The sequence below is a fragment of the Opisthocomus hoazin genome, chromosome 18 (assembly GCF_030867145.1).
Source record: "Opisthocomus hoazin isolate bOpiHoa1 chromosome 18, bOpiHoa1.hap1, whole genome shotgun sequence".
NCBI lineage: Eukaryota > Metazoa > Chordata > Aves > Opisthocomiformes > Opisthocomidae > Opisthocomus > Opisthocomus hoazin.
In genome coordinates, this window is record NC_134431.1 from 4,446,594 (window position 1) to 4,518,682 (window position 72,089).

The following is a 72,089-nucleotide window of genomic DNA, read 5'->3' on the forward strand; positions in this document are numbered from 1 at the left end:
AGGTCTTGTGGGAGTTGTTAAATACCCATCACTGCAGTGTCAAAGGGCAGCATCTCTACCAGTGAGACTGGCACTGTGGGCACTTTTCCCTCTCCGTTTCTCATTCTCTGAAATACAATAATGTCTCAAGTATAGAGTTTACTGTAGGAAATCAATAATGAACACTGTACGCTCAACGCAGCAGCAGGAGACAATTGCAGAGCTCCGGGCATGTCATGTCCAGATGTGCCTTCTCTCCACCCACAATGGCAGTGCCCATAAAAGCCTCTATTCTGCACCACCTACTGCGTGGGGGTGTTTTTAAACACTAGTTTCTAGCTGCCATCACAGCTTCAGTGCAGAAAAGAGCTTTCTGGACAGGTATGCCCAGCTTGGTTTTCCTTTGCCTTCCAGCCGTAGCCAGACAGGGTTAACCCTGGGGATGCACAGACAGCCCAAGAACCTGCTTCTGGGCTTCCCCCCACCAGTCACCCCATGAGGCTGGGGATGCACTGGAACACCCAGTGTCATTCTTGCTTAGAATTTCCCATAGGTTGGATTATTTTGCTTTGAAAGAGTGAAAGCCATGACTTGAATTTGCAGCTGCTTCCTCTGTTCTCCGCAGCATATGCAGTAAAGGGATAATGTGTTTGGGTTTGTGGGTTGGCTTGGTTTTTTTTTCAGGAAGAGGCTTTCAAGAGTGCTCCTTGTTAGCAAGTTCACAGCACATCCTCCTGCACTGTCAAAGCTCCCCTGCTGCTGCCCAGGCAGGCAGGAGGAGCGAGAGGATCCTCCTTACAGCGCAGAGACATGGATGTGCCCAGAGCAGAGGGGGAACATTTCATCGGCAAAGGCTGGGAGAAGGACAGGAGCTCTGGGCAGAGGTGATTTGGGAGGAGCAGGGGGTTTGGGAGGAAGAGTGCTGGGCTGGTAAACGCAATTGTCCCTGGTCACTTCTGCAAACTGCCCTCTGTACTAGGGAAGGGAACTGAAAAGTCCTCGGCTGTGTCGATCTGACCGCTGTCTCGTATTGACTTTGCTGTCAGCCAGACTGCTGGCCTCTGGGTGGTGGGAGTGAGGGACCCAGCTCTGCCAGTGGGTTTGCACAGCAAAACAACTCCTCTTGTGTCCGTTAAAGAGACCAAACAGAACTCCTGCCTGCTCAGCACAGCAGACTTCTTGTTTAAAATAGCTGAGAAATCGTCAATCAAGCCATAACTTTCCACACTGTCTCTGTGAAGTCAGTGGGAACCATGAAGCCTTGCTCTTTCCTGGTAATACTCTCCCAGTGATAAACCCTGATATGAGGCATCATCAGATTCCCAAAATACCACCAGTGACCCAAGCTCGGGCTGGTCCTGTAGACTCATGATTGGGATGGTTATGTCAGGAGCATCCCAACATAGAGAGGATGGCAAACACCTCAGCTGGCAGTCCCTGAGAGCCCAGCATGGATGCAGTGTCCTCTGGGTCAGCCTTGAGCATGGACAGAACTTGATCTCATGCCTCCAACTGTAGCAAGATCCTGTTATGGCTTTGCCGTGGAACCCCGGGACATCATGGACTGCCTAGATACATGCAAGAGGCCTCTTACACAGGCAGAGTGGGCTGATAGCAGTGGCATGGGTCTCACAGAAGATCTGTGGCAACCTGGAGCAGCAGCTGGACACAGAGGGCTTAGCTAGAGCATCTCACATGTCAGGAGGTGTCTGTGTATGGACAAGTACTTTAGCCCGGAGCTTTGGCCTCTTCTCTTCGTCCCTGTGGAGGGAGGAAGGTTGCAACTGAGACCAGAGATGACCACACCATCCACATCAGCTGAATGGGACAGCTCATGTTTTGACTGCCTAACTACTCTGAGATGATACAGCTGTGGGACAGAGATGATAGGTCCTTCTTCAAGTACAGAGGCAAGGGGACAATGCATGCTGCTTCCCAGGAGTGCAGCTGAGGTCATCAGCCCAATCTGTTAAGGATGCTGTGTTTTCCTCTGCCTGTCCAGCGGGCAGTGGCATCCCTGCATCCTGGTCACTGCATAAACAGCTGGGTAGGCAGCATGCACGGGTACCGACCTGGTCTGGGCAAACCCCATCTCAGCCCAGCAGTGTGCGTGAGTGGTGCGAGTCCCTCTCCTTCAGGACAATGATATTTCATCAGCAGCCAGAACCTCTTTGGCTCCCATGCCTCAGTTGTGATGGATTCCCACCTGCCTCCTAGCAAGCACAGTGCCCAGAAGCACCACCTGGAGCATTGTTCAGCCACATAGTCTCATGTGGAAAACCCTTAGACCACAGGCAAGTTTTACCCAACACAGTGCATCCAGATGAGGGACTCCAGCACTGTCAGAAGGATGCAGGGCTGTGGTCTACACAGCAGAAAATCACTGCTGGCTTTGAGATGCACCATCTCTCTCTTCGGGAGCAGTCAATGGCCCTAGAAAGGCCAGTGCCCCCAGAAAAGCAGCACTAGTGTTTTCTGAGTGTATTGTAGCTCTTGCCATACAGTTCAACCCCCATGGAGCCCGACAGCCAAGACCATCACTCCATCCTCTGCAGGTCCGAGCCCATCCTGTGCCAGATCACTGGTGCTTGGGTGTGTGGCGAAAGCTTTGAGAACTGAATCTGGATTCTGTGGCCTGGACCATGTCTCCTGTCACTGGAAGTGTGATCTGGACCTCCCTGGTTTATTCAGCTGGATCCAGGTGCCCCACAACCAGCCAGCACCCTTGTAGTGCATGTATCTGTCCTCTCTCCCTTCACTGAGGCTCCCCACACATTAGTGCATCTGCTTCAGCCCTTTTTCTGCTTCCCAGTGGTAGATGTGACCTGTGAGTCCCCGGGGTGACTGAGCAGTGACTGGTCCAGGAGCAGTCCCCTGTGCAGACTCTGCCTGGCACCTTAGTCAAGGAGGCAGGCCATCCTTATCCTGAAATGCAGACTGCAGCTCCCTGTGTCCTCTGTCACGTGGGGTAATCTCTCAGGTACAAACTGGCTTAGCGAAAGCTGGTTTCCCTATTAGCAGTATGGTAGTACTGCAAAGGAATTGCTGGGCATGCGTGCCTTTGAACAGCACAAGGACACCAGATGATAAGGAATTAGCCTCTCTAAGGGTTCTGGCTGAGCAGAGAGGTCAGGACCAAGCCTGGTTCCCTCGTTTCCCAGTCTGGAAACCATTAGCTTAGAGAAAAGTCCTCCTTTAAACTGGGATCTGCCCCTAAGCTTTCACCGAGAGCGCTCGATGACTCCGCTGCAGCTCTCAGACAGGGTATCCCCAGCAGGAGCCAAGTTCTTGCTACAAGTTCTATGCTTCGAGTCACACAGAGATTTATGAGCGCAATGGCATTCACAAATCCAAAATTAAATTCATGAGCTGAGAGAGACAGACCTCCAAGGCTGTCAGAAGGCACTACCCCAGGGAGAGGGGACACGGTACACTGACTCGCTGATCGGAAATGCGCGAAGGGCAGTCTGGATTGTGTGTTTTGGAGACCAACACCTGCTTCAATAGCTTTCCCTGAAATACAGCCTTCTGCACGTCACTCTATATTGCAGGAACAGAAATGTGTATACTTTTTCTGGGGAGCTGCTGGGGATGCTGATGCAGCCAGTTAGAAAGTGATTTCATTGATGGGATGCATCCATCTGCCTCCAGTCACTGTGGTTCACAGACAGGTATAAATGTGTTCCTCTCAAATGGAATATTTTTGCTGAACTGTTCTGCCACTTAGCTAATCCTTCAGCCCTATTCATAAAAACTACATGTTACCATCTCTTCTGAGCCTCCGGGCTTGTCTTTCTGCCCAGGACAGGGTTGGGAGGAAAACAGGACTGAATTCTCACCCTGTTTTGCAAGGCTGGGAAGCAGATACTCAAAGGAGAGTACTCAGCAGCCTTTTCCCCTCATCACCCGCCTTCCCTAAGCGTGTTGATTTTGGAATACAGTACTGAATTATGACCATGGTCTCAAAGGCAACCCAAAATGCATAATCATGTGCAGGACAACATAAATCCAGTGCTTCCCAAGTGTTCCCAAGCTGGAAGGTGACAGCTGCTGAATGCACCATACACAGGCACTGCCTATGAGGAAAAGAGGCATTGCGGAGATCTGCTTGTGATCTGAGAGGTCTGGGCAGTGGTGTAAGAAAATACATGTCACTATGGGCATCAAGCTTCTCTGCTTATGTCCTTATTTTGGCTTAAGCTGTCTGAGATCTCTCTCCCATTTATCTCTGTTCAATTTCTGCCTTTTTCTACATGAAATCCCTGAACCCAAAGGATACTGTCTGCTGTTTGATGGTGTGAAGACAGAGAAAAAGTAAAGATGGCGAGCCACTGGGAGAGGCACTTGTGTCGCATCCCACAGCTGTTGAGATGGTTGCTCCTGGCCAGCCTCAGAAAGAGGAGCACTGGGGCAGGAGGGGAGATGACAGAGACAGAAGAGAGAAGAGGAAGAGGTCGAGTGGTGGGGTCGGTCAGGGGGAGCTATTGTGGACTTGCTGGGCAGCAAGAAGCCCACATTCAAAGGCAGTGTGGGCAGCTGGGGGAGAAGTGAAGCGGCACAAGCTCGATGGATTGACCCGTGCGCGCTGAATGGACAGAGAGCGGCTCAGCCACCTCCTGTACAGCTGGCTGCTGCCTTTAGCATCTCTGCATCCTGTGCTGATTGCTTTGGGGAAATCAGCACTGACTGACAGTTAATGGACCTGGATGTGTTTTATCAGAGCCTGAAAGGCCATAAAAGAGAAAACTGAAAGATTATACGAGCCCCAAGGCAGGAAGGCGAGAGATGCTAACTGTGAGAGTGCCAGACGAAAGCCAAAACTGGTCTGAAGGTAGTTCAAGTCATTAATGACAAAACCCAGGATGAACATTAGTAGACAATCGTGCTTTTTTCTGAAACACAGACCTCCTGGGCTTTTTGGATCGCATCTGCAGATGGAGCACAAATTGGCAACAGCAATTGGAAAGGCACCTGGGAGATAATGAGAGTGCTCGTGAAATGCAGAGAAGCACCAAAGTAGATGCTCCTGTGTTTCGAGTGTGATTCTGGGTCCTGAGTGTTCGGATCACCACATCACTATTGGGTCCTTCTTGGGTGGCTCGTGGGAGTCTTGGGAGGCTGGAGCTGGGACCCGCGTTTACCTGTGCATCAGACTGTGGGAACCTGCTGCTGCAGTATGAGGGCTGAGTGTTAATATATAGTGAGTTACATAGAGGGTCTGATAAATGTGCACCACTTCCTAAGCACTTATAGGTGCTGGGGCTGAGCACTCATCACTCCAGAAGAGAAACAATTATTTACAGACACGAACAGGAGTTTAAATGTAATGCAGACTATAAGGATACAGACAAAATGCAGGCAGAAAGCTGCAAGACCCACGTTCTAATCCTGGGATGAGTTGCACATTGCAGGAAAACAGGAGTGTATTTCACTTGTAGTATGTTAAATATTATCTGTGACAACATTAGATTCAATCAGACACCTCCAGCAAGGTATATGGGTCTTGCCAAAACCTGTGAAAAGGCTGGGTCTCCGGGCAATGGCCTCTGTGGTACAAGTTTCCTGCAGCCCTGGCTAGCGAGGGAGATGTAACAGACGGTGATAGCTGCATCCAACTCATATCCAGAGAACGCAATTGCATGATGTTCGAAATGATAAAATGCATTAGCTAGCTGAAGAATGTGACTTTCAGATGTGCTCAGTGTGGCCTGTTTTTGCTCTCATTAAAATCAATGGCAAAACTCCAGTTTGTTAGGTAAGAAGAGATTAGTAGGATGCTTTCATCCCCACCCTGCTCTTTGACTATGAAATTATTTGCTATCAGAAAAGGACTCCGTTGTGCCTACGTACAGCCTATGAGGCCCACCCGCCTAGACAACCTTCCTCCAGGAAATTAGATGAGAAAGATATATATTGAAAACCATTATTAGAGCTTAGATATGACTTTATCAAATAAAATGTCTCTAATGCATATTTGACAATAAGACAGTTTCCTGTCCTTGAAAGTCAAACTTATCTTACAAATGATTTGGACCTGACTTTTCGAGCTGTCAAGTATGTGAAAACCGAAGGAAAAACTCAGTTGTTCAGCACTATGGAAAATCAAACTCATTAATGCACTTCTCTCCCTTCCAAAAATGAAAAAAATAATTCAAGAGATTTGGAAACAATATCATTCTTCAACATAAACTGCAGATTGTGGTGCAGAAAGAAAACAGAAAGGAGGGGAGCAAATGTTATTTAAATTTGTGTCATGTGTCATTTTTCTCTTGCTATTAAATTCAGTGGAAAACAAAGTCCACTATAATCAGGAGTGATTGTTATGGTAGAAACATTTGTAAGGTACAATGAATATAAATGGCTCACTTTTCCTTGAGCAAAGTGGAAGGAAAATACTGTTTAAAATAGTTTCTTAGAGGCTTTGGCAATAAACCCAGCATTGAGGACCTATTGAACCCAAACGAGCAGAGCTCCTGGCATGCAGGGAAGGGCCACCAAGTTTGCAACCAAGAGCTAAAGAGGATCTTTAGGCAGCGTTACCATTAAAGCCAACTACCAAGGTCCCAGTAGCACTATTTGTGCCTTTGGAAGGACGAACAGAGTTAAAGTTAAAGGGCTGTGTGCTCTTGGCAGCCTGAATCAAGCTGTGGAGTTCAGCCCTGGATGCTGGTTATTTCACATGCAGGGGAGAAATTTGGGAGGGTCGTTTTCAGCATCTTGGAGGTCAGGGCCAGCCTGACCTTGAGGGAGCCACCCTCAAGGAAACGTGACTCAGGATTAGACTAACATTTGGACTGAATGACCAAACTCTTGTTCAAATCTCTTTTTCTCTGAGAATGCAAGCTCTTCCTTCAGACTCAAAACAGGGCAGCTGATGGCATCACGGGCTGGAGCCTTTCTGGGCAGTCGAGCGTGATGAAACAGGTCCAGATCAGCCTCCTGACCCCGCCTCTCAAAGTTGAGCACCTCCTGTGTCCATGAGAAGTGACGTATCTGGGTGCAAGAAATATAGTTCTTCAATGTTTCGTGACATTACCACCAGACACTAGTTTGAGCAGTTTATGGAGTGGGCTGCCATAAGAGCACCCAGGATGCACGACATCGCTGTGCTCACCAGCGGCCATGGGTATCCTGCTGTCCTGGGCATGGCGTGTGCTGCCTTGCTCCCCTTGGGTCCCAATCCAGCTATTTCCAGCTCTTTCTACTCACAGAAAGATTTTTAGCCCAGAATCTGTAGTGAGTTCCTAGGAAGAGCACAGATGCAAACCCTGCTAGCTAAGCCAAAAGAGACTGAATACCTGACAGTGAGGGCCTGGAGGAGGACCTTGGGGAGTCTCCAAAAGCAAGGGCCTGAAGAGCTGTGAAATGGGGGACAGGGAGGGATGACTGGAGCAGCCTGTCTGTGCCTCTGTTGCTGTGAGCTGTCACCACTCCAGAGTGTCACCAGCCTTACAGTTTGAGCTGGGCTGAGAAAACAAAAGCACATTAACTGGGGACAATCTTCTCTCGATTTCCCAAATCACTGGCTATCACCACGTTGACTTAATTAATTGTTAACATCTATGTAATTAAGCGGTAGCATAAAGGATTCCCTCTTGGTGCTGATGAAGATAATGAATAACAATCATGGCTGCTTTGTTTCACAGCACTAATCTGTTTTGAAATATACGTTGGTTTTATTTTGATTAGGACTAAACCTAGTTTCCACTCTACAAATAAACCTCTCTGATTTGAGTAAATTGCTGTTGGCATTTACATTATGATAATCAGCTCAGAAGCCATCTGATCAGCTGCTTTCTTACTGTGTGTCATTTGCTTACTTCTTAGTCCACTATAATTACGATGTTGTACTTTGGAATATTTAATTATGGCCTCCTTTCTTCTTTGCTCTGTGATTCGCATTTTCCCCATCACCGTCCTTGTCCACGCAGTACTCGGTAACTCTGCAAGCCCCACGCTGGCTCATGCAGGCTCGCTCTCAAGAGCTGATTTCACACTGGTGCCTCTGACAGTGCCTCCGATGACTGGGTGGGCTGCCTGCCCCAAGAAAAGCTCAGTTTCAAGGCTCTGGCAAGAACAGAAGTTTGTGAAGACTTCAAAGATAAACAGAAACCACGTGTTTGTTTTGTACTGAAACTTCATTCCCTGTTATTTTCCTGACCCCTCTGGACAATCCCAGGAGTTGGAGTCTGGTACCAAACTGCCTCAAAAATACCTTGTCACTATTTCACTTGTGTTCACGGAGCTGCTCCTGCCTCTGTCCCAGCCTCCCTGTCTACTCCATGCTCAGCCCCACGGCACAGGGGCAGGTCACGGCTGAGCACAGCAGAGGCGGGTGCTAGAGTTTGGATCCCAGACCAGACACCAATGTCGTAGGTACAATCACATACTGAATTATTTCATTAGAAACAGCTAGATTTTTCACGCTGTTTTAGGGCAGAGTGCATATCTGGGAACACTTTTTTCACCTCAGTGTTAAACGGTTCATTTGAATTATTCACAACATTCAGTTCTGGCATTTTCTAAATGACACTTTTTCCTGTTTGAAACGACTTTTTTTTTAATTCAATGTTTATATTGATATTTTTTAAAAGAAGAGACACATCCTCTTCAGCAATTCTTTTTTCAGATTTTCCATTTCAAATTATCATAGAAGACTTGTTTTTCTTTTGAACTGGAAGACAACTTATGTCCAGAGCAGTCCAGCAATCTAACAAAATTTTTTGGCCCAGTAAGTTTAACCAATATGATGTTCCTGCAGCAAAATGTTTCAATCATTCTCTGTCATGATAATTCTCCCATCACCGTTAGCCAAACTATCCAATAAGAAGTTTATTTCTGATGTTCAAAAATATTTTAAGTTCTCCAGCATCCTAGACTGGGAATGCTGCTGACCTCAGCACTAGAGGAGGTGCTGGGGAGGGGATGCATTACATCTTGCTGCCGCCTTTTGCGAAGTACGTACAGCATCTCTCCTTAAAACCTTGTTCCCTTCGTTTGGTGATCTATCCTCCTTCCCCGGATTCTGCTCCAGCCCTCCCTGTGATCATCAGCACTGTAGGGAGGCAGGAAAGTGGCAGGTTGAACAGCCCAGCGGGGTCCTGAGTCCATCCCTTGACTGTCTTATCCCTCCCTTCTGCATTCCATCACAGAAATGTGCCTGGAGAGAGGCACATGGCCACAACAGAGTGGTCACTGTCGGGATGAAGTGGCTCCCTTGGCTCCTATTGAGCTCAGCATCATGCTCTGAGTACTGATACTGCCTTAACATGGTGCCAGTGTGCTCAGGATGTCCTCTGCACGCTGCGGTGATACGCAGCGTGTTCAAAGCAGTCCTAGCCTGAGCACCTGAGTGCAGGAGAGAGCATCTTCATTGGAAACAAGACGACTGGAGTCTGCCACAGCCATTTCAGATTTCTAGAGTCTGGGCTGTGGGATCGTATAAGCAGACAAAGTCCACCAGCATTGCTAGGGCAGCCCTTTCCACCAGAGACCGACTGGACCAGGGAGATATCAACACTGTGTTTCACCCCCAAATCCAGGAACCATAAAAATTATATTAGAAGTTGGTCATAAAAATGATTTGATCATTCAGCTACTCCACACTAACTATCAACTTAGACTTGTTCCTGCAGGGAACAAGATCAGACTCCTTTCTTTCAGAAACAGGCTTCTGGAAAACTTCAGTGTTTGAGGATCAAGCATACAAACTGATCTGCAGCTAGATCATCTCAGCTTCTCATTTACCTGGACACGGATGGGAAATGAGGGGTGCTTTTTCTCAACAACAGCAACCTTTCCATCATCGTGCAGCCCCACCAGTACATCTGAGACAGATTTAGGACCAAAATGGCACCATAATTCTCCTTAACTCAAGTCTGGAAACTGAGACATAGCACAGCGCAATCACTCGTCCAGCTCTGGGACTGACATCCCATTTCTTTTCCAAAAGTGCTGTGCAGAGACCAGCACATAGTCAGAAAAAGAACAGTTTCCACCCACTTACATGTCCCTACCATATCACTAGGAAGAGTGGGTTAGACTCTGGGATCAAAGTGAACAGCAGAGAGATGGGATGGCTATTCAAGCAGAAAGCCGAGTTCTATAATTTGAATCACTTATGGCCTGGGGCAGGCAGAAGCAAGCTTAATGCATAGCGAGGGGCGTCACAGAGAAAAAGAGAAGCTTTTGAAAAATGCAAAGCCGAACTGCAAACATTTGGGGAAATCTGAACCCTTCACTTCAAAGCATTTAAATTCAGTGTTAAAGGGCTATTTCTAGAAAGGTTTCCATTCTGTCGCCTGTTGTGCGTAATCTTTGTTTAACTCAAATTCCCTCTCAGACACAATTTTTTGATTTCATGCTTGAGCTCTGCTGCTTGTTCTGGGAGAAGACGTGTTGTGTCTGCGAACAGATGATACCACGAGGTACTGCTGGAGTTGTAAGGACACGTAAGCACTGTCGACACATCCTGAGGCTACTGCTCTCCATACTGACGTTGTGTTCTTCAAAAGACTGCATCACTTTCCTGAGTTGTTGCCTGTGGAATCCGGAGCCTGGTCTAGCTGGGAAGCAACAGTGGAGGGGGCAAGACTTGTGAATTTTAGCTTTGGTTTCCCACCTGCACATTACATCAGCATGGATCTGAGACTGAGAGTAGGACAACAGCAATGGCAGCCAGAACGTAGCCAGAATTTGGTAGGTAGGGCAGGCTAAGGTGTTCCTGCATTTGTCTTTGTAGACTTGCAGCAAAAGAGGGAAAGCAAAAGAGCAGGAAATAAGGGAAGTAAATATTTCAGAAGCATATAATTTCTCATTGCTTTCAGCACATTTTCGTATCTTCAGCTTTGCTTTGGAATCTAGTTTGAGAGATCTCAAGGATAAAAAGCAGTGTTGTTTTACTGGCATGCTCTGGAAAGCAACATTTTATGACTTATATTTAACATAGAATCACAGAATCATAGAATTGCTTAGGTTGGAGGAGGCCTTCAAGATTATCAAGTCCAACCATTAACCTAACACTGTCAATTCCACCACTAAACCATGTCCCTAAGCTCTGCATCTATTCGCCTTTTAAATACCTCCAGGGAGGGTGCCTCAGCCACTTCCCTGGGCAGCCTGTTCCAATGCTTTACAACTCTCCGTGAAGAGTTTTTTCCTAATATCCAATCTAAATCTCCTCTAGCACAACTTGGGGCCATTTCTCCTTGTCCTGCTACTTGAGAAAAGAGAGCAACACCCACCTTGCTACAACCTCCTTTCAGGAGCAGACCACTGCAAGCGCAGTTGATTCCAGGCTTGGGCTCATTGCAAGAAGCACAGAGGGAGATGTTCTGCAGTCAGCCTGGATGGTCTTTAACCTCTAAGACTGTGGGTCCAGCTTTAATTTCTTATGACCAAACCAAACCTTAAATTCTGGACACTCTAAATTAACAGCTCTCTGAAATCTGGATTGGTGCTCTACTTTACTAGGGGTCTCTGGCTTGTCTCTGAAAATTTTACGCAAAAAATAGAGTAACCTCCATCTTAATCACTATTCAACCATTTGGAGAAACAGTATTTTGCATTCACCAGGCTTTTTGGTATTTGCTGCAGAAGGGGTAAGCCTGCAAAGCCCTCGAGCACCAATGCTCCCACGGCAGCCCTCTGCTCTGAGACAAAACCCATGGTACTGAAATCCCATCCTGGTTTCTCAACAGATGGCAATGGCACGGGGTCTCCGCACAGCAGACAGACACATTCCCAGCCTGCTGCACGGCCAGAGAAAGCGACAGCTTTACATCCTTTGGTTGTCAGTATTAATCAAGCATTCAAGTGAAGGACAAGCAGCTTTTGCTGATTTAATGGATAATTCCAGCTCGTTTGGTCCATCTAATTCAAACTATTAGAACTGAATCTGAAGTGACCACTGACTGTCCCTGCTTATCTTTGTCAGTAGCTTTAGATACAGGTCAAAGTAGGTAATCAGTTTTCAAGGGACTCTTAAAAATAGCAGGAGTTTCTATTTACATGTACTTTTCTCATTTTTAAATACTCTCTTTCCCTCACTATTGCTGTTGGGGGGGGGAGGTGTTGGGCTTTTTTCCCCTGCAAAATTAAATCTTTTCTTTCTCTCTCATTATGGAAATAATTTCTCCCATCTCCTAATTGAATCTCTAATGACATACAGAAGAACTGTGCCTTGTTAAGGCACTCTTACTGAAATAGTTTGTAAAGGAAGGGAATGAGCTTTGTGAATATTGACTAGATTTAAGGCAGCCCTAGGAGTGATCCTGGTTAATGTGGTCTTTACTTGACCAGGAGAAAATAATGGGCAAAGGACATCAGCATAATCCAAGGAACGCTCTTTTACACCAGAAACGCTGCAAACTCCTTTTTTCCTGTGCACACAAACATAAAAGTAGAAGTGCAAGCTACAGAGATTTTATAGACAGAGACATGCTGCTGAGTTTATCAGATAAAAGGTATTTAAACCTCATCAATCTCCCACAAAGCAGAAGGGAAATGTGATTGTCTCTGACAAATTAATGACCTTTGACAGTTCTGCACACCGGTGAAACAGATCTCAGACTATCAGCACAGGCATCAAAGGCTGTAGTGGAATTTTAGTCTTTATAGTGGGGTCTTTAAACAACGAGGTCCCTCCAGTAAAAAATCTGACAACATCCCATGGCTCAGTGTGTAGCAAATTCAGGACCGGCTGCTCAGAGACATCACAACTTTCATGAGCTGCCCCTGTAGAAAATGCAAAGCAGGAACTTCTGCTCCCAAAGATCTCACTCCCACCACCAGGAAGAGAAGTCAAGCAAAGGGCTAGCAGGTACTTCTGTCTCTCCTGGGAAGCATTATCCTTTGTATTCTCTCCTGGCAATGCAGCCCTGTTTTATGGACAGCAGAACATATCTTATTCATTCAGGTAGGTCATGGGATAATAACATGCAAGCTCTGGACTGAAGACCAAGTTTCATCAGAATGCTTTTAAACTTGCAGGTGAAGATTAGGTGTGAAGTAAAATGGGTAAGTGAGTACAACTGCTGCAGTGATGAGGGAGCTGGTGCATTTGGACTTCAAAGAAATCAGCTGTGTTGCATATGGTCCTTGTCTTCTCTGAAACTCAGGTGCTACATTTGTCCTGAAAGACAAACTGAATGTATATTCCACGGATTGTAAATATCAGGATAATTTAAGAGCTCCATAGACTTATGAGACATCTTATATAGGCTGGTAAGTTAGGGCTTGTCTATCCTTATCAGTATGATTGATCTCAAGGTCACTTGAAAGCCTAATCCTGCAGAAGTCTTGCCCTGACTCCAGGCTGCTGCCTCCAGGTTAACTGCAGTCTTCCCAGTACTGAGACCAGATCTTCCCCGTTCACGTGCCATCTCCATGCCTCTCTGCCATGGGATTTGGGCACGTCTGGGCATGTTGTATTGAAGCACAGGAAGTTCTGCAGCAGTGATCCTGCAGCTCCCTGCATCTCACTGCTAGTCCTGTTGCATCCCACCTCGTGCTGGTGAGTGGATACGAGCCTGTAAAAAGACAGTCCACAGATACATTCAGAGCAACACTTCCCAAAGGGATACATTTTACTGCGCACTTTAGAAAGAAGGAGCTTAGCAGGAATATCTTTTATGCAAGGAACAATACAAATAAATGTAGGTGACATACACTCAGGACACATGAGGATGACCTCAAATTCCAAATTTAAGTGTGGTAAAGGAGAATGCCACTACCTGAGTGGAACTTGGATTGAGGTTCCTATGACTGTGTCTGGGAAACAATAACATTTAGTGGTTTTGGAAGGGTATGAACAACATGGAATCCTGTGTCCTGACTGCACATTAGCTTGTGATGGGGTCCTCAGAGTAGTCTGTTTGCTTCCCTAAGCTTCAATGCCTGAACAGAAATACGGAGTTCAAGAAGTGCCCCAAAAAATGTGTATGTTCTTATCTGGCAATGTCTTACTGAACTTCATTTTATGGTACTTATAGCACAAGCTGATGAAATCTTGGAAGCATTGACCATTAATTTTAGGGATCCACTGAGGGTCCATAAGGTATTGGAAAATTTGGAAGACAGTAGACAGCTTTAAATGCAGATCTTTAAAATGTTAAGTAAGAAGAGAGAGAGTTAGGAGATTCCTTACAGACCTATATAACTTCAATTTTCAGAAAACACTGAACTGGATAATCAAATAGACTATCTGTGAGCTCACAGAAGAATATAAAGAGATGAGTAACAGTCTGTATGGATTTGTCAAGAACAAATAGTCAAATCAATCCAATTTTCATTTATGACAGTGCAAAAAACCTTGTGGACAGTGAGGAAACAGACGATGTCATAGAACTTGATTTTAGGAAGGCTTTCAACACTGTCTCCAATGACACTTTCATGAGCTAGAAAAATATCATCTAGGTGAATATATTATTGGGTAGTTGCAAAACTGGTTAGAAAATTATAGATGGAGCAATCATTGACAGATTACTGTCAAAACAGGAAGCTTACTATATGGACTAAGCTTTCAGCACTTTCATTAACGGTCCCAATGATGGAATAGAGAAAACACTTTTCGAGGTGGCTGACACCACTACTTGGAAAGGACTGCCGGTATTTTGGCTGACCAGACTTACAAATGAACTTCACAAATTCATAGCTGAGTTGGAGGTGACCTGAAAAAAAGAGATGCCGCTTGGTGAGGAGAAGTACACCTGGAAAGGAATAGCCAGCTAGATGAATTCAAGATGAGGAACGACGGACTGATGAGCAGATCTGATCTAAAGCCTCTGCAATTATTGTGGATCAGGTGCTCAGCAGGTGTCCACAATATCACTGCTGGGAGAAGGCAAGCACCACTCCACACACTTAATTGTGAGCTGTGAGCCATGTCAAGAAACTCTTCCATGTAACTTATCTTTTAGTCTTTGGACACGTAAGTTTAACGTTCAGCCAGCCATCTTGTCCCTACATAAAACACAGTATTCCTTAAAATTATTTATCCTTAACTTAGCAGTGGCAAATTTAGCTTTGAACATACTGGGCTTGGGAAGGAAAGGGAAGGCAAGGCAAGGTAAGACTGTAATTCTGATGTGACAGTGGATCAAACTATCCAACTCTCTCATCAGTTTTCTTTTGCTATCCACTTGTCTTCTGAAGCACATTTCTCTTGAGAATGCAAGGGTGGAATCATCCTGGGGAATCAAGCAGGCTTCCATTAAAATCTCATCAGCTAAAAGCTTTACTTTGCTGGTTGTTGCTTAAATAAACAAAACCAGCCATATGAGGACAAGGTCCACTTCAACAATAGCTTGCTTTTATCCCCACTTGTATAGTGGAATGGCAGCCCTCGCTACTTGCTCCTGGCAAGTCGTGCCTTTCATGAGACAGAGGAAGCCACACAGAGCCTTTCCATGCGAAATGTCGAGATGAACCCTTTTCAGCTCCCGAGGCCTTTCCACATGAGCACAGAAAGGCCACGGATGCCTGTGTGCTCAGAGCTCTCCCCATCCCTCTCGATTATGTTTTTTGTTGAGAAAATCTGATTAAAGCTGTGCGGGAGAGAAGCAGATGGCAGTTTTGACGTTAGGTGAAGATCGCTTAAACTCCATCTGTGCTGACATTTTCACATGTCTCCCTGCAAACCCTGGCCCCCTGATAATCACTAATGCAGAGTTTGAGGGTCAAGGACTGCCCTTTCGGGGGAGGATTTGCTAGGCAGAATACTGGCTTGTCATGCCAGGAACTGGCAGAAACTGGCAATGTGCTGTGGCCCTTGCTGAAGAACCTGATTATTATCCAGTGTCTTTGTGACTGGGCTATCAACCTAATTAGCACCCTGCACTCCTAGGCATTGCTGAGCTCTGGCTTTCAGAAAGCGTCTGCTTCAGCTCTGCTCTGCTGGCTCTACGCACACTGCCCACCGCTCTGAAGAGGCAATTAGGGAAGCTTCAGAGCACTGTTAGGGGAAAACAGAGTCACAAAGGTAGTGCGTAGTTTGAAGGCAAGCTAATTACAAAGCGGTACATTCCAGTGTCTGTAACACCGAATATTGTCATGGGTGTTTCTGTAAGTCAGAAATATCTTGCAGTTAAGTCAGTGATGTTTTTTCTGTTTAGTATCTGAGTAAATACACGGCATTTTGGTGTCGAAGGCTTGAGTGCAGCTGCTAGGGCACTCCCACAGTGGGGAGATTTCTTGCCAGGGAGAAATCTGTTTGCCACCTTCGTCTAGATCCAGGCTGAGCATTGAGGCAGCATTTAGTGTGGCTGCTGAGGGCAAGCTGGGGGGACGTGGTAGCCTGGTCCCCACTGCGAGCAAGTGGCACATGGGACAAGCCACTACTTCACCTGCTGGAATGGGAACTAATTGCCATAACCCCCTGCATCACCTCACACAGGTAGGCACTACTAAAATGTAGAGCTCAATAACAGCTCTGGCACTACTAAAATGTAGAGCTCAATAACAGCTCTATAAAAATGGCAAACCCTTTAAATTCATACAAAGGTATAATGCTGCAAAAACAGATGGTCCTGCAGCAGGCCACTGACCGGAGCACTAGGAAACCTGCTTTTGCTGGGTTTAAGTGCCACAAGCTGAGGCACTGCCCCATGTTCCCATGTGCCAGCCTCACACAGGGTCCACAAGTTGGTAGGATGTAAGAAAGACAATAAAGAGGTGTATCAGTTAGGGATGGGGATTCAGCCTGGTGCTCCAGCATAAGCAATTGGAAAACTCTGCTCATTAAGTTTAGCAACCAAATAACACAAAGCAATGGGAAAAGTACAGTTTCATCGAAGCAAACTTCTGATACAAAGGAAGGCAGGCAGGATAATGTTTTGGCCCAGCTAAAGTGTCAAAGCTCCCCTTAACATCAACAGCAATAGCAGGTCTTTTGCAACGAAGACATGAAAGCATTGAGTCCATGGGATGTTAGAAAAAGTGTAGGAGAGAGCAGTCTGGTGGAGAGATGAGATCTGATCTTTCAGCAGGACTTGGGAAGGCTGTTCTTGATGACTACTAGGATCAATCCCAAGACTTCAAGATGTAAAGAGAAGTCAGAGCTATAAATTCCTCCTCGAGACCCGAACTGCCTGAGAGCCCCAGGGAAATAGAGCCAGGGTTTGACTGGGAGTCTGTGGCTGCCCATTCAGGACAGATTTGCAGAAAGTTCTAGGCCAGGGTCCCAGGGGCACAGCAGGCAGCAAGGCAGGCTCCCGTGGGGGCACGGCTGGGCACGGCATTAGATAGCTCAGCACTGCAGCCACAGCTCTTAGGTTAAACAATGGCTTTGATTCTCAGCAGCACCAAGTCTTCTCAGCTTCTGCTGACTTTGGTAGGGATCCAGCATGCTCAGCATTTGGCAGAAGGTGACTTAACACGATGAAGCGATATTTACTGCAGTCCCAGCTTTGTTGCATCTTTCCCACACCCATTCACAAGCATTTACCTCCCTATTGTATCCTGTGGAAATTTCACAAAGAAGTCAGCCAGCAGACGCTGCCCAGTGCACATCATGGTTCTTGATACAAGTCATAAGTCTATGTGTTTAGGAGTTTCTCTGTCGATCGTAACATGTGAGTGCAGGTCTCCAGGGAACTGCAAAGCAGTCCCAAGCCGGGATGCCACTCATGGCAGCATCTCCTGATAGCAAATAGCCTATCTGGGGCTTCCGAAGGTCCGCAGAATGACACGATCTGTACAGACAGGTTTAGGATGCTTCCTATGGCTGACTCACACTCAGATGAGCTACTGCATGGAGACCTTTCTTGGGCAAGCACAGTGATTTATATCGCAATCGTACTGTTTAGTATTCTCCAGTTAGGAGGTTGTGGCTTTAAGGCAGTGCATGAATTACCCATTTTTCAACTTCACAGAGCATCCTTGAAATGCTACTTGTGCCATCTTGTGTTTTTCCTGCTCTAAATCAGTTTAAGTGTTTTGTTTTCTCTGCCACCTCTTTTTATATATCTACCCTACTTCAATGTACACACAAGCCCATATACACTGCATTTCTAGGCAGGTAAACAATCCTTCATGCTTTAGAAAGGCCAGCTCAGCCTAACATAGACATTAGGGCTTTTGACCCTCTGTGACTTGTTTAAATCAGCCAAGCAAAGATGAAGTTTTGATGACCACATCTCACGTGTTTTGCTAGTTGCAATCAGCCCATGTCAGACAAGCATGAGGTTATTACACAGAACTCTCAGCCACAGAAGTGCTGACTACTCTGAGAAAAGGTAGCTTTGCCTGGAAGGTCTGAAGACAGTAGAAAGGTTACAGCGAGGTCCTACCTCTATAAAACATGAGCATTGTACTGTTCTGCAAGAGGGATGCTGGTAGCATTTGACTTCATTTCTGGGAACAATTAATTGCTCGGGAAACCTGGGACTGTCTTCTTTGGTTAAAATCCTTATTCAGGGTGAAATTTAGAAAACCCAAGGCTAGAAATAAATTGGCTAGAAGTAAACCAATAATCCATTCACAGCTTTGGTTCAAAGTTTATCCATAGCTAAATTTTTTCTTGCAACTCCTCCTAGATTTAACGAAGTTCATCACAGTACCAGTGAGCATCTCCTGCTTTCCTTTAACCATATTAGTTGTCATTATTAGGGAGCCAGGATGATCCCTGCCCATCCTACAGCGTGTCAGAGAGCGTCTCATGATATGCCTTTGCTCTTGGGAGCCTAACTGGTGCTCAGCATCACATTGAATCTTCCTGGCTCCCCACTTGGTGAGTGACACTTCATAATCTAGAAAACAATGTGTAGCAACTAAAAATAGCTGTTCACTGCATGAGTCCTCAGGTGCCAATCCACCTGTGATAAGTGAAAGCTTTGACAGATAACTGATGGCTGGCTGAACACTTGCAAATAGTGGCTAAGCTGATCACAAGAATCAAACCGAGTGCTTTATTTGAGGAGATTCTGCAGGGTTGTTCTTCAGTATTTACTCAGCTTTATCTCTATTTTCATTTATGTCAATAGTGATGAGATGTTTCATACAACAACCTGTGACCATCCTCTGCCTGATCTGGCCAGCCCTGACGGCAGCACTGTGCTCGTCCCAGGAAGGTGTCAGTCCTAGGACACAGCCGCTGGGAGGGATTGTCGCAGTGCTCCTCATCGACTTCCACACAAGGTCTTCACAGTTAACTACAGCCAGTTTTGTCAGCCACTGGAGTTAACCAAGCTCACGAGGCGCTGCAGCGATGGAGGAGCACTCCCATTTCCACAGCTGGTTCCACAGCTGGAGTCATAACCTCCAGCAGAGCAGCTATAGCAAACAGCCAATACCTCTGTGGGGGAAGGCTTCTGCAAAGTGACTTACAAGCTCAGAAACAAAGATGGGCATCCTGGTACCAGTGGAGTCTGCTGGTACTCGTGGTGACAGGGAAGGGGTGCACAGAGCTGAAAAGTCAAACTGGGGAATGAGGGAAAAGGAAGTTACTTTTTACGCAGCAGCAATATTGCAGTTCAAGATTGTAGCTGATTTTTTCTCCATGCTAGACTCTTTGTCCCTTCTTTGTAAACAGTCTGATGTAAGCAAGGAAAGAAGGACATACAGACCACTCTATACAAATCTTCTTTCCCCAAAATCTCCCACATTTCACGCTGTGGATGTAGGCAGCTGCCTGGCCCTGTAGAATGGACATTGCCTCCCTCTGTACCCCAATAAACATGATTTTACTGCCACTGCAGAAGGACATCGTTTTCATATTGACCTGGCAATGCAAGGTCTCAGGAATTGTCTGGGCTTGTCTTGGTCTGAGCTGATATTAGTTTGTATTGGCTGTGATAGTAAATGTTTAGATAATTGCCTAAATATGTTTTAGGTTTGCTGTAGTTTATGGCAAGGACAAGTAGCTACTTTATGTGGACTGAGCAGTCTATGACTCTAGAATAAATTGTGGGTGGCAGAGTGCAGAAGCAGGATGGGATCAGCTGTCCATGATGCTTGGTTGATGGTCACTTCAGGATAACAATTCTGTATTGTTCAGGTAAAACCAGCTTCAGAAAAAGAAAAATGAACCGAAAAACTGAATGACTGGAAACCAATGGAAAGAAGAAAATGTACAAAGGTTGTCTAGAAAACTTATAAAAACAAACACAAGCGGACCAAGACAGAAAAGACAGAAGTCTATGTGAACTTCACAGTTCTGGCAAAGAGGAGGAAGAAAACCCATCACTAACACCACAATCCTTCCAGCGAAGGATGCTGTAAGCTCCAAGACTTCTGACCCTCAATGCAAGGTGAAGGGTAGGATGAGCAAAGCTCCTGAGAAGACAGGGGAGATACTAGCAGATACTAACATTCAACTGAGAAGTTTTTAGTGACATTTGGATTGTATTAAGGAGACAATCTAGACTGAGAGTCTGCGTAGCACTGTAAATGAACTACTAATAATAGCAGTTTGTTGTATTTTGTTTGCACTGTTCAAACTGTCAATTGGACCAACATTAAACAAGGGGAGCAGTCCTTTTCTATTGCACTCATGGTTTTCTGGTTTTCACAAAGCGCTGTGCTAGCAGTTTGCTCTTAGTACGTGCCTTTCTCATTTCAGTGTGGCACATTCCCTATTATCTTGCTTGAAATAAATAAGGTAAGATCAGAAAATAAAATGAAGATGCAGCAATCAGATATGGATGTTTACACCTCAGGCTCAGTGGCCTGAATTTAGCATAGGTTTGTAACAAGTTGTCAACTTCCTCACTAGTCCTCTGATTCCTGGCTATTTTTTTTTCCATAATACTCCGGCACACCTAGCTCCCAGGCATCTCTTTGAACTCCAGCTGCTGCTTTGTAAATGAGACTCCAGACTGGAAAGGAAAGCTTGAAAACAGTGACCTGAGGCACCTCAAAGCTTCAGAAAGCAGGGAGAGGAAACCAAGCACTGAGAGACAGGGTTGCTGGTGTTGCCGTTTTAGCTCTCAGCTTTTTTCCACCCCATCACTTTGTTTGGGGCACCCAGTTCACTCTGACCAAGCACCCAGGACCATCTCTGACACAGGAATCACCACCACACTCGGGGACTGACTCCTCCTTGGACGATGCAGCTGGTCTCACTACGAAGTGCTAACAGGGAAAGCTTTGCATCTCCCATCGCCCCTACCTCCGCTGGAAAACCTGCCCTGGGAAGTAGCCACCTTCTTTTCCCACCTAGAAAGCTGCATCAGACCATTCACTTCCAAAGGGAAGAGATGGGGGAAGTAACAAATGGGAAAATACATACTGAGCTAGCTGTTTGCAATTTCTTTGGCAGGTTCTCTGGAGGCAGCGTGCAGAACTTGAATGAGTTTTGGCTGCTCCGAGGGGTCCTCCCTCATGCCGTGATGATGAGACGTGCCTGGGGTCATCAGGGAAGGCAAACCTGTCCTTGTGATCCTGCACCTGGATGCCAGCAAGGATTGCTCTGTGGGCAGTGCTGGGCATCCCTGCAGTGTGGAGAGGAGAGAGCAGCCTGGGAGCACACTGTCTGATGTTTCTCATGCTTTTCGTTGATAAAGTAAGATTTCATTGAGGAAATTGAAGTGGATGTTTTATAATTGTTTAGTCTCTGTCACTCAGAAGCTATTGGAAGGAAACCAACATGCTTTTGAGAAGGGTATACAGCACATTAGGCTTGAGTGGAGAGACCTCAGCTAGGATAGAGGACAGCTGAAAGAGGCAACAAATATGCCTCACTGTCACCAAAACCCTAAATGTCTCCTGCACGTGGAGGTGTTGGCACTGAGTCCTGGAGCGATGGGGGAGGCCAGGAGACCTGTGCATGCTCAGGGATCTGTCACTAGTAGCTGTGTGCCCAAGTCTTTTCGCAGCTGCTCTGTGAGCAGGGGAAGCTGGAGGAGGTTTGGTCTGCAGTAGAGCCCCAGCCAGACCCTTAGCTGTCACCCTAGGTCTGTGCCCTGGTGGGAGGTGGGTCAGGATGCCACGGATGGTGCTAAGGATGGCTATAGGAAGACAGATGTGTCCCCCATCTTTCTAATCATGTAGCGCCAGTGAATATAACTTGTTTTAAATTTTCAGGTGTATTTACAAAGGAAATATTTGGGAAAGGTTCTACTAACTGCATCTAAATCAGATGCAGATAGTGGTGTTGCTCAAAGAGAACATACAAGGACAGTTTCACAAAGGGAAAACGAGAGAAAGCCAGCCTAGGCATGAGCTTGAAATAGGTTGGTCCAATTACAGTCTGCAGTCCAGGACACACAGCAGAGCAAAAAGCTTTCTCACTACAGCCTTGTACTTATGCATGAGGGATGCTCTCATCCACTGGCGCTTTCCGAACACCAATGTGCTGTCAGAAAGGCAAGCTGGGCTAGCCTGGGGAGTGCTCTACCCGCATCAGCACTCCGGCCCTCGCCTGTCAGAGCCTATTTACCTGTGTGGACTGCACAGTCCTGAGTATTTTGGCAGCTGAGATCAGACAAATGCTGTGGGCCGGGAGCACGAGGAGCAGCAGCAGCTATGTAGATGACAGTAGTGTCATTTTGCAGGCAACTGAGAGGAGGATGGGAGAGCACAAACCCACCTCCCCACCTCCGGGTGTTTGTACAGCTGCAGGTCTAAAGGCGGGTTGGCTCCTGGCCCTCTCTGCCTTCAAATACCTGTGCACAGTCCACCTTGTTCTGCAGATGGAAGGGGGCTGTTTCAAGTCGTGACTAGGTACTGCTCTGTTCAGGTCTGTTGGGGTTCTCTGTGCTGTTGCACAGATCCAGCTGAAGTGGGTAAGTGTGACTTCTTGCTGGATGTACATAGTTCTCCTGTTTCTTCCTCTCCCCACACTTCAGATCCTCCGCTCAGGAGTTCAGCAGGGCAGTGAGGGCAGCCCTGCCTCCCTCTTGTCTGACCACAGGAAAAGCCATAAACCCAGTGCTGCTGGGAGTTACACAGGGATGGTTCCTAGCTAACAGGACCACAGAGGTTTGTCTTTGATGGAGTGATGGTCCTGTTTTGTGGTTTCCAAAGAGGTGACAGACAAATATTTATTGGCTGGTTTTTGTTCTGAAGCTGATGGACACAGCTGACTGCAAGAAGTAAGAGCATAGAAAACAGTGTCCCATGGAGGCGAAGGCAGGACTCTAATGCGTGTTCAGGGGGATGGAGGCTGGGACATTTTAGCCAGGGGCAGATTCACAACACACTTTGCAAGCATGGGACAGTGGTGAAACATGTCACTGGAACAAGACAGCTCCACTCACTGACCGTTTGGATTGGATTTCTTCACCTCCAGCCACACTCCCTGGCTGAGGCATGTCATGCATCTCTCTTGATATGAAGACGGTGACACAAGGGAACCTATGGATGGCCATACTGGACCTGATCAGAGCTCCATCTAGCTTGGATTCTGCCTCAGACAGAGGTTAGTGGGGGATGCTGACTCAGAGTACGGGAACAAGAATACAAGTAGGGCCAGATACTCCTCAGTACATCCTCCCCCAGTCTCAAATGATTTTCGCCTCAGGGACCCCCTCAGCAGGGAGGATGGATTTCTTTTTCATAAATTCGTTTCACAGTTTTTGATAGTGATGCTTTTACGCCTGCTTCGAGAGCCCCCAAAATGCACTTAATGTGTTAGCGTGCCAGAGTGGAGAATGAAAGCTCATTTCCTCCAGCTGTATGGTGAGCCCAAAAGGCTCTTGCCTGCCCACTGGAATATTGCCCAAGAATGAAGTTTATGCAAGCACTAGAAGAAAGAAAGATTCCTTCTTTGTTACCTTTATTGAAATACATTTATGCTAAAGTTGCACTGTGTGAACCTATTTTAAACATTGCAAGCAAGAAACAAATCTAAGCACTAAGCCTCACCCCTGCAAAGGATAATTGAAATCAATGCAGTTGTTGTTTCACTCTGGCATTGGCACAGGTGCAAACTGATGCTGCTGAGTATCCTGCTAACAACTTGAAGCATTCTGGCAGGAGGTATGGCTCACAGATATTCTCCCTGCTCCAGTGACGTTCAATCAAGGCATCGGCATTGTCAAGACAAGGTCAGTTGGGCTTTTAAAAAGAAAAAAAATATTTTAAAATCACCCCCATGTTTATAAATCTCAATATGTTCTTAATACACTTTGAAATCTGCCTGCTCATTGCAGTCACAGGAGAGTAGATTATCAGCCAGTTGCTCCTCTGTATTTTTTTTTAATGCTTTCACTCCTTTTCCTCCAACTTCCTGTGATTACCAGATCTTGTTGATCATTCAGGATGCCTCCCTATTATTCCAGCATCTCTAGCTTACTGTTTTGCAGACTTCAAATCCAGTGCCTACAGCTCCCTAGTTCTGTGCTCCCTCTAAAGCTGAAAAGCAGTATCCTGCTTTTTTTAAGGCTGGTGTTCATTTTGCTGATTCTCTCCCCTGGAAAATTCTTCACTCTCATGAAAATTTTGCAGTGATATTTACCTTCCAGCTCTCACAGTGCCTTCTCCTTCCTGCAGAAGGGGTGGCAGATCGTGTTGCTGACTTCAGGCTGCACCAAATCAGATGTTCTTACTCCTTCAGGGTGAGACAGGGAGGGCAGGTTATTCCAGGAAGACATTTGAGAAGAAAATATTTTCAGCATTTTCTGGGAAGGAAACCAGAAAGTGAGAGGGTAAGAGGGTACAGGCTTTCCAAGGTAGACTTGGCCTGTTGGGCAACACTGGCTGCCTCCTGGGATACTTACAGAATAAAAAACTAGTTTATTAGTCTCCAGAAATTATATCAAATTGGGAGAACCAACTCTAGATTGAGTGGAAGGATGCCTCAATTGACAAGCAGCTTTGATATTTACTTTTTTAAGGGATTTGACATGGCAAGGTGCATTTCAGCTATTATCAAAAATTTTCCGCTGGTTGCATCAGTGCTTCTCTACTAATTATAAGTTTAATGCTTTCAGTAATTGTATGCATGTGCTTTGCAAAGGGGTCGCATGTTGTTTTTCTGTCACTGTAAGCACCATGATGACAGTGAGGATGATGTTTTCCTGATATCATAAGATTAATTGCAATTAAGGAATTACAGCGCTATGGGTTCGACATGGCACATGTTAAATAGATGGAAAACATTCCAGGTGATGAATCTTCACATATCACTTGCAAGCTGGAAATCCATGTTTATATTCAGAAGGGTGTCATAATGAGGTCCTGTGGGGGCTGGTACATGGGCTCTGTGCTGTTTAATATTTGTACTGATGACCCAGGAGAAAATATAAAATGATCACAGATAAAACTTCAGGTGGCAGAAGGATCTGGGGAGATGATGGAGAGATCTCATTGCTGTTATAAAACAGCCTGGCTTATTTGGGAAGCTGGGCATAAGCAAACAATATGTATCATAATAGGGATGGATGTGAAGTCATTCCCATGGGAGTAAAGGCTGTAGCCGTAGTGGAGACACGACTGTGCTGGGAAGAAGCAAGACATGGAAGGCACAAAGATAATCAGCACTTGGTGTGAAGGTCCACAGCAAAATGCTAGCCAGAAGCACAGTGTTCAATAATAGCCACAATTTAAGACGGATTCTCCTAAATTGGAGTAGACATTTAGAGATGCACCAGAGGAAAGATTAGATAAAGAGATAAAGCCAGGGTGGTGAATAACTCCAGGAGTTTGATCAGATAAAAGTAGCCAAGAGAAGGTTAAGGATGAGCAATCCCAAAGTGACCAAATAAGGTAGAGAAATTTAATACTAGAGGTACAGTAAGATCTAAAACTCAAAGCACAGGATAAATGTATACAGACTATAAATAAGGTATATGACTTTTTTTAATAAAGGACAAACTTGTTAAAATAATGAGTGAAGGATACTCCTTCACATAAATTGAAAAATAATAGCTGGATATTTTTTATTATGGGTACAGCCTAGTTCAAAGGTGAACACAGGGAAGTCTATGGTGTGGAGGTCAGACAAGATGACCCCGATTCCCTTTGGGACATTAAGCTTCATGAGGGTAGGACTGTGACACACCAAGTTTCTGTGCTGATTTATCTCATCTGAACACAGGCTAAGCGAACAGAGCCACAGTTCCCTCTTACTGCCCAGTGGCAGCATTGCCATCTGACATGGATAAAGTGACACAGGATCATTTCATTTAAAAAAAAAAAAATAAAAACACACATTAAAAATAGCTAAATCTGGGGCTGGACCTTGTTCAGCTCTGCAGTGAAGGCAGCTTCTTCTGTAGCCAGTTGTGCAGACCAAATGCTGAATTCCTGTTACAAGCAAAGATTTTGTGGAGATTTGTGGGGCTTGAATACATTCGTGGGAATCATAAGAAGTCATAGCAGGAATGAGAGCATGTGGTGAAGCCCTTGATAAGAGGAGGTGTGCAAAGGAGTAGATTGGTCTTAACAGTAAGCACAGCCAGCTCTGGTTTTTGTGTGCTGTTATTAAAGCAACAGAGTGCCAGTTGGGTGGGCATTAGGAAAGAAGGATGAAGTCCTGTATTTTTACCAGTGACTTCTTTCCTGTGTGCCATTGTTCTCATGTGCCTTTCAGGGGAGGATGTCCATGTCCAGTGCCCCTGGGATCACCAGAACCTGCCCAGCTCTTGCATTCACCTTCTTTCCTCTAGAATGGAAGCAGATAACCAGATGTTTAAAAAAAAAAATAAGTCCTTCTCCTTCCCCATCATTTTAGTGCCCTTTAGCTCTGCAGTAACAGATGACCCACTGAACTCTGATGTTCAGTATTTCAGCCTGGGGATAGCTGTTCATCAGGAGCGCTGCTAGGCTGCTTAACACAGCCATTTCCCTTCCTGCCTTTCCTCATGACCGGGCTTTGTTGCTTGCCCTCGCCCGAGCTTGCAAACATTTCACGTTTCAAATGCACAGCCTGATGTTGCTGTCAGTCTACACAAGGTTTTATGTACAGCAGAGGTGCAGATTCACATGGTCGTTATTGTTCCAAGTTAGGGAACTAATCTATGTGATATTTAACCTAGTTTGCTTTCAGGATGTACAAGAGGAATTGGAATCACTGACAAAGTGGCCCTGCTCCACTCTCTCTTTAAAAGGCAGTGACAATCGTTTATGTCCTGTCAGTGCTTAATTACATCCTCCTCAGATTCATGTAGACAGATATTTTCTCTTGATGACTTTTTTATTTCTCATCTTTCTCTGTGAACTGTCATTTAATGTTATGAGTTTCAGAAGTGATTATATGGCTGAAGTTTGGAGTCTTTGATTACAGCTCATGAGATATCTTTGCAAAGCACCTGATGGCAGTCAAAGATGTGGAGTCCAGTGCTGCAGAAGTACTTTTTTTTTTGTGGTGCCTAATTAAACTCCTTGTCACAGGCATAAACGAGTCCTGGGAGTGAGGAGAAACAGGGAAGCCATCAGTGCCTATCAAACTTGGCAGTCCAGGTGCAGCCTCTGACAGCTCCTGTTTTTCCAACTGCCAAAAGTGAGGCAGGGTCTTCTGAAGAAAGATCCCTTTATGCTTCCCTGGTTTCTTTTAGTCTCTGCCTAACTATCTACAAGCCATCATTAGGCAGACACATATGGTCATTCTTACACTACAGCAGAGTATTGCTGACATACTCTATCTGCTGTTTACTAGTGTGTGCGTAATACCTTAACCAAATGTCCTTTATCCTCTCCAGTGACTGGAACAAAAATAAAGGTTTGCTGGAGCGAGAAAAGAGGTTTACAAGCCTGCCACCATTGCTATATCACCAGCTCTGCTGAGTACTCTTCCAGCTCCTCCCTGTAGCTCACTCATAGACAGACGGGTGCTGCAGGTGTACTGGAGCTTTCCGGCTGCTATTTGCTGGCCTTTCCCTGGAAACAAGATGCAGAGGGCTGGTCTCTGTCTCTTCCCCCCAGCACTGGGTTACTGCACTTGCTGTGGTGCTCCAAGATCTCTGGCAGCCAGTGCCACACAGCTGCGTGCTGGGAAGCGCTGCTGAGTCTCCCAGCTCGTTACACCTGCGACCTGCAGCGATGCCAGCTGCAGGGGAGGTCCTGGCAGCCCCCCTGCATGCAGCTTTACGAGAAGGCAACCAAAAGCTTTGGAGCCTGATGAGCTGAGCTGCTTTCCATGCCTACACAATGCTGATGCAGCTGCAGTTAGCAGAGGCTCTGAACGTGGGTCCTTCTGCCTTTAGGAAAAGTGTGTGCTTCAGCCCAGCAGCCAGGCAGGGATGTATTAACCTTAGAAACACGATCTGACATGCTTGCCCTCCTGCAGACACGTGGGGAGAAGTACTGTCAGGGCGCTAAGCCGGCAGCTTTTGATCTTTCCAGACTCTTTTTGCACTTTACTCTCAGGGGCAGCCTTGCATTTTTCTTCTAGGAATTAAGTGCAGTGTTGAAAAAGCCAAGAGTGCGAGATGTGCTCTCACATCAAACTCAATGTGCGAAACGCTTCTGACTCTGCAAGCTGTTCAGGAGCAAAAAATCTCCCTCCTGGCGTGTCCCAGGGCATGAACTAGCACTTGGGCCAAGCCTGTGCCAAGCTTGACATCCCAAAGCTCACAGGAGAGGCTGTGTGCTTGCCATGCTGTTGGGGCACCCGGAACTGTTGGGTGTGTAAGAGAAAAAGCAGACAGCTAAAGTGGTGGAGGAAGGAGGTGTGTGTTTCAGGGTATGCTTCCATGCTCAAAATCCTTGAGCTATCTCCTGAGGACCTGGTTCATTGAAGTACTGCGTTACTGAAGGAGCTGCCTGGGATCAGGCAGCTGCAGAGCTGTGGCAGTGCAGCATGACCCTGGAGTTTCCTGGCCTCAGCCCTCGGCAAGGAACTGACCCAGTTCTGTAAGCTCAGAAATCGCCACCGTTTTGGCTAAGCTGCCAGAGCGTGTTGTTGAACGGGCTGGTCACACATCCTGGCACACTGGTCTTCTGGATTTATACAGCACCTAGCACTGGGGCTGAGGACTCCCCCGACACCTTGGGGATCCATGCCATCAAACTCATTGGCTGGACACTAGTTCTGATGAACCCAGAAAAACGCATGGGCTGTCCATGTTGCTGAGTGTCCTTCTGGGTGAAATGGGGGAACTGCCTCCCTGGGATGTGCTGTTAGGAGGTCTGGGTTTCACAGGACTCTCTGCAGTGCCTGAAAAACACAAAGCTCTCTGGATTCTAAGCACTGATATTCATTATTCCTGTTCAGCCCTGTAGGACTCAGTTGCTTTGTGCTGGAGGTGGGCTGGGTACAGATTTGCGGGTGCTCCATATTCCTACCCTAAGCCAACCAAAAGCATGTTACTCTGCTGCTTGTTGCAGGGAAGGATGGTCTCTGAATAATTTCTGCCTGCTGCTGTGGCACTAATTTCATATTTATCTACTAATATGCCTAGCCACACACATTAAGGACTTTAAATGTGATATATGTTACTAATCCTGGTGTTGAGTTTTAAATTTTCTCTGACTGGTGAAAGTGCTGTGGTGCCTGCATCTCCCTGGTCTGTACGCAGAGCTGCTCTGTCGCTCCTGCGATGTCCTGCAGCCCACTGGTGTAACCCTAGGGAAACGTTTAATTGTGGCTGCTCTGAGCATCAGTCTGGTTAAGGATCTCAGTGTTGGGGTATTTACTTAGCTGAAGCACTCAAAACCCCTGGCCAAGAAAACTTGTATTAGAATCTGCTCTTTCTTGAGGTTTGCTGTGCGTAAGCTTGGGGGATGTGCTGCAGAGACACCTCCTCAGGTGGCTTCCAGAGCCTCTGTCCCCATGGAAAGCCTGAATGATAGTGCCTAAAGACACAGAAAAGCTGGGGCTTTCCCACATGTTCTGAGTCTCTGCAGTGGTAAAGATTCGTGGTGGTGCTGATCTGTCTGGCATAAGGTCCCACTATCCCCTTTGCATGCTGTGCTTTACACACCACCAGCTCACGGTGGCCGAGGGCTGTGCTGAAGAAAGTGGATGAGATATTACTCCCTTAGTGGCCAGCCCCCACGGTTTATACAGGAGCATGCTCTTCAGAAACCAGCATGCCATTTGTTCCCCATTACCAAAGCCCAGGGAGGAAGGAGGCCAGTGACAAATCCATTATGTAGACCTGTGTGAATGCGATCAGGCTTTTACTATTATCTCCTGGCTAGGTTAATTATTCTGCTCCCTTGACAATTTCTTCTATTCCACTTCTGCCAGCAGCTATGTTTGTCAGCCTGCTGCATTCCTGCATGTGCTTTTGCCTCCTTGCCCCTTACTAGCTGTAGGAACTTGGTCAGAGCAGGTAGGTTTGGTGGTTTCACATCGCATTAGAGAATCATGCAGCTTCTCTGCATCGCAGCATGTCAGGGAGACAAGGGTGTGTTGGCTGACCCATGTCTAAGGGATGTATGTGGCTGTGACAGAGGTAACCTGCTGAGCCCTTTGTTGTCTCTGTACACGCACCATAGGCTTTTTTCTGTATTGCTGAAAGTATATAAGCAAGAAACAAATGAGATGAGATGTGAGGAACTGGGGAGGTCGGCTCCCAGGAAAGGAGCAGGAAACCCCAGCAAAAAGTATTTAAAGAGAAGGCTCACACTGACAGTAACTAATGCTCCTGTTAGATGCCCTGGTTTTTTTGAGGATCTCACTACTTAATTGTAGAGATCTAGACACCGAATCAGTTCGCAATCCATTTACTCTGTGATCTGGCCTCTGCACAGGGAGATCAGATACTTGCTGGAAGTTTGAAGTGGACCCTAAATATCCACAGTCAATTCTCACTGTGCCTCTGCTTCTCTATGTGGAAGTGAAGTCAAGGATACTCATGATTTTTCACCCCAGGAGGGTATTTAAGGAAGTGCTTAGTGACAGCCCTGCTTTGACAGGTTGGCTTCTGTCCTGAGATCAGCATGTCTTCTACCCTCAGACTGGTAACCACAGCCCTGCTGCTGCTGTGGCATACACGACTCGGGTGCTCGTGGTGGGGGATTACTGAATTGCTTCCTAATGCTATATCGTTAGAAGTTTGCTTCTGCTCTGAAACAAGAATTTAAGCTCTAGTCCCCTAGGAAGACAGGCTGCAAGGCTTTGGCTATCTCCAGCCTTTTCTAAAACCTGGTAGCTGCACCCCTTGCGTTTTACAGGCCACCAGCCTGAGTCTGTTGTATGGTTCTAACACCAACAGCAAAAACAGAGCAAGATTCCTGAAGTCTTCAGAGATTTGGGAATCTGTCCAAGCAAAAGACTCTTGTGTGGCCCTTCTCAGCACTGCCTGCGAGGAGGCAGTAGCTAATATTTGCGGGATGCCTGTATCCCACTGGCCTTCTACCCATCAGCACCAAGACCTCTTGTTTGTACAGCAGAGTTACATCTCATCCTGCTGCCTGACGGACCAGCTCCTTTTCTGCCAGGGGCTGGGCTGTGCCACAGAAACAGAGAGATTCATATTCAAGCCCAGCCGTCGCTGAGCCGTGTGCTGCAGTGACAGCCATAAAGTTCCTAGATAGAGTTGTTACGTGATTAATAACAACGGGAGCAGCTTAATAGATAAAGCTATTTCCTTTACCTGGGATCTGTTCTGCAACTTACTGCGGCAGAGCTTGAATGAACTGAAAAAGGATGTTATTGCTAATTAGCGTGTGCGACCACAGCCCGATATCGGAGGCTGCTGCTAAATGGCCTGTCCCACCGGGCACCTCTCCCAGCCTTTTGCAGGAGCTTCGTCCTCTCTGGGAGCCAGCGTTAAGCAGAGCCAAGGCAGTTGCCACCAGGGAAGGCAGTGTCAGCCGTAGCAATTATCTTTCCTCATTGTAAAGGTTTCAAATATATAAGATTGTGTGAGGTACTCCGGTGTAATTTGCCCTATTGAGAAGAGATAAACTCTTCTTTCATGCACATGATGCATTTAAATAGCATCTCTCTTTTGAAACATCTGAGAGCCCTATTTTGGTATTCCTTCTTACCCCCCTTCAGAGAAAGAACAACAAAGCACATCAATGACAGATCTCCAGTAAATCCTGACCTATTGTTAAGCAATCCTCAGGTTGGTACACGCTGCTGCTGAACTGATGGAAGTTATTCTGCCTCTATAAAGGGCTGAATCAAAATAACCCAACAACATCTGAAGCTCTTCCTGAGAAGCCTGCTTAGGCAATAGGGACCCATGACACCTCTCTGATTTTGTGGCTCATGCCTCAAACCACTTTGCAAAGGTAGAAGTCTCTCTCCATTCCATCTCTAGACAGGAGAGCAGAGAACATCAGCGCAGGGAGGTGGTGGGCACCTGCCTCTGCCAAAGCAGCTGCAGGTCCCAGAATCTCATGGAGCAGAGTGAAGGTAGTGAATGCACTTCCCCAGCTCAAAAATGTTACACCTTTGCTAGCTGAAAGACCATGTCATAGAATCACAGAATTATAGAATGGTTTGGGTTGGAAGGGACCTTAAAGATCATGGCAGGGACACCTTCCAGCAGACCAGCTTGCTCAAAGCCCCGTCCATCCTGGCCTTGAACACTTCCAGGGAGGGGACGTCCACAGCTTCTCTGGGCAACCTGTGCCAGGGCCTCACCACCCTCAGAGTAAAGAATTTCTTCCATGTATCTAATCTAAATTTCCCCTTTCTGTTTAAAGCCATTACCCCTTGTCCTATCACTACATGCCCTATCGCCCACACCTTCCCACAAGTGCCAAAATTCAGATCATTGATTCTGGCCTCTACACAGTAAGGAGAGTCTCACTGCCGGAGGAACACACAACCCAAGCACGGGATGGAGTATTTCTCTATGTGACTTTTTCTCCTGTCTCATAAAGTGTTGTCCATGACTGTGCATGTCCCTGGTCCCCCAGCAGTGGTCTGCAGATCACTGGTGGACCAGGTGGATCTTGCAAGTGACCTGCAGCTGGTGCACAGGCTCATCACATCTGCGTGGTGCTCTCTGTGACAAGCCAGGGGACATGAGGACATCATGGCCCGGGGCAATGCTGACAGCTGGCAGCACCCTGAGGTCCAAATAATTTGGGGCTTGTGAATGTTGAAGTGTTAGAAGCAGCCTCTGCTGTATAGGATTTGTCTCACCCCAATTTAGTAAATGATAGCTGTATCAAGACAAGAGGAACAAACTTTGTTGGTGGTCCCAGTAGCTATAGACAGAGACCAGACAGCTATCAAAGATGAAGCTTAACTAGCTCTAGGTTGGAGCATGACCCCAACAGCTGAGTCAAACAAAGGGCTGGCAGAAGATATCACTATTGCCCCATGTTACAGAGGAATCCTGACTAAGAGAGATAGAAGGTCTTGGCCAAGGACACGAGCACTGAGAATCACCGAAATGCTGGCTTGTTGCTGAACCACCCTCCCCTTTACACATCTGCCTGGGTCACAGAGCAGGTGTCACCATGCCCTTTTGGCAGTTGACCTTCCCTTCTCCCCCCTTGCCCCACTGTGTGGAAGAGACAGTCATCTCCCCTGCGGCTCTGCTCTGGTGGACAGCATTTCAGAAGCTGTCCCCTCATTTCCAAGCAACGCTGAAATGCATGAACTTCCTCTCCCCTTCCGCTGTAACTGCTTATTTGGCTCTTGTTGTTGGATTATTTATAGTAATTCTGCAAAGTGTTTTGGAATCAGCAGAAGGGCACAGTGCTAAATACAATAGCATCACCTCGTGAGATCTGACATTTAAAAACAGGGGATCTAATTACTGAAACCAAGGGAGACAGCAAATGTCAGGAAAAGCCAGTGGCTGTTGGCTTGATACTGTGACTCCTAAGCTGCTGCCTGTGGTCTGCGGCACGCAGAGGAGTCTTTTGCCGCCCGTGGTTTTTCCCGCAGAGCACACAGCCTGGGAGGACAACTCTGAGCACCTCTTCAGAAGATGCAACATGTGCTTCTTTTTCCAATGCTGTCTGAAAACAACAACAACGTGAGACTGTGCGTGTTCTTGACTGACAGGTAAACCTGCTACCGCCATCATTCCCACACCCAGACGCTGCTACTCAAGTTGGGAGGGTCAAATACATTTTTAGACCTAACCCCAAGCTTTCCAGGCAGACCCTGTCTAAAGCCAAGAGCAGCTTCGCAGCCTGCTTGCTTCTCACAGTGGAATTCCAGTGCACAGCATGTCCAAGCTGTCTGAAATAGTGCAGCTGCCTAAAAGCCTAAGTTAATATTCATGCATCGTGCAGAATTTCAAACACATCCACCTCTCATCGGCAACGTCAAACTGTCTTGACAGTTAATGAGCTAGGCACAGACTCTAAACCAGCAAGTTGTAACTGAATAAATATGATAAACAACCTGTTTCCAGATGGCTTTTTATGTAAAACTATTTATGCAGTGTTGATAGATGGCAAATTTTATGCCAATAAATCCTCGTATTTTAAAACATTTGCCTTCTTAATTGCCCAGTTTACATGTAAAATATGTTTATGTGCATTGCTAAGTCAAAAAGTGACATGGGAACATCTCTGGACTGAGTAAGCACTGTTCCTGCAAAGGCCCATGTCTCTGGGCCCACGAGAAGAACAGTGTCACAGGAATGTCACCTGTGAAATCTTGTACATAACAGGAGTCAGACTCTGATCAAGGCTGGCATGAGAATACATGTTGCTGTTAAGCTCCCGTCACTTGCTAAATGGCATTTGAAGGGAACTTGGAGGCCTGAGCCCACAGGCTGTTGGGACCTCGAACGCCGCCAGGGAGATGCAGCCGAGGATGAAGCTGGTGCCAGCAGTGAGGCTGCGGTTTGATGGCGGGTGGTGGTGCAGTCACCAGTCACGGGGCATCCGCTTCATGACTTTGAAACGGGATATCTGGTGCGCTGTCTCCTTGGAATGGTTTTGGGGTAGGCCCATTCAGGGCTCTGAGATACTCTGGCCCTGGAGGCATTGACGGCCAGGGGAGAAGCCAGTGGTAGCCCAGCCCTGAAGAGTGTCTTGCAGTCTCCCAGAATCTCTTCACTGCTGAGGCGTTCCAGTGTATCAGAGAGAGGACACTGTGCTAAAGCAATGGTAGCCCAAACCATACCAACGAGAAGACCGGAATGAGCTTGTGTCTTCATAGTTCACCCAGGCTCCCTGGTGCCTTTTGCAGCTGGGTCCTCCTGAACCACCAGTTTTGCTCCTGGCTGTCCCTGCCACATACGTAAGGCAAGGGCAGAATCAGGACCACATAAAAGGTTGGATTATCCCTCTGTCTGGTTGTGCAGTCAGTCCTCACTGCTGTTTTTTTTCCAGACATTGTCTGCTGAGCTCTTTGCACTGTTCCCTAGAGGAGAATCCACCCTGCCTCTCCATGCTTTACCAAGCTGTCTCCAGGGCCAGCCACATCCCCCCACTCCCTATACCAACCCCCAACGGGAGACACAAATTGCAGTGACATGCAAAACACAGCAGGAGACGCTGAGCATCCTCCAGCTCTGGTGCTGAGCCTTGATCCTTAACTGCAAAAGCACCTGGTGACTACAAGAGGATCTTCCATGGGGTGCTGGCTTCATCCCAAGGAGCTCAGTGGTGGCAAATGCAGGAGAGACAGAGCCCTGTTACACACATTGCCTTCTAATGCAATTATTTCATGGTTTATCTGCATTCTTATTACTGGCTATTTGCTCTAAGAGATTCAATCATGTAAAACATTGACATAAATTGACACCAAGCAGATTTATCCCTGTGAAAATGTTTACTCGTTTCGGATTCCTGATGGTTGTTGGGCTCAACTCTGCAGTATATGGGGTGTTTTATTTAGCCTTTAACTCATTTATTGGGTATTTATAGAAGAGGGATTCCATGAGCAGTAAAACCAGAGGGCTTTGCGCACAACAACTATGTCCTTCTGACAGGTTTATTTTGTTTTATTTCTTTAAGGGATAGCTTTGCCTCACTCTGTTTTCACCTTAGTGTGGCCACTAAAGTCATTAAAACAAAGTCTGCCCCATTACTGCTTTGGTGACGTTCAGGCACTGTGGTCCTGGCTGGTCCCTGCAAGGCCAGGACCACGAACGAGGTCGGGCAGACCCCAGGACTCATCACTCTCTCCCACGTCTCAGCATCAGACGTGTATTTAAGTTACTGAGCATGGGCAAATCCAGCACCGCACAGGGGAGTGTGCAGGGACAGAGCTGCTGAATTCCCTGTCTGGGAGCAGACCTCTGCAGAGCCCCGTGTTACTGTTCCTGCTTCTCCAGTATTAAACAGAAGCCTCCACCACCCCCATCTGCATCACTAAAACAGAGAGGGTTCTGACAGCATCGCTCCCCTGGCTTGCTGCAGCAGACAGCCCTCAGCCCACCAGTCACAGCAGGAGGCACGAAGCAGTGAGCAGAGACTTTGTGCTACCCTCAGATTTCTGGGAGAGCTCCGAGGGGGTTTTTAGCTTACAGAGTAAATTATGCACCCAGCCAGCCTCCCATTAATCTGGGTGCCCTCATCCTGTCAAAAGAGCTGGAGTTTGAAAACTCGCGTGCAAGGTATGTGATACTGAGCTGACTTTTAAAATAGTCGCCTAATGCCTGCTCTTTAAAAATGGCCTTTTCACCAGTAGAGGTGATGGGGGTGTTCTCATATGTCTGGATGCAGTGAGGGTTGCTCTCAGTGCCCTGCGAGTGTCACTAGACCTTGTCATTAATTTTTCACAGAGGTACAGGTTCAGATCAAACAAACCACCATAAAGCGTGATTAGTTTTGATGAGTCTCAAAAAAATAGGAAAAATAATTGTGGACAGAAGGTTAGGTATTGTCAAAATTTTCCATTTAGATTTTCAAGCATTTTTTTTGTCTCTGAATCAAGAAAGGCTTTATTTTCAGAACATGATTAATCTTGGATTAACCAGCAGGCAAAGAAAAAAGAAGAAAAGTTAAATATCATATTCCTTTGGATTTTGTGAATTAAGGAACATATGACAGCCCATAACCGTACTTTGCTGTGCAAAAATGCATAGGTTTCAAAAAAAACATGCTTGGCAAAAAAGGAAAAAAAAAAGAAGAAAGACAGAGATCTTGACTTTTTGTCCAAATTTGACATGGGGATATTTTTTTTTCTTTTTTGAAATATGAAGAACTTCTACAGGACTAGAATACCATTTCCCATTTATGCTCCAGTTATCACATGATGGGCATTTTTAGATATGATTTTGATGGGAGAAGGGGGTGGAGAGAAGTCTAGGACCTTCTGTGTTAACTTGTATGTTCTGTGCAGCTGTCAACTGAGACACTGCATTAAAAACATCAGGATTATTAGGACAGTCACATTTGCCTTGGCCAATGCAGTACACGAAGCTCATGAAGAAGCCCACAGAACAGGGAGGAAAGATGCTCACACAGCACCCGTGTCCATCAGGAGCTCCCGTGGAGACTGGACTACACTGGGATTGGTACAACAGAGGAAATGCAGCCTCACTTCATCTCATTTTCCCCTGAAAGTGAACTACTCCTTCAGCACCAAAGCACCTCATCTTCCACCTCCATCTCCATTTTCAAAAGGTCTCACAAAGCCTGGCCAAAAGAGGAGGGGCATGGAAAGATGACTGCCCAACCACCACCGCAGGCATGAGCCCATAAAACAATTGCTCAGCTACAGATTCTCCATTCTCCTTTTTTCATTCCACATTTCAGTGACATTTGAGAGTCCTCTCAGATTTTAAAACACATAGATTTTGACATTTTATTACTTGCCTGTCTCTCTTTTATGGTTATTAGGATGGGTGAAAAATTAAGGTTCCTGGAGGCTGCCATGAAAACCTCTATTTATTCAAAGGGCATGTAAAAAATGGCTGCATCCCCTCTAGGTGACATAATGAGATTTAGGATCATTTCAGGCTCTCAATGGCTTTGCATAATGAGCATGGTACTTGCAGTGACGGAAGCTAAACCCCAAGTCCTTTCTGCCAACCCAGTAACTCCCATTTCATCCTCCTTGTGCCCCCGGAGTCCAGGGCACCCACCTGGCAGGGGCTGTGGGCACAATCATAGAATCAAAGGAACCTGTGCAAGACCAAAAGCTTGAGGTGGCTGAGCAGTTTTTGTCTGTGCCCTGCCTTCAGGAGCCATCACTGCCTGAGCTGAGCCATCCCACTAACGTGATGCTTCTCTGGCTGCCCGGGTGCGACTCGGCATCCTTGGCTGTGGGCAGCATTCCTCCTCCTCCTCCCTGGGCAGATTGCCTGGCTCAGGGGAGCATCCCCCTCATGGCTGGTGGATTATCACACTGAGCTCAGAGCCCCTGGATTCCTGGCTCTGCAGAGGGCTCCTTGGAGGGCCATGACAAGTCCCAGCCATGGGGTGAGAAAATAAACTCATGGCCAGGGGAAAACCCAAAACGTGCTTCACTGGGATACCTTGCATCTGCCTGAATCTGGGTTTCTGTGGAAATTCTTGGAAATATCCTGTGGCCTGGAGTAGATTGTCTCCTAATTGTTGGGTGACATCTCCACTAGAAAATCAATTCTGCTTAGGAAGCACCCTGTCGTTACAGGACGGCTTAATGTCAGCGTGACAGCACATGCAACAAGAAGTCTTTATTACAAGTCCCATGCTTCCAGCCTTTGGGATGGCCAGGCAATGTGGCAAGCCAAAGGCCAACAAGAGGTACCCACTGGATTTCCCAATGCAATCTGCACCCTGACACAGATGAGCACGGAGTGCTCCCAGCGTCAGAGAGGGTTCACGCACCAGACAGGGAGTGTGAAATCATCCGACGCAGCTGCGGACCAGCATGCAGCAGTCCTGCAGGCAGCAGGTCTGATGCCACAGCAAACCCACCCCCTGGCTTGTAGGGCAAAGTCTCCTTCCCATGGTCTGTCCATCTGCACCCCGGGCTCTCCCACCACCCCATCCTGAGTCAGGCACCGCTCAGGGACCACAGGCATCCTGAGAGCCTCCGCTGATGGCTTTCAAACTTTTTCTGTGTATTTCTTATGAAATCATCTTTTCTGTGGCAATAGCCATTAAGACCAAAAGCAAACAAAGGGGAAAAGCCAATGCAAATAAACCCCTCCGTTTTTTAAAAACTTGCCTGAAAAGGCAAAATGTTTCATTTTGGCTTGAACATATTTCTATTCTGTCTTTCATGTGAGAGTAAGAAAAGCAACAAACAAATAACAAGAAAAGCAAAGTGAGGGTCCCCAACAAGAGCCTGCTGCTGTACAGCATGCATGAATTTCCTTCTTCAGTGTTTCCAGTTCAAAATACAAAGAAACACAAGGAACAACTGTTTTCCAGGTGGTATCTGCCTTGCTCAGACTCAGGTGTGTGGCCAAAGAGCAGAATGCCCCACAGCTGGGGGGCACAAGGACAGGCTTGTGGAGGCTGGCATCAGCAGCATGGCATGGAGATGCCAAAGGCAGCTCCTTCGCAGCTGAAGAGGAGCGAAGCTCATCCCCAGTGCTCCCCCCTCTCCACATTCCTCGGTGCTGTGTGATTTCAGAGGCTCTGCCTTGTCCTCCCACAGCTCCCAGCTGCTGTCAGGTTTCCAAGCAAGCTTTACTGCTGCATGTGTTTACTTCTTGCCTGAATTTTAACTCCAGAGTCTTCCTAAATAGGAATTGCCCAGAGATAACGTCAGTATTCAAGCGCTTTCTCCCCTTCAGAACATGATGCTGTTACTTAGCTCAGCCACGAAGTCACTCGTTCTTGTTTGAAGGGTACGTGGCAGAATTGCTGCTTCTCCTCCAAGGCCTTTGCTGAGTTCACGTATTGAACGTACAATCTCTTCCCTTTCAGTCCTGCCAGAATCCGATTAGCTACAACATTTTTACAATTCATGAACCACACCAGGGGTTTGCTTAACACTCGTTTGCTAGTCTTTCTGGCTCACTGGCAAGGTGTCCAATTAGTCTAAACAGCTCTTAGCTTTAGTAGAGTTAATTGTTTCACATTGCACGGTGGTGGCTGGGGAGTGCCCTGAATTTCCCAAGAGGGTTTTTAATTATTGCTACTATGCTGCTGGTACACATTCTTCTTCCCCTCCCTGAAGTCTCCCGTCACCTCTCGTACGTGTTTTTTTCCGTCGCAGCATGAGTGCACCACCAGCATTGCTCATCCACAATTAACGTGCAGCTCTCGTAACCAGTCGTGGGGGATGAATTGCAACAAGCGTTTCCCCCCCATTCTTCTGTTTGTTTTTTCTGAAGAACCACTTGTGGATTCTGGCAGAAACGCGACTGGCTCGTATTCCCAGCCTCTGCAATTACGGGAATCATCGTTAGTGAGCAGAGAAATGGGCACAGAGAACCAGAAGCACTTGGAATTTGTACTGTAATGCTTTATTAAGAGCCTGAAACCAAGTTATTCAAGACGTCAAAAATGGCTGTATGCACAGGCATAACTTCAAAGCATGTTTCCCTGCTGAGCATGGTTTAGGTAGAGATCTACACCTAAAACCCAAGGTGTAGATGCTCAGTTTCCCCATCCCAGACAGGGACTCTAATTTCTTGACTGCCATATAAAAGGTGCATTGCATCCCTCACGGAATGTTGCCGGGGGCTGGTTCCACGTGTCTGCAGGGGCCGGAGCCCTGCCTTGTCTTTCAGGGGGGGCACAGCATTGTGTTCACGCTGTGCCCTGCAACATTGCCAGGTTTCCCATTTACTCAATTCTTGATGTTCTTCCAGCAAACCAGGGGGGGTCTTACCCCACCCTCCCCATCTGCATTTCAGACTATGGGCAAATAACGGACTTTTTGTTTGACAAAGAAACTGGGAAACTGGACACCTCCACAGTGCCACTGTTCCCCCTGAGCCTCTCTCTCAGGGCTAGAGAAAGAAAACCTTGCAGTTTAATCCAACCTGTTTCTTGGGGTCTGTTTAGTCCTTTAGTATCTTTTCCTCTGGTTAAGCCAATCCTTGTATTTAAACACTCTCTAGAAATTAAAAAAAAAACCCAACTCTTCAGACACAAGATGCTTTGCTATGAAAGCCTGCTAATGAAACGTGCTGCTGTTTCCAAAGCATTTAATCTGGGAAATTCCCAGATTCCTTTTCTTTTTTTTAATCCTCCCTACCTTTTTCTGGCTGAAATTACCATCACTGTTTCAAGGCACTCTTGAATATTTGCTGTTATTTACTCCTTTTCCTCTGAAGTGAATTTTGAGCCTGTGCATGGTATGGAAAAGCACAATAAAACCATATGGCAGCAGCCCCTTGTCATCAGGGATTTGGATGGAGGTAAGGAGCTGGAAGGGGCAGCGAGAGGCCCGAGGGGCATCTTGGCAGTGCAGAGGTGCAGAAGCTGTCTTTGTCACTCTGAAAAATCACATGAGAAGTGGCCGTATTCTGTACAGTGATCCAAGAATAGGAAAGCCCCAATGAGATCCAGACCTCAGCTGGAAAGTTGTTACAAACTTAGAACTGGGAAAGGGTTGAAAACCAGTGGACAAGGATCCCCGCAGAGGGGCAGGCTGTCCCGCTGGTGGAGATGTCATCCTGCAGAAGAGAACTAGCACTGGCTGGAGGAGGAGGGACAGGGTAAGCCGTGCAAAAGCACCTTTCTGAGGCAGATTGGGATTTGAACACAACCAGTTTTCTTCAGATTCCCAAAACTCTTGTAAGGGCTCTTCCTCTCCTTGCCACTCATTTCTGCAGTTTATTGCCGCCCAAGGCAATGCTTCAGCAACGCAACTCCATCTCCTGCTTCTTCCCCCCCTTTTTACAATTGCTTCCGTCCCTCCTTTCATTCTTCTATTCTTTTTCTTCTGCTTTTTCTTTTGATTTTCTTCCTTCCTGCTGCTTGGTTTTTGTCTTTGACTTTAAAAATGGAACCTGGCTGTAAAATTCACTGTATAGATTATCCATTTTTCAAAAGAGTGCTCTTGACATTATGTAGGGAGAGAATTCAGGAGGAAAATATATAACTGCAATCGAGCAAACAGCAAAAACGCTTCCTCCAGAGAGTTCCTCACAGTTCACTAAGAAAAACAAAGCCTAGACACTGAATCATAAACCTCCAGCTTAATTATAGACACACAGCGGCATGGTATCCCAGCGCTGAGGTTAGTGCGGCACAGCTACTCTGTGTGTGTCTGCCCAGCATAGGCAAGGAGCTGATGGAGCGCTGAGCCAAGTAATTCTTCAAAAATACTCCATTTAGGAAAAGAAGCAGCAAGAACTATTAGCAATTTCAGTGTGTCAAGGAACTGGGCATTTCATCTGCGGGAGGAAGATGGGGAATCAGTCAAAGTGTTTTCATCAATGAGGGAAGAAAAATGGGATGAAGACAAGAAAAATAGTAGGAATTTGGAGGCAAAGAGAAGCTGGGAGAGAAAGATCAGACTGGAATCTTCCTTAGCATGAGAGGGGCAGGGTGGAGGTAGGGGGTAATGGGTGGCAGCGATTTGGTGGAAGTTGTGTGAACCAACTCACTTTTAGAACAATCAGTAAACACATTTTTAAATAAATTTTATAAATTAAATACATTTTATAAACTTGAAAGAAGGAAAGGGTTTGTTCAGCCTTTGACAGACAATCCTTTCTCATTTAGGAAAAATTAGCCCCTCTGGCCTGGAATTTCGGAAGGCCAGCACTGTCATGGTGCTGGGAGAGCCCTTGGGGGTGGGAGCAGGGGCTGAGCTCGGACATCCCCACGCTTGTTTCTGGCCAGGAGCCGCCAGTGCTCCCAAGAAGCCTGAGAGTTGTACACTCGTGCTTTAACCTTGGGCAGTCTCACTTTGACGTCTCAGTGAAAGCCCGCTTTCCCTGGCGGTTTAGAATGCGAAAAGGGATCCAGGGGAGGTGGGGAAGGGGGAGGGAGGGCGTGTACAGACACAGGCTGCCTCCTGCCACCCCCGGTGAGGGGCTGGGGACCCCCAGGGAGGGGCTGGTCAGGAAGGAACAGGGGTAAGGGGTGCAGCAGCCAGGACACCCTGCTGAGTCCTTCATTTCCCTCTGAGCAACCTCAGACAAAGCCCAGAAGATTGCATGTCACAGAACCACAGAATGGCAGGGGTTGGAAGGGACCTCTGGGGATCATCTAGTCCAACTCCCTGCCAAAGCAGGGTCACCCAGAGCAGGCTGCACAGGACCGCATCCAGGCGGGTCTTGAATATCTCCAGAGAAGGAGAGTCCACAGCCTCCCTGGGCAGCCTGGGCCAGGGCTCCGTCACCCTCAGAGGGAAGAAGTTCTTCCTCCTGTTCAGCTGGAACTTCCTGTGCTTCAGTTTGTGCCCATTGCCCCTTGTCCTGTCGCTGGGAACCACTGAAAAGAGTCTGGCCCCGTCCTCTTGACACCCACCCTTCAGATATTTATAAACATTTCTAAGATCCCCTCTCAGCCTTCTCTTCTCCAGGCTGAACAAGCCCAGCTCCCTCGGCCTCTCCTCATAGGAGAGAAGTTCCAGTCCCCTCACCATCCTCGTAGCCCTCTGCTGGACTCTCTCCAGTAGCTCTTCATCTTTCTTGAACTGGGGAGCCCAGAACTGGACACAGTACTCCAGATGGGGCCTCACCAGGGCAGTGTAAATGGGGAGGAGAACCTCCCTCGACCTGCTGGCCACACTCCTCCTAATGCACCCCAGGATGCCATTGGCCTTCTTGGCAGCCAGGGCACACTGCTGGCTCATGGTTAGCCTGTCGTCCCCCAGCACTCCCAGTCCCTCTCCCCTGAGCTGCTCTCCAGCAGGTCAGCCCCAGCCTGTACTGGTGCATAGGGTTGTTCCTCCCCAGGTGCAGGACCCTGCACTTGCCCTTGTTGAACTTTATCAGGTCATATGCCTGTACTGATAAACTAATATCAGCCAACTTCCATGGCAAGCCTGTACATTTCACATCAGAAGTTGAACGCAGTATGTTTTACCTCCTTCACGCTGTTTTAAGAGCTGAAGAGCAGTGTTATTCTTCCCACAGACGTCTCCAACATCTGAGTGGGAAGCTGTCACAATGCAGAGTGCTTTTTTTTTACTTAATTATATAACTGATACAAAATGCACAGCCCCCGATCAAATTTAAGGCCTAACCAAGTACCATGCAGTCAAATAATGAAGACTACCCCTGCTCCAAAGCATTTGTATTTGTAGGTTAGGTTAGACACAACACAAGCAAGGAGGTAAAGGAAAGAGACACTTGAGGGCGTTGCATCAGTGCCATGACATCTCCATAGAGAAGCGTGTTTAACAGCATGGCATTGGCATCCCAGGGGACCACTGGCCTCCCATGGGGGACAGAGTAGCTTGTCAGCATCCCAGCACTCTTCTGTCACATCTGTACTAAGGACTGGTGGAGGGTCTCAAAACTAAGAGGAAAACCAAGCACCCGCAGCACTTCTCTATGGGCAGACCATCTGGGTTCTGGAGCGGCTGAGCCTCGTGCTGATGGTTCATCCGCTGGATGCCAGCACCCTTCTCTGTAACCTAGCATCAGTTTTCATACAGCAGAGACCTGACTTCTTTCCCCTGGTCTCTCCCTCCTCTCAATTTGAATAGCATTTCATCTTAAATCCCAAACCTCTGATCTCTCTCCCCATTACCCCTTTGATCATGGTGGCCTACTGTTTCTCCTCCTAATAAAGGAGCAAATTTAGCTGCTCAGGAGGAGCTAATGGGCTGGTTCCTCCATCATCCTCAGAACCATTAGTGGTCTCATCTTCCCTCTCAGTACAGCACATTTGTATGTTTAATTTAAGAAGGTTATCTGTCAAAAGTGATATCTCAAGGTACAAGTGAGCTGGATTTATATGTCAGAAACAATAGCTCGTGCTGTGAGAAACAAATGTTCAGAAAATTCATGGTTTGGAGGATCTCAAGGCTGAGAAAATCAGGCCAGACTGACATCTCTGTTTCAGAGTGCCATGGTTTAACCCCAGTCATGAACTCCCTCAGTTTATTTACTGAGCATGACGTCAGTTTGGGTCAGCTGTCCTGGCTATACTCCCTCCTGACTTCAGTTGGTAGAGCATGGGAAGCTGAAAAGTCCTTGACTTAGGCTAAGCATTACTTAGCAACAACTAAAAACATCAGTGTATTATCAATATTATTCTTGTACTGAATCCAAAACATATACCAGCTACTAGGAAGAAAATTAACTCCATCCCAGCTGAAACCGGGACACGGAGCTGCTCACTGCACTCCCTCCATCCCCCTCTGATACTGTGGTCCTAACAGCAGTGACGGGCAGAGACCAGTCTGGTTGCTCCTGCAGCTCAAAGAAGGAATAGTCCCTTGGGGATGACAGAGCTGATCCCATTTGACATATGAATTCAGCTCTTGGCATAGATGGGAAATCATAAGAGAAACTGGGACTTATACCCAGAAAGGAGTCGATGTTGGCCTTGGATCCTGGGGGCTTGAGTCTTTGCAACAATGGTTTCCTACTAAAGGAGCCAGGGGGCGTTTACCCATTTAGATAAAGACGAAGGTAGAAGTACCACCCCTAGTTCTCAAGTGCAATAAAGATGGAGGTGTTCTGGTCCAGATATGTGCCTGTCCAAGACTAGTGTCTGCTTACCTGACATCTTCTGAAGCGTAAAAGGCCAAACACTAAATCAGATGGTCTGGTCCCAAAGAGAGAAACCAGAAATTATGGCTGCTCCATGGCTATATACAGGCTGGAGTCACATAAGGGAAAGGGGGCTCTAGGGGGGCCACAACAAGTGGCCAGTGGGGAGAAGGGCATGGCCTACCTGCCGCATTGGTGAGGAGCAGAAGCTCTCATTTGTGCTCAGCCCCCTCTGGTAACTGACCATGGCAGGACTGGTTTGCAATGGTGCAAGCCTGTGCTTTCTAGTAACCATCCCACCAGCTGGTTCACTTCGGGGGCCGTCTGATCGATCCATCTGCTCTGGTTTGTCTCAGACCCTGAAGCCGTTTGAGTCCAACTTGCCATCTGCAGAGCATGCAGCGTAAGGTGGGTGCAGGCTGCCCTAACGCCTCTGGATTTCCAGGTGTTACTGCAACAAGAAAAGCAAGCCCTGGCTTATGGAAAGCACGACTGCAGTGCAAAACCCGGCTCTTCTGAAATACGAAACAGCAATGATTGCACGTAAGTCCCTGGTAAATATGTGGAAAAGAGTAATCTCTAAAACTAGAAAGAGAAAGGGACGCGTCCTCCTCTTTAATCCCACACTAAAACCAGTGGAATTAAATATCTCCATAGCAAATAAAGTGAGGCATGATGAGGCTGGGGGAGATGTAGGTTTCCAGGGCAGAGCGTGACCCCTGCTGACCAGTGCTGAGAAAAAGAACCCCATCCTGGGAAAAGCAGGAGCAGCCACAGCCCCAGCATAAACAAAGCTGGTTCGACTTTTGAAGATGAATACCTTAATCACAAAGGTCGGTAGGCTAATGACAAGAAATATCAAAGTCAAAGGAGTCAATCACTTAAATCAGGTGATTAAAATAAGTCTTTGAAGCGCCCAGACGTTCCCGCTGCTGCTGCCAAAAACAGGGAGAAAAAAAGCCAGTTTTGGATAAGGCTCAGCTCTTCAAATTGTTTCCAGCTGCTGGGGAGCTCGGCAGCTTCACCTTGGAGCAGAGCTCAGCATTGCTCAGCAGGTGCCAAAACTGCTGCCTCCAACACAACATGAGGGATGTGGTCACTCACCTGAAGGACGCTTCTGCGTGGAGCAGTCGGGGGGGCAAACGGTCTGTTTTCCCCTCTTTTTCCCTTCCCTCAGAGCATAGAGTTCAAAGCCCACGTTCAACTGCTGCTAAGAGCTGAATTTGGAAGACCTAGTGCCAGATGAAAGATGCCATAGCTGCATGGTGAAAGGCACTGCAGGCTTCCCCCCCGGATCAAATCTGTGCAGAGCTGCAGAGGTTAGCTTTGTGCTGGTTTTATCCCAGATCAGTCACTTGTCTGCATCACTTTCACATCAGTGTGGTCACTGTCCTCCTGCTGCCAGCAAAAAACTGGCACGAGCACTGGTTTTATCTTCTAACTCTGCAGAAAGGTGGTCAGATGCTGCTAACAGCTTTGTACCAAGCTGGTGCTGCAGGATGGTGCTCAGGTTTGACTTTAATGGGTGTGGAGAGAGGCTCAGCTCACTGCATCCATTGCAAGGCTCAGGAGGGGAGCAGCCTAGTCCAAGCACGACCAGTGGTGGAGAAGATGAAAATGTCCTCTAGTGAAGCCAGAATCTCTCTGACTCCAACAGGAGCTGTGGTGACTAGCTAGGACTAGTTAGCCAGCTCTGAGATGGTAGCTACAACAGCTGAAGCCAGTCCCAGGTCCAAGCAGTCAGCAGTGCTTCCTCACCTCTGCCCCTTCTGCATGTTACTCAGTGGCTGCCGCCCAGGAGTGCACCCAGTGTGTCACCACCACCTTGAGTAACTGCTTTGGGTTGTTCCTCCCCATGCAGAGGCATTTCACAGTCCTCGGAGGACAGGAGCCCTTTCAGAGTGCAGGACTACTTAGCTAAGATTTTGGCTGGTTGTTTTTTTAACCCCAGGCCCCAGCCACTTGACCTGCCTGCTTTTTCAAACTCCCCAACGCCATCATTTTATCCTGTAAGTGCTCTGAGCCAGCCATGTGCATCAGCAGGTGACGGCCAGCCGGAGTGGAGAGAAACCATCTCAGCAGTGCTTCGGAGAGACCGCTAATTGCCCCATAAAGCCCGTGCGAAGCAACGCTTTGTGGGCTTTGGGGGAAGCGCTGGTCAAAACCGCCGCCTGTAAGAGGCAAGGCGTGCATCTTTATATTGCAAACGTGAAGTAGCGCTGGAGCCGAAGAACTTTGTTATTCTGCCTGCCCACATCCCTGTTCTCTTGCGGAGCCATTGCTCAGTCTGATTTGTGGGCTGAGACAGAAATATTTTGTTGGTTCCAGTGCAATGCAGCTGTGAAAAGGGTAGTTCATTTACTGCTGCTGCTACCGATAGCACTGCTGCAGATTGCTGCCAGCTAAAGGAAAATTCGCAAAATATTACTTCTGGAGAGATTTCTTGTAAATTTACGTGCTTTATTATAAAATTCACAGCTCCCAGGAATGCACATCACAGGAAAGCAGTGGCAACATACAAACAGAACTACAGTTACAGAATAATTCCGGGTTCTAACAAAGGTCTTCAAAGTAGAAGATGGACTGGGATCCGTCGAATACTGCCAAATGCAACTGGATTCAAATAATTATGAACTGCATTTAATGTCATGGGCTGACCTGCCTGGGGGCACAGCAATAGAAATGGCAATGATAACCTGTGATGAAGGAAGTCCGCAGTCAGTCCAAACCTTCCTCCATATTCTCAATTTCTTGCAGCATGCCCCAGGGGGAAATTCTTCCGTAAGCCCAAATCTGGTGAATGCTGCACACAGGACTAAAGACCATCAGCCCTTCAGTGACAGGGCCACACGCAGTAACCCTGAGCAGTGCTGGTTTCGGTGTGTGTACGGATTTACAGCTGCGTGCTCTTGTACATACAGCTGCACATATGCCTTGGGGTATTTCTGTTCCTGTAACAGTGTTTGCTACTAACGCCAAGTTACTGAGAGCAGTAAAGAAAGGAGCTGGCTGCAAATAACTGCAGAAAGACCTGAGAGACTGGGTGACCAGGCAACCAAATGATGGATTAAGTCTAATATGGATAAACATAAAGTGATGCACATGGGCTAATAAGCAAGTCTGTATTTCTCATATTAGGCTCTGAACATGCAGGATGGGGATCTCAAGGCTATAACAGATTGCTCTGTGAAAACTCAGAAATGGTCAAAAAAGCAAATGAAACAGTGGGAATTATTAGAGAACAAAATAGAGAACATCTATTTTGGTGCTTTATGCCACTGCATAAATTCATGACTTACCTGCATCTTGAAAGCTGGGCACAGTCTGGTCTTTCTGTTTCAAAAAAAATGAAGTGGAAATGAAAAAAGTCCAGGGAAAGCAGCAAAAGTCATCAAAGGTATGAAACAGCTTCCAAATGAGAAACAGCTAAACTTATTAGGACCTTTCAGGACAGGAAAGAGAAAATCAGAATAGAGAGGCACAGAAGCAGTAATGCAGCACAAAGACAATAGGTGGAAAATGACTTTTTGTGGTCTATTCTAATGCATGAATTTGGGATCATTAAGTAAAACCAGCAATTAAGAGGTTCAAAACAGGCAAAAGGAGACACTTTTCACACATCACATAGCTCAGCTGTGGAACTTCTCACTGCAGGAACCTGCAGATATGAAATTTTAGATGAGTTCAAAAAGGAGCTGGACAAGTTCATAGAAGAATAATCTGTTGAAGGCCTTTAAATTCAACAAAAAAATGAGCCTCTGGCTCAGGGAGCACATGAGCTGCATGCTCCTGGCTCTTGGGACAGTGATCAAAGGACGTATCATTATATTTGCTCCCTCTTGCTTGCTGTTAAAGGCAGACACTGAGCTTAGTGGAGTTTTGCTCCAGTCTAATACCGTTGACCTTAACTGAGCCCAGGCACGGAACACACCTTCTGATGTCTAAAAGCGCTTTGATACAAATTTGTCTCCTTTTACTCAGGTTTTAGGCTTGCAAGCACCCTAGTGCTCTCAGCAGTGTCTTTGGGCATAAGCCCAGGTGGATGCTAGGGGCGAAGGGCGAGGTGGGGGCAGAGCCCTGGGCGTGGGGCAGCATCTCCCCTGCTGCTGCTCTTCACTTCCCAAAGACATCTCCAGTCACCACAGGAAGCATCTTGCACATCCTTCGACCTCTGGGTGCTGACTAAAGCTCATGGCTGGTGACAACGCGGTATATAGTCAGCACCAAAGTGTGGCAGGGTTTTATTGTGCGGAGTAATAGGCTCATCATTCCTGTTTGAAGAAATCTAGCCTCAATGCAACGTTTTACATCCTTGGGGGAGTGAGGAGGAGGAAGAGAAGGGGAGAGGTGGGAAATGAGAGTTCATTTAAACATATGTTTTAATCAAACCCTGTAAATTACTCTAAGTGATGTTTTAACAAGATACAATTGCCAGAGCTGAGCAATGTTTCTATCATTATGCTGTTCTGGTTTTTTGTTTTTATTTAACAACCAAAACACAGAATTCAATTTACAGGACTTTAGCCATGGTAGATGAATTTTTATGGGATAAATTCGCACTCCAGTTTTGCTATCAGGTTGCACTACGAGGAGCTGGGTGTTTTTATTATTATTAGACCAGGCTGTCAAAGCCAGTTATATTGCTCTCCTAAAACTAGATGCAAAATCACTTGCCTCTGTGCAGCACCAATAAAAACGAGGCATTTCTTATGGCAAAATTCCTTTTTTTAACTCACGTATCGAGAGTGGGATCGTAATCTTAGCTTGCTCTTCTTTTACCCAAACAAAGTCACTCCTACAGAGGCTCTTCCAGGCAGACAAAACTGGTGCTGACTTTGTGCAGAACCAGAAGAACCAAGGAAACATCAGCTGCAGGGGGTCTCTGGGGGTCTCTGGTCCAAGGTCCTTCTCAAAGTAGGACTAGCACCAACGTTAGACCGGGTCAGCCATGACTTTAATCAGCTGAGTCTTGAAAATCTCCAAGGATGGTGATCCCATGGCCTCTCTAGGATTTGTTCCAGCGCTGCACTATCCTCCCAGCAAAGAAAAACAGGTGAAAGTGTGGCACTGCTCCTTGTGGAAAAAAAATGGGGATAAAAATATCAGCATCTTCTAATTAATACTTCTGCTCTTCCTAACAACTTCCATGGTGCAAACGCCAGCTTGCGCCTGATCAGGACACAGTTGCTGGCTTGAGCTGCACGCAGAAGCGATGGACAGAAAACTTCACTTTACTGCATCAGCCAGCAGGATGCGTTCAGGTGTTTGAAGTGCCTGGCTCTTTGAAAAGCTCTGAATCACCATTCAGACTTGAATTACTGGGCAGGATGCTACCACCTGGCCCATAAGGATTCCGTCAGAAGAAACCCTACTTTTCACGCTGGTCCAGTTAGGGCAGCACAGGCGGCTGCGGTTGGAAAACAAACATCACGTCCAATGCAAAGGCTTCCACGGACACCAGCATTTGCCTGCTGCCTCCACCCCAAGAGCAAGGAAAATATCTTCAAATCAATTTAAAAGCCAGTTTCCAATGTTTGCTCTCTGTAGAGAGAATGGCACCAAAACTGATACATCTTGTTCTCTTACACAACATTTGCTAAGACCCTGTCAAAGTCATTATCATTAATCTAATTAGGTGCAAGAATCCAAATAAAAAATGTGCATAGTAATTTATGCAGATTGCTGTGTAAGCTTTTAAAATGCAGGGCTGAGGAAAAAAGACCAACAACCACATACACAAAATAAAACCTGCAGCTTTCTTTGCTCTAATTAAATCCATCCTGCTCTGTCTGCAGGTGCATAGGCACTTTTGCTCATCTCTTTTTGTGATCATATTCTGTGCAAAATGACAAATTAATAACTGGAATAACAACAGTTCAACAGAAACAACATGATAACAAACGTTGATAGAAAAAGGTATCGTTGCAGGAGTGGTTTCCATTTCAAACACAGTAAATCAGATGTCTCTGAAGGAAGAAAAGTGCAGTTTAAAAACTTATTTAAATGAAGGAATGGCAAATAGGAGAGGCAGTGCCCATTTCTCTTATTATATGGGTATGATCCAGCTACAGAAAAACCTCAGCAGAGAAGCTGGTTCAATTTACTGTTATCAGAGGGGATTAGAGCTGAAGATCCCTGATAGCCACAAGAGCTTTCCTGTGTTATTAACTAGGCTTGGCGGTATTTTTCCTCCTTTAGAACACAAATGAAACACCTCTTCATTTGCAATGCACGTTGGATATTTCCTGCTTTAATGCAGCATTCCTCCTCTGCAGTATTAACACAAACTTCTGCTTTGATTGTGCTGCTCAAGAGTGTACGTTGGCAAGCCGAGTCCCACGGTGCTTAGGTTATACCACATTTTGCCCAAAGCCCTGGCAGCTCCTGCGAGGAGCAGGCGATGGAGGGAGCGACGAGCTCTTCCCCTTGCTCAGTGGCTGAATCAGGCCCTGACACAATGGGACGTGGCCCTGGCACTCCTAAATTCATACCAGGGGCTTCCCAGCATGGGGCAAGGGGAAGGAGTTTCTCTGCTCTCTGCTCTGTTGTAGGTGATGGGGTTAAAGGTATCAAACAGCCTTTCCCTTTCACCTGGCCAGCTATGTTTTAACTATAGGATGGCTATTTCATAGCCAGCGGGAAACGGTTTAATGGGCACCAGTCCAGCAGCAGCAAGAAGCTCCCCATGTCAGGAGCTGTCTCAACCATGCAGATAGATCAGTGCAAAACCCTCCCACCCCGGCTTGTCAGCAGGGTGAGCCGGTGGGGCTGAACAAGCAATGCTTCTGCCTGACCGTCTCAGGGTCCGACCCTGCCCACCGCTGCGTTCACCAGCCCCAGGCTCCTTTCTGCCACTGAAGCCCCTTCCCCGAGCCTACAGGTCACCTCCGGGAATCTCTTGGGTGTATCTCACCATTGTATTTAGTGACAGCTCCAGGAAGACTGTAGATCCACATCCCAGCTTTCCCAGAGAGTAACGCAAACCTGTGACAAGAGAGTCGCTCCCTCAGGAGCCATCCATCACACTGGTCCGTGTTTATTGCTCTGATTTCTCCCATCCCTTCCATTCCAGGCGATTACAAGGACACGCGAAACCTACATGAAGGGCAGAAGAATTAATCTACCAGCCTTCCAAACTCCAAAGGTAGTAAGACTCACAGAGAATAGTTAAAATATTTCTTTTTTTCCGTCTTACATGTCCTGGATTGCCTCTTAGAAAAAACCTTTTCCATGAAGGGAACAGCACAAGACCTTGCTCTCCCTTTGCAAAAGCCTACATATATCTTAGACAGGCTTCTCATTGCCCCACTGGCAAATAAGCAGTGGAAATCTGGAATGTGTCACGAGCTCTGCAGATCAGAGCAGTATTAATTTAATGTAAGAAAACAAGAAAGCTTCATGCCAGCCTTCCCAGAACTTCATAGAAGAGTAATAGTTTTCCACAGATCAGGAATTGTTTGTCAGAAGGACTTATTTATATTGAGCAGAATGAAAAGGCTCTCTCGAAACCGTTTAGCAGTGCCTCTTCGATCTGATCAGGCAGCTAAAAATGCCATTCCTTTTCAGAGGAAAATGGGAGCAACCGGTTTACAAAGTGAGGCCAAGCAAAGACCACACATGGGCTGGTGGGCGGCTGGGCCGGGTGCTGGGAACGGCCAGTGGCCACGGCACCTTCAGCAGCTCCCGCGGTGGCCCAGGTTGCCGAGGCACCGCGTCTGCCCACGCGTCTGCCCATGGGGGTTTCTCAGTGCAGCTGCCAAATCTATTGACTGTCTGCCCCAATATCCTGAGCTGCTGGCAGACCCCAGCTCTGCTTTCAGAGTTGCACAAGCTGTGAGAAGACACCTTCTGGTCTTTGGCACAGGTACTACTTTTCGCTTTTGTTTTATATTTTTATGTACTTCTCTGGTCTCTTGTCATAAAGCAGAAATCACTTTCCTTAATCATGTCTTTTTGCCTTTCAGATGTAAAAGTTGATCCATCTGTAGCAGTTTCCTGGCTAAGAGGAAAGCAAGGGAAGAGACTGACAGAAGATGCAGAATTTCATGTTTGCAAAGGTGAAAAGAGAGAAGGGGAAGATCAGCAACTGTTTTGCCCGGGAAAGGTGGTATTAACAACTAATCATCTCCCGAAAGGGTCACGGCACAAGTGCTGCCCATGCATCCACAGTCAGAGCCACTAGCCAGAGAAAGCTCCAAGTCCAGCCAGGACAGACAGGGATGGACAAGGAGCTGGAAGGATCTCTCCTTGCATAACCCACCCCAGCAGCAGCGCTGGCATGACCGGTGCTGTAGCTACCACGTGCAGGTGAAGCTTCCAACCTCAGGTCCATGGGCTGGGAAGCCCCACACCAGGCTCAGAGAGGGGGCAGGCACTGGTGGACAGGGCATCCCCTCCCTCCATCATGCCGGGAACCATCCTAGGCACCGCAAAGGAACAGAAACAGGGCCCCCTTGGAGGGGCAAATCCCACCTCAGTCTCGTTCAAGGCTCTTTAAAATTACTGCTTCCCAAGAGGTTTCCCCATTGAAGAGCCTCCCTGTCCTCAGAACACACAAGGTTTTTGTAATTAAGTGCTAATCAATAGTGCAAGGAGCGGGAGACACGTGTGTGCTAAACCAGCCACGGAGACACAGCCACCCAAGGAGGCCACACAGGGCTGCTGTAGGAGGGTTTGTTGCAGAGCCAACTTAATTTAGGAGCTGTGTAACAAAATAGTAACATAAACACAAGCACACACTGGACACGGGAAATTAGCAGCCTTTCATTACAGCAAAATGCAACGCAAGGATTTTTTTTTCCCTTTTATGTCTCCAACTCAGTTCCCACAGCAGCTCTATTAAAAAGGGGATGATTTACCACAGGAGGTGGCGTAAAACAATTGCAGTTCGCTGGAAGTCTCTTGCTGTTCCCCACCCCTGTGGCAGCTGCCCGGGATTTAGAGATGCCCCTGGCTCTGCCCTGCACCCTGGCATGCTGCATCGATGAGCTTGGTTTGTGGGACCTGCCTCTAGCTACCCGCGCTGAACAGCCAGCCCCAGGTCACGCACAGGCACTGGTGCAGGATGGTACTGCGCTGTTTCCACTTATTTTCATTTGGTTCTTCTCACTGTGGGGAAGAGAAGGAATTTGTCCATAGGAATCAATGGAGGTGCTGATGGGAGAACAGTGCTTCCCGTGTTCCTCCTCCTGGTTGATTTGCTCACTCAGAACAGTGAGTCCTGGCAAAGTATTCACAAAAGCCTCAAGCCCTGGAGTCATGGGGTTGCAAATTGTAGGAGCTTCATCTTTCTCATGTAACTGAGGTTGTCATATTGGGGCTTTTAAGGGAAAGCCAATGTCATTATCCCTATTTCACAGAGAATCCGATGTTCAGGGGGGCAGATGTCAGTGGAAGGGTACCTGGTGGCCAGACACCAGGTCTTTCAGAGTCTATCCAGTGCACAGCCATCCACAGACGCGGAGACACAAACTGCAAGACACCTGTCTGGCCTCTGTCGCTGCAACATTTTTCTCACAATTCTTCTGTCAGGTATGAGAACAAGCCCAGAGAGGTAAAGAAGTAAATCATGCAGACAACTGGAAGTTTTAAGCTGTAGCATTAAAAATTTATGTCTCTCCAATTAATGTTCACCTGTTGTCTAGTCCTTGAGATGCCCAGCCCCTTGGGTAGCTCAGTTCTCTATTTTAAAGGTCAATTTTATCCAAAAGCAAGTCTGGAATCAGGGTATGTTCAGAGAGTCTAATTAGAGACTGCTGTAGCTACAGAAGTGGTGAGAAAGAAATCTCATTATATCACTGTCCTCTTGTCCCCGGGGCTTTCAATCAGCCCAACCATTTTCTAGCTGGTCTCCCTCATCCAAGTGATGAGCGTGTAAGCTGCCTGGTATTTGGGGAGGGATTCTTTGGTTCCTGTTTGCTCCAGGGACGCCCTCTCCACCAGCTTTGCAAGAGGAACTTCTCAGAGCTCCTAAGGGACCACATGTCTCTTTTTCAGTCAACAGCAGACCCATGTCAAAGCTACATGGGTGAAAGTGTTTAGGAAGTGTTGCTACACATCCCTAGCGAGGTGCTGGACCCTGTCCCCCTCAGGAGAGGCCAGAGCAGCCCCATCCCACCCACCTGACCCCTGCCACAGATGAGCAGGAGCACGGCTCTTCAGTCCACAAAATAAATTAAGATTTACTTAGGACACGTTTTTAAATCTCCTTTCAGAAATGGAACATGGCCCAAGCCTCCTCAGAGACCTAATGCCAAAAGCCTGGGTGGAGGCTGGAAAATGTTGCTCTTGCCGCGTCAAGATTTCTGATAAAAAGTGATTCACTTGGAAAGCTACACACCGCATTTGCCTGCTCATAGCTGTGAGCCACCCAGTGAAGCCCTGCATAAGCCAGCAACTTTAGCACAGCAACATATTCTAGCTGATTTTTCATGTGATAAATGGATGGCAATAAAGACAAGCGTGCAAACAAGCAGCAAACCCTGACAACCAATCACAAAACCCAGAATAGGAGCATTCTCCAACTCCTTTGCCTCTGGCTGTCCTTCTTCTCTCCTGGAGGGATTTGTCCAAGCCCTGGCCAGCACCCGTTTCTCCCATACTCCCAGCTTAGCCTGGCCCACAACACAAGAGCAAACAGGCATTGAACAACACTGCAAGAGGAAAACAGCCACAAGAAACTCACCAGCCAGCAAAGTTTGGGCAGGCACACAAGGTTTCTGCATGTCCAGACGTCTGCTGCCCAGCTCTTGTGTCAGCACAGTGCCTCAGGGCCCAAGACTTCAGCAAGCTTTGTCTCAAGATTTTTACTTAGCTTTTCACCTTCATTATGCCCTTGCTTTTGAATTTAATGACGTATTTTTGTAGCCATCAGATGCTGTAAAACTAGCTTTCCTTCCTTCTTGTTTGCTTTAGAAATCCACCTGAAATCTAATCCAAAGGAAAAAATAATATTATGGACCCACAATATCATAAATTGAGCAAGGACAGAAATTCTTTCATCCTAACCCTTCCGAGCACAAGCTCTTTCATTCAACCCAGACTTACAGCGTACAGGTCGGAACAAACTCATAAGAAGTAAATCACATCAGGTATTACAGCACGCATTGGAGAAAAAGACCAGTGAGCTATCATGTTGATGTTTTGTTTGTCTCTGTGAGCGTGCTGCCATCCTGCCGATTTGTATTGCCAGGGACACAGCCCGCCCCATCATGTCCCCACCGCAAGTCCCAAGGCAGTCGTCAGCTTCTGCAATGTGTCGGTTTGGACACATGGCCCCACTGACCTCTTTGCTATACGCTGCCTCCGTGGCCTCTAGCTTTCTTTTATCCTCCAGTTTTCTTCAGATAGCAATGGAAGTTGCACTGTGGCGAGCAAGTCCTCAAGGGTTGGAAGGAGGAAAAGCAGCACCAAAATCCAGCTCAAGCCCTCCATGCCAGGACCCCCCAACTTCTCCAAAGGCAGCTGCGGTACAGGGGCCACCATTTCTGGAGAATGACATGCTCAACATGGAGGACAAAATTGCTGCAGAAATAATTTATAGCTGTGAATATCTAAATAATCTGCTCACTGAAAGATAATCAGATGCATTTGTTTAGGACCCAGGCCTGAGTTTTGTATTTGTTTTCCCTGAACAGAACAGGAAAAATGGCAGCTTCTGAAGAAGTATTAGAGAACTTCAAACCAGCTGATCCGCTTTGGAGATCCAGTTCTAGGGTGCCCAGTACAAGACAAGACATGGACTTACTGGAGAGAGACCAGCAAAGGGTCACAGAGGTGATTAAAGACTTGGAGAGTCAGGCGTGCAAGGAGAGGCTGAAGGACACGGGATATTCAGCCTGGAGAAGGCTCGGGGAGGAGGTCTTCTCCACGTGCACAAATACCTGAAGGAGGGAGTACAGAAGACAGAGCCAGGCGCTTCTCAGTGATGCCTGGGACAGGATAAGCTGAAACTCTGGTCAAACATCTCCAGAGGCCCTGTCCCACCTCAGCCACTCTGCTATGTTGCAGGGGTCTTGCTCGCCCATGTGCCCCAGAAGCCTGTGACTCTCGTGGCTAGTCAAAGCCAACATCCCAGCTCAGGCTTTCCTCCCAAACACTCGGAACTAACTGCTCACAAACAATTCACAGAGCAGGAAGGAACATGAACAATCATGCAAGAAGTACTTTTTGAATAACAAAATCATGAGATATTCATAAACTGCTGGCAAACAATTGATGAGCAGGAGAAGTAGCCAATTTCGTTAAATAAATTATACATTACCTTTTATTCCCCCCCTTATTTCTGTTAAAGATTATAAAACAATACATATGCAGCCACAGATAAGGCTGAATTATAAATATCCATCAAAAATACGTGAAAGAATGTAAATATCCCATGAGCAGTCAATCAGTGGAAATCATCTGTAAATATAGTATTCTATTGCATAATTACAATGACAAACTTAATACAGCAGTCTAATAGCAAACACTCACAATTATCTACTTAAAAACAAGCCAAGGATCAATAACCATTCATTGAGCTCAACTGACAAAATATTCCAATTATTATTGCTGCACTTATTTCCTATTTATTCCATAAACTATGTTAAACATCTCGTTCATCTCTTTCCTTAATGAATGTGTTTAAGACAAGCCACAGTTTGTTCTCAGTTTGCCAGAGGAAAAATGATGGAGAGCAAGCAAGTTAATCCTCACCAGTCTTTTGTCCTTGTCCCCCCCCCCCACTTCCTCCCCACCAAGATGTTAAAATCTATATTTTGCTTTCACAGATGTGGATACGAATTCAGTGTAACAGAGTTGCGCTGATGTTACTGAGGATTTTTCCTGTCCCTGTGGGAGAAGGCTCATGCCTCCATTTAAGCGTACAACACTCCGCCTGCTCGCAGGGCTGCACAAAATGGGAGCTGAACATGTGTGTCCTGGAGCCAAGGAAAGTGAGGACAGATTTGGTCTGATCACATCCAGTCTTGTCACCTGTGCAATCAGGTTAATCACAAGTGAGTGCAGGCCAAGGACGGTACAAGGATGTGCTTTCTTGGGCTGCTCAGTGTGGACAAAGGACCAACCTTGGGTGGATGGGGCCGTGGCATCTCAGCCCTACCTCTGCAGTCCCTTCTGGCTAGACAGCAAGAGCCTGGGCTTGCTGACCTTTTACTCTTCCTCCCAACACCAATCCAAATATCTGCCTCAGGTTAAGCGAAGCATAAGCCGAGGCAGCTGACTCCTTAGGGGCCAGATTAGCATTGGGATGGCAGCCAATGCTCTGAATTTGTGTAAGAACAGTCCAGATGGTTTAGACCTAAGGTTCAGGTAGCTCACTACCCTTGGTCTGCAAGAAACCAGTACCAGAGATCTGAAGAGATAGTACAAGACCAGCAAATTTAGATACTTCCTTCATGTATTTTTCAACCCTCCAGACAGGTGCAGCTTTGAGATAAAGGTGGTGTTTTTATATTTAACAGCCCCCCCATGGATCCTTCTCTCCATGAATTTGCTTAATTTTTGAACCAAGGTAAACTTTCTGCATCTGCTGCTTCTGCAGCAAGGTTTCCACAGCCTGGCTGCACACTGAGGGAAGAGGAGCTGCCTTCGCTTGATCTTGAGCCTGTCACCTACAGGTTTCATCAAATGGCAGGAGATACTGCCCTGGAAGAGACAGCAAAATTTGTTCCTTATTCACCTTCTACACATCAATCAGGATTTTACAGCCTTTTGTAGATTTTTGAGGTATGAATTTTCTAAAAAACTGTCGTTCCTGCCAGACCATATTTAACAGTGTGACTACTTGTTACTACCTTTGGAATAGCTTCCACCAAGTTGCCTGCTGCAGATGGCAGATCATCACATGTGACTCCATGGACCTTTCCAATCCTTTTTAAAAAACAGCATCATATCTGTCACTTTTCAGCCTGGTATTGGGGCAGTCTAGAGCAAAAGATTACACCCTACAGTGAACAGGTCCATTACTTCATTCTTGATCTGACAGCATGTGGATGATACCATCTGGCCCTGGCAATCTGCTGCTGTTCATCTTGTTATTCTTTCCTGTAACCTCCTTTAGTAACGCTTAAAATCACGACAAAGCTTGTGTAAAGAGGGGCTCTGATGTGCAGACCTCCCTGATCCTTGGTGGGCACAGAGGCAAAACAAGCCCCGTGTTTTCCTGCTATGGCTTTCCCTTCTCTGAGAACTCCTTTTACCCCTGGGTTGTCAAAGGCCCTAGGGGTTGTCAAGCGATTTTCCAGTTCCTGAGGGTTGAACAAACCCTGTTCTAGGGCGTTAGGGGTTTTTTTAAGCTGCTCCTGCAACTTTTCACCCTTTTTAGAGGGCAGTCTTTTGTGTTTTTTCATGTAACCAGTCAATGTTTGCATTCTTGTCTCAGTTCCTTATCTGGATATTACTTCTATTTTTCTGAAGATACTTTCACATTCTCATAGCCTCCTGACCTGATGTTTATCTATCCTTTTTCTTTTTTGTTCTTTCTGAAGAGCTTTATGGAGGCGAAGACTGAGTATCCCAGTGGGAATAAAAGGGCTGTGGCTGCTGGAAGGGAACTCCTCTTCTAGGGGATCTTGCCAAGGAAAGGGCAGGACCTGGTGCCCTTGCCTTTGCTCCACCTCGTTCTATCCCACTCACCATTGGCATGGCCTGATTATATTTTGGGCATCTTGCACATGCACCTAGAGCACATGGTTGCCCAGATAGTTGACCATGCAGTCGGCACACCTCTGCAATCAGACCCTTATACATGCAGGAGGAGCAAGACATTGCACATGCATTTCAGTTCTTAGAGGGAGAAACTGGCCTCATCTTTTCAGAACCTTTGCATCTCGCAGCCACCACAGAAAGTGATTTTATTCTCCAAAGATTAGCTATGGAACAAAAAAAAAAAACATATTTTGTTTGTTGTGCAGATAAAACATTTGATGGCTAATTTTTTGTGGCATGTACATCCAGTTATGACTTCTGCCTCTATTCCTAAACTCATGAAGGTAAATGTCATAACAGAGATCAGCCATCATACATTTTATTCTACTTGGAGGCTAATGTCTCTGCTGAAGAGTGTACATGGCAAGAATGTCTCATTTCTGAGAGTGCTTTACGTCAAGTGCGATTTCAGATGATCTCTTTGCAGCTAGGTTGGATGCCACGTTGTTTTGACAAGTATGCACTCCCCAGGTCTTACAGTCCCAACACTGACAGGCAGCAGGATGCATTTGCAGGGAATCTGAAGTGTCAACTCAGCCGCTCAGCCATCTCCATAAAAATAGCCCTTTTCTTTCCTGAGTTGCCATGATAATCACTGTTCTGCATTCGGTCTTCAAGAGTTTCCTTCTCATCACAAAACCAAGGGGACAGTAACACCCACACCCACACGCCAGCCTCATCACTGGGTGCCTGGAGGCAGGTGAGACAAGGCAGGGAAGGGGAGTGGGGGGTTTGTGTTTTATTTGGGCCACAGTGTGAGAGAAATATGTGTTTTAAAAGACTTCAGGATGTCCTGGTTTGAGGGAAGAGTCAGGCAGGTTCATGCATATTGAATTATCACATCATGTTGTGTATCCTCTGAAGACAAGAATCCTCCTGTGCTTTCATCACCCATGTTTTCCCATTAAGCCCACTTAGCTCCTGGCAGATCTAAACTGGCTGAGAAACCTTTATAGCTGATGAAGAACCTGAGACAAAGCAGCAGCCCCAGCTGTGAGGAAGGACTGATCTGCTCCTGAAGTCCCATCAGTCTCCTCCTCTGCAGAGAGTTAGAAAAACCCAAAGGGAAAAATCCCTGATGCCCTCACTGATGGAGCAGAAATCACGCTGGGTTAACCTCTCAGCATCAGGGGTGGCTGCGTTACTTACTTGGTCTCTGCCCTCTTCAGTGTGAAACCAGTTCATTTTCCCAAAAGGAAACAGGTATTTTGTAAAAAAAAACAGTGCTGCAGAATATCACATGTGATATGCTTCTAAAGGTACTGGGCTGGGTTATTAAACCTGGAAGACTGGCAGTAAAACACAGGTTCTCCACTGACAGAATGGGGTTGCAGTGGTGCAATCAGTATGCTCACTCCAAAACTGAGACAGTCTCTCTGTACCAGTCACTGCTGTCCTTATCTACTGTTCTGCCCCAGCAGCTCTCTGTTTTGCTTATCACAAAGATCTGCTGAGATCCCCTCTGACCCTGGGCTTAGGCGGCCACTTGCATCTGCAATGAAGGTTTCTGACTGGCATCGCTATTTCTGGTTGTTCTGGCTTCCTTGCTGCGAAACAGTGCCATTTACAGCACGGGGCAGATGAAATCATCATCAGAAGTTGACACCTTTTTACATCCTGCTATAAAACAGGCAGCAGGAGAAAAGGAATAAATCATTGTGATGAGCACCTCCTTCAGACCAGACCTGCAGGACTTGAAAGAGAAGAGCTTGCCCTGGGATCGCTGCAGAGAAATAGCTGCTGGCTGACAGGGGATGTGAAGGTGACAGCATCTCATCCTGGACAATTTCTCTGCCACTGCTCAAACGCCCCTGACATCCGCCCCGTGGGGTCTGCCAGGAAACTGCCCACGACACAAGCCATGTCCTCCCTCCACCGTGCAGGGCAGAGCAGCTTGAGGCTTCAGAATGCACCAGTGGCACAGGCTCCCAGCTGTGGGCAGCAAGCCCCTTCCCTGCCTGCCTGCCCCCCTTCCTCCCCACAGCCTTCCTCCTGCTCCCACTCCTGCCCATCCCGGCTTGGACTAGCTGGAAACAGGAATGAGGGCAAAAACTGGCCAGGGAAGGTCTTACTGCATCCTCCCTTGGCCTCGCATGGATTTTTCTTTGGAAAAGTCTGGACACAGCCCTGGCTGATGGGGTGGGAAAGGAGCTGGGGTCGGAGCCAGCCCTTCTCATCTCTCCCAGTGGGATGGAGGGAGGCAGCAGGGCTTGGCTGGCTCCGCATCCACTTGTGCGTTACTAAGATGTCTTGGGAGAAATTCACGGGTTGGTAAGGGAACCAAGGAGGGAACATTTGTCATTTGGGATGTAATGAAAGTGCTTTAGCTGAAAAAAAAATAAACCCAACTTTAAAACGAAGCATGAGATGGATTCATTCCAGGATTACTCAAATACCTTGCTTTGGGGGAATATTCTTCACTTCTCTTTTAACTTTAATATCACATTAGAGACTGCTTTCTGGGATGGTGGATACTGTATTCTGAATACTTTATCGCCAGACTCTGAGAGCTAGTGAAGTGTTTTGGATAATAGAAATGAATAATGTATCATGCATTCATTGCCTACCAGACTGATTTGTTTACTAATAATTTAGTTTAAAGTACATTATTGTTTTACTACTCACACACTGATTTACTTTCAAACACTGACTGAACAGATATCATTAAATTAGAATAATTTTTAACTCTAAAAATATACTGTTTACAATTTGCTCCTTAGCAAGGCATTTGGTCTGAGCCGCATATATTTGTCTCTAGGATTATGGGTCCAAAGCTATCTTCAAGCTGATTATTTCTAGGATATTTCAAGACTTTCTTTTGTATTCAGGGTCCATTCTGGCCTTCATGTTAGTCAGCTCCTCAGCAAAGGACCTTAGTAAAAACAGAAAAGCCCCTCATTAGTAGACTCTCTACAAGGTGCTTTAACAGAAACCAAGCCTGAGGCCCCAAGATGAGCTTTTCTCCTGGCCTGACTCTCTTAATCCTTTGAGGAATAGCAAGTGCATCGTTTGATATTTCTGCTCATAGCTTTGCAGTACAAAACTAGTTACAGTGGGATCCCTTAGCATATTCTGCAGCATGCACCATTGTTGTGCTCATGAAATTCAAAAGCAGAATACCTCAATCTTTGAAACCTTTCTCTCTAGCTAGGCTATAGTGGAATAAAGTTCATACGCTATAGCTGAGGAAAGGACATTAGGTTTGGGTCACACTGCTGATGTTGCCCGTATTTGCAGGGATTTTCCCTGAAGCTCAGCTAACTTTGTAGGGATACTGTGAAGGTAAATATCTGTCCCACATCAGTTTCACCCTCTGCACGACCAAGGCTGCATTCCCAATACTACCATGCCATTCAGCAGTTTAGATAATAGGACCTGTGAGGAAAAATGAACAAACTGGGGCTTTTCGGCATAAAACAGAGGAGAGGGAGGAAGGGAAGCGAAGGATGCAGTAACATTTTTTAAAGATGGAAAAGGCTGCTGCAAAGAGAGAGACTTATTTTCTTCCATGTATGTGGAAGGTAGGAAATCATGCATTTAAAATAAAGTATGAAATATTCACTTTACTCATTTAGGAACTACTTTCAAAATTTTGTAGGTAGTAGAGGACTGGAGTAGATTGTCTGGTGCAAATGCATTGTCTCCTTCGTGGGAGGCTGGGAGAAGTGGCTGGACCAGCATCTGTGGGTTGAGATGGGGCTGAGCCAGCCGCGCTGGTGAGAACCAAGCTCCGCTCCACACTCTTCCACAACCTTTTTCCAAGCTTCTGCATTTACAGCTGGGGAGTGCAGTGCTGGAGCTATGGGGTGCGCTGTGTGGACATGTTAACGCCTTCAGAAACCAAACTTTACAAAGAAACAACTGTATTATGTCTATTTTCAGTACTTACATTTGAGATACTTAAAATGATGCTGGAAGGAGGTTCTGGATAGATTTGCTGCTGGGCATGCTCAGCCTCCATCTGCTCTTGACTGAGATCTGAGAGCGGTTTGGAGGAAGAGGAAGGGTCATCTCTGTGGAATTTGGACCCCCTTCATTCAAGATAAATGGGGTCAAAGGATGTTTGCTCTGGAGGTAGGAAATGACCTCCTGCTGGTGGTACATCTGTTAATTTGCTACAAAGAAGCAGCTGAGGTTTCACAAAACCTCAGAACTGGCTCCTCAGCAGGACTGCTTGCAAATGCTCTAAAGAGAAAATCAACACCAGCTGTTGGGCTACAAAGAGCCCAAAGCAGGCAACCTGTTTTTTTATTTTTCTCCCCCTTCAGCCTTAACGAAGTTAACAGTGTCAGAAGAGAGGAAAGCATCCTGACATTGCTCTCAGGAATAAGAACTGGGGAAAGATTGTGCAGCTTACAGGATGAGAAAGAAATTAAACTGCAGCCTGCGAAATATCCCAATATCCCAGCTGCAGGCTGATCTGCCAGGTGAAACCAATCTAATTTGTTGGACTCTTTGTTCCCAAAGCCTCCTGAGACCTTGGAGTAAAAGAAAGAAGCTACCCGCAAAGAAAGTTTCCAGCCTGGAGGAGCAAAAGGGATGTCACATTTACTTTAAAAGAGAGAGGGGACAGGGAAATAGAAGGCAGCTTTGGGTGCCTTCAAGCACTGCCAGGCAGCTCCTGAAAGATAAGTGCCAGTGTTGTCAGAGCTTGAATTTTTCTGAAGCAGCTCTGCTAACATTGACAGAGGAGCCGTGCGTGATGGCAGTGGTTTGAAAGCCTCGGAGCTATTGTTGGTACAAATGTAGAGCAAGAGCTAGAACAGCGGTTCCCATCCTAGCACATACAGTGAACACAGGTCCTGAGAGACCCTCCTGCTTTGCTCCAGGCCACTGTGGAGGAGAAACCTTCAGCCCAGCTAACAAAGAGTCTGTGATGCTCACAGAGCCATAGAGGTGAAAGGAGAGCAGATACCTTGGTGAGTGGGGATAAGGTGGGCAGAAGGGAGTAGCCTGAATGAGGTGGAGGAAAGTCACCCGGTCACCAGGGACACAAAAATTTGCCTGTGGGCCAGCTTGTGTGGAAAAGAGCTGAGATAAAATGAAATTATTTCCTTAATGCATTGAGAAAACAGACTTTCCATATATCGCAGTGAAAGAGGGCCGGTTAGTCATCTGCAATTGGCAAATTTTCATAAACACTTATGGAAGCTGTCATGAATATCCCCTCAGTGCAGAGGAAGGAATTCACAGACATGCAGACATGGGCGATTTTATATGACAAAGTACTGCAGCTTTCATAGAATGATCAAAGCCTCAACAGGACTATTCAAGAACTTCGTCACTGTCCTTTGACTCAGAACTGTGCTTCTTGATGCACTGATGGTTGGACCTGAGTCACAGCATCACTTATGCTGGAGGTCTGTAGTCTAACCTCCTACATGAACCACAGCCCATCAGAGAGACTGAGTGATTTGGTTTTTTTCCTTCTATCTAATGAAGATTTCTTTTGTTCCTGCCTGTTGATTCTCACCCTTCCAGCGTGTACCTCTGGGAAGAGCCGTCTCAGCACCCTCCCACCAGGCTGTTGCAGACGGTGATGAGGTCTTCACCTTCTCTTCAGGCTGAACAGACCCAGCTCACTCAGGCTCTCATTGTAAGTCCTGTTCTCCAGCCCCAGTCATTTTGGTGGCCTCTGCCAGACTCACTGGACTTGCACTGGGAGCCAAAATGACCCAGCACTGCGGATGAGGTATTACCAGTACAGAAAAAGGGCAAGGATTTCCTCCTTTGCCTTGCTGGCTGCACTCTTGCTAATGCAGCTTTTGCAGGGGCACCGTGTTGATTTGTGCTAGACTTGCCCACCAGCAGACCCAGGACTTTGTTCTACAAAGCCTCTAGTGTACCCAGCGGTGCTGGGTTATTCCCCCTCAGAACAGGATTGTGCCTTTCCTGTTGTTGAACTTTCTAAGGTTCCCAACAGCCCATTTCTGCAGCCTGCCAAGATCCCTGTAGTTAGCAGCCCTGTTCTCCAGCGTACCAACCGCCCCCCCAAATTATGGGGAAGGCACTCCAAAGTCTGTGCTGTCAAGGAGAGTGGTTTTATTCTGCAGTAGCTACAAGAACTTTGGTATGTTTCCATACAATTTAAAATACATATTAATAAGATTATTTTTAATTGACATGGAGTGGAATCTACATTCTGTTCTCCAAACTCTGCACAAACTAAAGTTTCTGATGCCTGACCTGCTCATATATCTAAATCTCTCTTTCCTCGTTCATATTAGAGCTGGTAGAATTAATACATTATTCAGTGATTTAGTCCTTCTACCCACGATCCAAACCCATTTTCTGCAAATGTATTCATTGCTTCCTCATGTTTGTTGACTTGTTATGTGAAGGACATTCAGCCTATATAGAGTATTTGGGAATATTTTGCTTTGTTTGCAAAATGTTATCTGTGGTGGGGAGGTCATTTGAGTCTCAAAGTATTGTTCACACAACCCAAATATTTATAAATGAAAGATTAGCAAATTACAAATGCAGATACCTAATTCCTATGGCATATTGAATAATAAGTAGTCAGGTCTACTTCCAGTTCAAGAAATCCTGGTTGCCATACAAATACCTTTATTTACTTTCATTCTGGGATGAGGAAGAGCTTCTTTCCCAAAGGCTGGTGGAGGTGTGTATCCTGAATTCTGCTTAATGCCCATGACTGAGGCTCTGTAGGCTTGCCCAACACTCCATATCAATTGGGAATGTACCTGCATGAGCATGTTCATCATTCAGGTGGAGTTTGCATTGTATCTGGCTGGAAAAGCTTTCAAACTGCAATTGTAGGTATTCTAGGAACACCTTAGAGGGGTGTCTGAGAGACACCTTAGAGAAGGGAGGGGGTGGGGGTGCAGAATTGCAGCTACTTTACTCAGGGCCTCACTGAGGCATGCTGAGCTCAGTCCCACCCCAACACGAACCTGTCCAATGCCACTGCTAGGTAGGGCTGAGCCCTCAGGAGCTCCTGAGCTTGGCCCGAGCCCTTGCTGTCCACATGCCTGCCTGCCTGCCAGGAGCTCTGGCAGAACTGCACTGGAGGCCTTGCTGTGTCCTCCACAGGTCTCCATTCCTGACAGCCCTGGGCGTAGTGGGGCAGACCCCATCCCGCAGGCTGGCTGGGGACGGACCCCACCTCTGGCAACACGGAGCACCCAGGTGCCAGAGATCAGCACACCTACAGCCCTGTCCACCTCGCTAAAGAAATCCCAATCAATATTCCCCATTAGAGAGATACTGAAGTGGAAGTAATTTGGCCATGAGAAGTTACTGGAGATCTGATCTTGTTCCTGCTTCAGGCTGCAAAGGCTCTTAGGGGGAAAGATTTACAGTGTTTTGGAGAGATAGGGTTATCCTTCATGAGAGGGGAACACTGACAAGCGGGGCCTTTTCGTCTTCATTCCACTCCTGAAATCCCTCTTGATTCATTACAGTTTGTCCTTCTTGTTGGTGTAATGAAATATAAATGTTTATGTTGATATATAAAGATAGCAACATTGATTTTCTTTTCTGCAGTAGATTTGATTACTATCAAGCTTCCAAAGCCTTCCCGAGGTCTTTTTTTATTTTATTGCAACACCTTTTCAAACTCACAGCTTTTTCCTAATTGTATTTTCTGCTGAGAAAAGGATGTGGAAAAATTTGAAAAGGATGCAGGTGGGGTCTCAGAGGTGCCATTTCAATGCATTACAATGTTGAGAGGCTCTGATTTTACAAAGACAGTACTTCGCAAATCACGTATTTGCAAAAACTTGCAATGAAATTACAAATACAAGACTGCAAGCAAAGTTGTTTCACATTTATTATTACTTCTTCTGGATTTTCTTCTCATATGAGATCCCTGGGGTTTTGGAGGTTTGCAGATATTTTGACACTGTTTTGTATTCCTATTTCAGTATATGATACCTTCAAAATGCTCATAGGAATGGATGAGCAGATGTGGGTAAAACGTACAGGTACCTTAAATATGCTCAAAAACAAAGCCAGCTTTAATGTTTAGACAACAATTCGTGTCTCTGTTAAATCTGCACTAGTCTCAAAGCTGAAGTAGAAGCTCCAGGCAGGAAACCTTTGACAGAACTGAAGAATTTGATATCCACAACTAAATCATACACTTAGTTCTGACTGAAGCCCCTTTTACGCACCCTGTTCTGCACTGTAGAATGGGAAAAAAACAGAGGCTGAGGTTGTGCTATTGCAGAGTTTCAAATCCTCAAGATGCAACAAGCACTAGAAACCTTAGCAGTGCTCGTGCTATTCCAGACCAGGACACAGAAATCACCCAGAGGCTATGGGGACCATCTCTGGCACAGCTGGTCTGTGCCAGGTGCTAAGCTGGTGCTGCAGCAAACGCTTCCTTGTTAAGCTGCTTAGAGTTATTGATTTACTGAGGCAGAATGGTAATGATTAAGGAATCCATGGAAAGGCTTGTTGTTTTCTTTTTTCTTAACAAACAGTGTTCTCCAATTAATCTTGGCTTTGTTATGAATGCGGGAAAGATTCTTCGTAACTACCAAGGAAATTGATTTTTGGGTTGCAGCATGTTTATGTTCAGCACAAGTTCACCGTTTCCTTGTTTGCTAAAAAAAGGGATGTAGATGAAGCTGGAGCAGGATTTTCCCTAGAGATGTTCATTTAGTGATTTAAACATCAGCTTCCCAACAATGCCTGGAACGACATGTTTGAGTAAGACTTTATTCAAAATGTTTAAGTGTATTAAATTCAACTGCTTACTTAATGAGCTTTTTAGGAAGATCCTGGATGAGCCTTGCCAGTCCAGCAGTACAAGAACAGTAAACATGCATAGACATGGGACCGAAACCCAGACACCTCTCTTGGGCATCCTGTAATTCTTCTATGGCCCTACAGTAGGAATTTCAGGTTTCTCTAACAGAGTTTCTCCTCCAATCCTTTTCTTTTTCAACATTCAAGCACTCAGAATGCAATCTGAGCAAGCATGCTGAAGTTTCACAACATTTCCATTCAAAGGAAACACGATTTTTTTTTTTTTTTGCACATCCTTGCTTACCTTTCTGTGAAAGAGATAATGTTTGGGCATTTCCTGACTCCAAATTTTAGAGGCAGTATTTCAAAATTGTCTAAAATTTTACCGTAAGATTTTTGGCTAAGGTGAAAATACTTCAATGGTTAAATGGAGGAATCTGATGCGAATATCCTGGAAACATATTCCAAGCTTTTCTTCAGATAGTGGCTCAGTCTGCTTTTCAGATCATTGACGTAGGGATTTTCCTGTATCTTTCCTGATCATCGAAATACTTTTTTTATACTTCTAACTTAAAAGAAAGTCCATTCCATTAATTCAGTCCTTTTTTCCTTGGTATTTCCCTCTACCAGAGAACTCCCTAGTAGGGGCCCCAGATGGGGAGGAGGCAGCTAACAAATACCCCGTTCCTCCAAGGCAGCCTTATTCTGGCTGTGAAACAGCACTATGAACCATCTCGTGGGGTTACAGGCTGAAGCCATCCAATCCTGCCATAAGAAGTGTAGAAATATGGGTGGCCCCTGAACCTGCTGGCCCCACTGGCCCTGGGGCTACTGAGCTTGTTTGGGATGTAGCAGGCCAGGAGTAAAGCCTCTTTGGATCTCCTGCCAGAGAGCCCAAAAGCAAGACTATATAATACTTAGTGTCACGAGGCTTGAGAGCAACACCTCAAACAGAGCTGATCTGTTTAGCACAAATGAGTTTTGGAGCAGGGACTTGAACATCTTACAGCCATATGCAATTGTCATGGACTTGAAGGCCAGTTCCTTGCTCCTTCTTTCAGTTAATGAATATATTGAGCATGGTTCCTCAACATCCAGAATCCCAGCTGTTCAGCTATAAGAAGCGCAAGGAAGCAATGTGATCCTGAGACTTCCCACATGCTCAGTGAGTGCCTGGGCTACAGAGCCAAAGTACACCGAGGTGGAACTTGCAGAAAGTCAAGCACAAAGTCCTCAAGCTGCAGATCTCATGGGGTACAAGCCTGAGGAGAGCTCTGAGCAGTTCACAGTCATCAGGACTTCTGTAGTTACCCACACGCCTGCAGGCAGATATTTTAGTACTTCTGGGATTTTAGAGCGAGAAGCAGTGGTGTTTCCTGGATATTTCCACCCGCAAGATCCACGGAGGGAGGTGACTAGCTAATATTTCAGCTCTAGAATAACAGACAAATACCAGCACGCCTTCACCAGTCTAACCCTGAGCAAATGCATTTTGTACTTCTTCTCAGTCTCCTCCAGGATGCATCTGAATCCTAGATGATAACTCATTCAGCATTACACACTTTGTTAGCTGGATTAGCCTGAGAGAGTGCTGGTAATTGCAGTATTGTTAGGGCTGCTTTTCATTTAAAATCATTCCATTAGCGATGCTTTCACACACAGAGTTCTGTAATTTTCCTAGTAGTGGGCTGGGTATAAACTCCTTGCTAAGCTGATAGATGTCTTTTTCTTTAAAGTCAATTACTGTAGAAAATCCACTAATACAAAGGGCATAATGCAATTATTTGGAATTGATTTCTTATAAACTTATGAATAGACATTTCGGCAGGTTCAAGTTTGCTGAAAGAGTTTATAATAATGGCTGTCACATTTTACATTAGCTTTCGTCCCCGGAGAGTTCAAAGCGCATTACAAATCCTGAACTCACATCTCTAAGGAGGAAGCATGGCCCAACACTCACTCGCCCTTCGCTCTGGAAATCTGCATTTGGATCTCCTTTCACCACAGCCTTCCAGCGTAGTCCTTCACCAGTCGTCAAATGGCTGCTACAAAATGAGCAAAAATGCATGCTTCTCCTGCACGGTAGTGGGAAGAGAGACACCATAATGACTGGCAGTGGTAAGAAGGTGCAAAACAAGGTGGAAGATATCCCTTTAAACCAAGATTAGCTCTTAGGATGAGTCAACTGCCCTGACGTACTCTTTTTAAAGTCAGATGCCGATTCAGCTGATCACCTTGGCTGAAGACCTTTGATAAAACAGTTTGGATGCCAAAGGAGAGGATCAATCCTATTTGCAAGCCTAAAATTAGACAGATGTCCCACTGCCAATGGGGCGTCTGCTTCTCTCTGTGGACTTTAAAGGAACCTAAAGTGAAGAACATGGATTTAGACTTGCACCTTTTCATGGTCTAAAGCCAAAGGACTCCTCCCCACTATGCCATGGAAGTCCCAGCAGTGGATTCAGAGCTATGGACACTTTGGTTTTGAGTAGTAAAAGGCAAGTAGCGATGATAATAGTAACAACAGTGCTGATGAGCTGTGAATGTTTTCAGGATGTAGGCACCTGCCGGAGCGGCCACAGGGGAAGGAGGCAAAAGGATGACAGCCAAGTGCGAAACACAGTTCAGTGGCACTGATAACTATAAACATGGCTCATTCTTAGTGATTCATTAATGGCTCTTGGTGCATTTATGAGAAACTTTTTGTGCTCACTTTGCAAAGCTCCAGAGTTGTCCAAAGGCAGAACCTTCACAAAGAAATATGAATGACCTATTGCAAGAGGCTTTAATAAGGTTGTCAGTGTTATTACTGGCCTTTCCCAGCCAATGCAACTTATAGCTAGGAGAGGTTTCATTAAAAATCTAAATAAAGCTGAAGCTCTGAAGTAAAAGGTAGTCATGTATGCCCCATAAAATAAATATATTCTGTGTGTCTGTAAGGAACAAGGAGTCAAGATTTTGTTTATTTTTTCCTCTAAGATGAGCTCCATGTAAGTATGCAGACTAGGAAAAGCAACATCAGCACGGACAGCATTGTACTGAAATGAATCCATTCTCATCCAGGACCCCTCATATTTGGCATCTTGGTCTAGTCTTTTTTTTTTCCCCCAGAAATTTGCAGTGGACGTAAAATAAACCTGACACTTCTTAATTTATATTTACATCAGTTCACACTATTTGAAGAATAGTTTTCATATTCTAAGTAGGCCAGATTATTAATAGACTAAATAATTGCACCATCCAGCCTGCCATCTTGTAAGAATAAGGATGTACTACTTTAATATTTTAAAAGTTTCAGAAGTATTTCAGATGTATGCAGATTTTATAACATTTACTGTGCAGCACCTCAGAAGCCAGCCTCATGAAGGGCCAGGCTTAACTGAAGTTATTGTAATCATGCCACTATTTTTAAAAGGA

General features: G+C 46.4%; 1 long non-coding RNA gene across 1 annotated transcript; it reads right to left on the reverse strand.

The window, feature by feature from the left end:
- Positions 1–23,886: 23,886 nt before the first annotated feature.
- Positions 23,887–46,568, reverse strand: LOC142363493 (uncharacterized). Its single transcript, XR_012765772.1, has 3 exons — positions 46,350–46,568; positions 24,374–24,536; positions 23,887–23,973 (listed from the first exon to the last, which is right to left on the reverse strand). It is a non-coding gene; the product is annotated as an uncharacterized LOC142363493 (long non-coding RNA).
- Positions 46,569–72,089: the final 25,521 nt, after the last annotated feature.